Genomic DNA, 61,302 nt, shown 5'->3' with positions numbered 1-61,302 from the left:
GTAAATGTTCCTTTTTGCTCTGGGTCGAAATATTTAATTAATTATGGTGTATTTATGAATGTATTAAAATTATGTTAAGCAAGTGACCTATTTTTTGTCATTTATTGCACCTATGATGGCTTCTAGCCAAGTTTACAAGTGTTCTGAATGGGAAGAGTGGATTAAGCCATTACCAGGCACATTATATCCTTACAAGAACCTAAGGAATTACAAGATTTATCATTCTCGCTCTGACATCATCTATGAAGGCAGACTCAGACACATCCACATGATTTTACACATTAGATCGGGGGTACTCACTAATAACTGTTTCCACCCTATTTATTTGTATTGCAAATGATTTATCTACTGTCAGGCTCCTGGGGTAGTGAACTCCCTGGACCACCACAGATGATGACACTAGCCGACACCTGGGACCGGAATCTAAGTGGTACCCAATTTTCACCAGAGCCTGCCCCAAAGCGGGATGGTCTTGCTGTGGCGTGGTGCCACCAGGTCGTTCCACAGGCGTTACTTGTCCACGGTGGCAGCCAAAGTCGAGGTACAGAATCACCAATCAATCTTGTAGTCGGGGACAGGCAGATGGTCAAGGCAGGCGACATTGGTTCAAAGTCAGGGACGGAGCAGGTGATCAGGGCTGGCAAAGGAGGAGCAAGGTCAAGGTCAGGTCCGGGGTCACAACGGGAGGTCAGAATACTGGTAACATACAGGGGAAGCTTTTTCAATGGCATGAAGCTCAAAGATCCAGGAGCTAATGCTGGGACCAGCCGGTCTTTATAGAAACCCAGGAAGTGGCCAGCGCCAATCAGCGTCACGCTGGCTCTTGAAATTTGCCAGCGTGCAAATGTCCTAGGGAGCGAGGACTCAGTAATAACACGTACTATACAATACACTTAAAACAGGAATGTGTTTGCTCTGTAATGCTTCGGAGTAGACCTTCATTCTGAGAATATTACTCAATTAGAAATTCAGTCAAGGTTGGACATCTCTTGGAGACCAAGAAACTCCATGTTTATTTCATGATATTTAAAGTCTATACTAACTGTATAATTATGGTCACAATTAGAGATGAGCGAGTATACTCGTCCGAGCTTGATGCTCGTTCGAGTATTAAGGTACTCGAAACGGCTCGTTGCTCGGACGAGTATTTCCCCTGCTCGAGATCGAGCATTTAATTAAAAAAACACAGTGAAGAACAATGAAGAATAGAATAAAAACAGTGAACACAGTGAACACAGGATCATTTAAGTGAAAAACACAGTGAAGAACACAGTGAAGAATAGATTACAGATGTTCGGCACATCTGCTTACTTGTCGGAAGATACGCGCGGAACGGCAGCAGGGAGACATCAAGCAGCAGGGAGACATCAAGCAGCACGGGGAGACATCGGGCAGCGGGGAGACATCGGGCAGCACGGGGGAGACATCAAGCAGCAGGGAGACATCAAGCAGCACGGGGAGACATCGGGCAGCACGGGGGAGACATCAAGCAGCAGGGAGACATCAAGCAGCACGGGGGAGACATCGGGCAGCACGGGGGAGACATCGGGCAGCACGGGGGAGACATCGGGCAGCACGGGGGAGACATCGGGCAGCACGGGGGAGACTTCAGTGGAAGAAGAGGAGCGGATCCCGGGACAGCGTATCACCCCGACAAGTAAGCAGATGTGCAGAACATCTGTAATCTATTCTTCACTGTGTTTTTCACTGCGTTTTTCACTTAAATGATCCTGTGTTCACTGTGTTCACTGTTTTTATTCTATTCTTCACTGTTCTTTACATCTGCTAACTTGTCGGGAGATAATATACGCGCGGAACAGTGAAGAATAGATTGCAGATGTTTGCATACATCTGCTAACTTATCAGAAGACATTCTTTTTCAATTAAATAACACATTTTATTCCTGAACCATGGTCCCTTTGAAAAATGCTCGGGTCTCCCATTGACTTCAATGGGGCTCGTTATTCGAGACGAGCACTCGAGCATCTGGAAAAGTTTGTCTCGAATAACGAGCACCCGAGCATTTTAATGCTCGCTCATCTCTAGTCACAATTAAAGTTGTCATTGAGAGGTTAAAAAACCTCTGTTTTCTTTTTTTAACAGCTCGACTCCTGACCATGGGTAGTACGTAGTATTATAACTGAGTGCCATCTATCTCCATACATATGTGACAAACCATGCTCAGATGTGGCACTGTTTTTGGAAGAAAGCAGTCAAATTTTTCAACCTCTGGGCAACCCCTTAAATGCACTTTTTTCTATAGTAAGACATAGTGGATAAAACTTGTCTGCATTTCAAAAATAGCACAGCCATACAGAATGAGTTCAACAAATTGCGTAGATATAGTTTGTATGATGCTTCGGAAGAAAGAAAGTCACAGACACAAGGGGCTTTACAATGACAGTGCCTCCATTACTGGCCACTCAGATGTGATCTTATTGAAAGGGTTGGCCTTATTGATACTTGTAAGGCTGAATTCACACTATTATTCCTTCCCTCCACTAAAAAAGTGAAGAATGGCAGTTAAACGGAGGTTGAAAATATCAGTTAAAAATCCCATTGACATCAATGTAAATTTTATGCCATCCGTTATAATCAGTATGGCATTGATCCATTATCCATGTAGGTTTTTTCAAACAGAGGAAGAGTACTGCAGCCTCTGTCATTTTTTACGTCGAATAAAATGAATGGATAACAGATCCCTGCCTAAACGGAACATAACGGATGACATAAAATTTACATTGAGGTCAATGGGATTTTTAAGTGATACTTTAAAACTCTGTTAAACCTCCTTTAAACCTTCATTCTTTACTTTTTCGATGGAGGGAAGGAACAGAAGGAACGGTAGTGTGAAATGAGCCGAAGACTGATGTACATGCCATCTCTTGCATTTGTCTTTTATGGGCGACCATCTTTCTTGGAGCACTTGAATGAGTTTGTGATGTTGTAAGGATTCAGTTTTATAGATATCACAGACTTGGAATGCCCAACTCTTGCAATGGCTTATATAGAGTCACCCCTCGGCCTTCTTATGGACAACTTGCTTCTGGAGGGTTTCAGTAACTTTGGAACAGCTCACCGTATTTGTCAGTGAAAACTGGAAATTTAGGTGCAAGTTAAACAGAGTTTTTCAGATTATTAACCCCTTAAGGACGCAGTATTTTTTGTTCATGTTTCCCTCTCCACCTTCAAAAATCTGTAACGTTTTCATTTTTCTATGTACAGAGCTCCAGGGCTTATTTTCTGTGTAACAAATTTTCCTTCTCTGTGATGTTATTTATTATTCCATGCCGTGTACTGGGAGGCTGAAAAAAATTCCAAATGTGGTGAAGTTGGGAAAAAAATGCATTTGCATCACTTTCTTGTGGGCTCAGTTTTTACGATTTTCCCTGTGCGTTCCAACGATACTTTATTCTTTGGTTTGGTACGATCACAGTGATACCAAACTTATATGGGTGTTATTGTGTTTTAATAAAGTTTTAAAAATTAAACAAATGTGTACGAAATAAAAATAGTTTTGCCATTTTCTGAAACAATAACTTTTTCATACTGACTTTTTGCAAATGAGCTAACGTTTTCATCGCTATCATTTTGAGGACTGTGTGACCTTCTGATCACTTTTTATTACATTTTTTACATTACATGTAAAATGGTGTAAAGGTAGCATTTTGAACATTCGGGTGCTTTTTCCATTATGGTGTTCACCGCTGGAAATAACAGTGTCAGGGCTGGGTGTCTGTGGACTCTCTGGACCACCGTGGGAGATGGTACTAGCCGACCTGGGACCGGAGTCTAAGTAGCACCTGGTTTTCACCAGAGCCCGCTGCAAAGCTGGATGGTCTTACTGCGGAAGGATACCACCAGGTCGTTCCACAGGTGCGACTAGCCAGTGGTGGCTGCCAAGGCAGCAATACAGGAGGCAGTCTGTACCTGGGGTGACAGCAGGAGAATAGCACAGGAAGGCACACTAGGACTCACGTCAGGAATCACAGGAGCTGGCACACAGGAACGCAGGACAGGACTGAACTGGCACACAGGAACGCTGGACACAGGAACTGACTGGCACACAGGAACGCAGGAACACAGGAATGGACTGGCACACAGGAACGCTGGACACAGGAACGGACTGGCACACAGGAACGGACAGGCACACAGGAACGCAGGAACACAGGAACGGACTGGCACACAGGAATGCTGGACACAGGAACGGACTGGCACACAGTAATTTAAATCAGGCCAGCGCCAATTATTGGCGCACTGACCCTTTAAATCTTAGCAAGCCGGCGCGCGCGCCCTAGGAGACGGGGACGCGCGCCGAGCTGCAGGAGCAGCGTAGAGTGCCGCTGGAACCAGGGGAGGTAAGTGGTGTCGGGTTCTGGAGGTAGATGGAGAGACACGGGTGCGCCCACAATCCGAGACAGGGATCGCGGGAGCACCCCTGACAAACAGTTTTAATATTTTGATAGATCAGGCATTTTGAGACGCGGTGATATCTAACATGTTTGTGATTTTTACAGTTTATTACATTTTATACCAGTTCTAGTGAAAGGGGGATGATTTGAAATTTTTATTATTTTATTTTATGCCTACCATGGCATTTTTACACATTATTCATAGTAACGATTCTTTAGAAGCCATACAGCCTCAGGTCTGACCTGAAGTTTCATGGAAACTAAACGCCGCTTCTCGATAACTGGGAGAGATGATCAGCCCGTGCACCGCTGTCTTTTAAATGCTGCCAGCAGGGCATCGGAACAGTAAAGCTAGAACCAATCACGGTTATTAACGGTGGGTGTTTGCTGCAATATGCAGCAAACCCCACCCCCGTATGAAGAGGGCCCACGCCTTGAACCCTCTTCATACAGCCTCTGTACGGTGCAGAGCATGAAGAGGTTAGGGAATTAGCACCAGGTACAATTGTGATCAGTCTCTTTTACTATTATCTTATTTTCCATTTTTATTCTTTGCTTAAGAAGATATGGAATTTATGAAATAAGCTTAAAATTCTGCTATCTTACTCATGTTAGGATATACAGTGATAACATAAGACTACACAATGACCTTGACATTTAGGAAATTGTGTGTTGTTCTCTAATTTTGATCTGCGGGGACAGGCAGATGGTCAAGGCAGGCGACATTGGTTCAAAGTCAGGGACGGAGCAGGTGATCAGGGCTGGCAAAGGAGGAGCAAGGTCAAGGTCAGGTCCGGGGTCACAACGGGAGGTCAGAATACTGGTAACATACAGGGGAAGCTTTTTCAATGGCATGAAGCTCAAAGATCCAGGAGCTAATGCTGGGACCAGCCGGTCTTTATAGAAACCCAGGAAGTGGCCAGCGCCAATCAGCGTCACGCTGGCTCTTGAAATTTGCCAGCGTGCAAATGTCCTAGGGAGCGAGGACTCAGTAATAACACGTACTATACAATACACTTAAAACAGGAATGTGTTTGCTCTGTAATGCTTCGGAGTAGACCTTCATTCTGAGAATATTACTCAATTAGAAATTCAGTCAAGGTTGGACATCTCTTGGAGACCAAGAAACTCCATGTTTATTTCATGATATTTAAAGTCTATACTAACTGTATAATTATGGTCACAATTAGAGATGAGCGAGTATACTCGTCCGAGCTTGATGCTCGTTCGAGTATTAAGGTACTCGAAACGGCTCGTTGCTCGGACGAGTATTTCCCCTGCTCGAGATCGAGCATTTAATTAAAAAAACACAGTGAAGAACAATGAAGAATAGAATAAAAACAGTGAACACAGTGACCACAGGATCATTTAAGTGCAAAACACAGTGAAGAACACAGTGAAGAATAGATTACAGATGTTCGGCACATCTGCTTACTTGTCGTTATTGTGTTTTAATAAAGTTTTAAAAATTAAACAAATGTGTACGAAATAAAAATAGTTTTGCCATTTTCTGAAACAATAACTTTTTCATACTGACTTTTTGCAAATGAGCTAACGTTTTCATCGCTATCATTTTGAGGACTGTGTGACCTTCTGATCACTTTTTATTACATTTTTTACATTACATGTAAAATGGTGTAAAGGTAGCATTTTGAACATTCGGGTGCTTTTTCCATTATGGTGTTCACCGCTGGAAATAACAGTGTCAGGGCTGGGTGTCTGTGGACTCTCTGGACCACCGTGGGAGATGGTACTAGCCGACCTGGGACCGGAGTCTAAGTAGCACCTGGTTTTCACCAGAGCCCGCTGCAAAGCTGGATGGTCTTACTGCGGAAGGATACCACCAGGTCGTTCCACAGGTGCGACTAGCCAGTGGTGGCTGCCAAGGCTGCAATACAGGAGGCAGTCTGTACCTGGGGTGACAGCAGGAGAATAGCACAGGAAGGCACACTAGGACTCACGTCAGGAATCACAGGAGCTGGCACACAGGAACGCAGGACAGGACTGAACTGGCACACAGGAACGCTGGACACAGGAACTGACTGGCACACAGGAACGCAGGAACACAGGAATGGACTGGCACACAGGAACGCTGGACACAGGAACGGACTGGCACACAGGAACGGACAGGCACACAGGAACGCAGGAACACAGGAACGGACTGGCACACAGGAATGCTGGACACAGGAACGGACTGGCACACAGTAATTTAAATCAGGCCAGCGCCAATTATTGGCGCACTGACCCTTTAAATCTTAGCAAGCCGGCGCGCGCGCCCTAGGAGACGGGGACGCGCGCCGAGCTGCGGGAGCAGCGTAGAGTGCCGCTGGAACCAGGGGAGGTAAGTGGTGTCGGGTTCTGGAGGTAGATGGAGAGATACGGGTGCGCCCACAATCCGAGACAGGGATCGCGGGAGCACCCCTGACAAACAGTTTTAATATTTTGATAGATCAGGCATTTTGAGACGCGGTGATATCTAACATGTTTGTGATTTTTACAGTTTATTACATTTTATACCAGTTCTAGGGAAAGGGGGATGATTTGAAATTTTTATTATTTTATTTTATGCCTACCATGGCATTTTTACACATTATTCATAGTAACGATTCTTTAGAAGCCATACAGCCTCAGGTCTGACCTGAAGTTTCATGGAAACTAAACGCCGCTTCTCGATAACTGGGAGAGATGATCAGCCCGTGCACCGCTGTCTTTTAAATGCTGCCAGCAGGGCATCGGAACAGTAAAGCTAGAACCAATCACGGTTATTAACGGTGGGTGTTTGCTGCAATATGCAGCAAACCCCACCCCCGTATGAAGAGGGCCCACGCCTTGAACCCTCTTCATACAGCCTCTGTACGGTGCAGAGCATGAAGAGGTTAGGGAATTAGCACCAGGTACAATTGTGATCAGTCTCTTTTACTATTATCTTATTTTCCATTTTTATTCTTTGCTTAAGAAGATATGGAATTTATGAAATAAGCTTAAAATTCTGCTATCTTACTCATGTTAGGATATACAGTGATAACATAAGACTACACAATGACCTTGACATTTAGGAAATTGTGTGTTGTTCTCTAATTTTGATCTGCGGTGTAGCTTTGTAAATGAAAAAAATTTTAAAAGATACGGCTCGTGGAAGGAGCGGAGGAGGGACCTTGGTCTTGTGGGTGTTTCATGACATAATGGATGTATTCAGTGAACTAACATTGGTTCCCTGGCCTCTAGCAGTCTTACCACACTCGTCATAACTTAAGTCATCGCTATGACTGCTGTACGTGCCCATGCCTAATTGTAATACATGATAAGATTGTCAGTTGCCATATTTAATGCATTGTGGTCGTAAAAAGACTTGACTTGGTTGGGAATTGTGGGAGAGACTAAACCAGGTCTATTTCCCAGGTAAAGGAAAGCCTAGATTCAACATTTTGTGTGGTTAGGGTGGTCATTCTCAAGTTTGATATGTTACGCCCCAGTTGGACCACCCAGTAATCAAATATACATGACCTACTTACTGTCCTGGGAATGCATAGGAAAATAATGAAGGGTATGAACACTACAATGTGACAAGGAGGTAAAGAGAGTAAAAAAAAAAAGCATGAAAATGACGACCATGAAATAATCTCATTTTCCAAGGAGAGAATATGATGTTGCCTTGCAATGTTTGTAGGCTGCCACTAGGGGAAGCTAGTGGCACATATTTTATAGACTTCAGCAGGAGGCAGGGAGTTTCCTTGTGTTCATAGCCGTAAGATAATATTGTGCAATGATGACTGTGAGAAAGGAAGCTGAGGATTTATAGTTATGCAACAGAAAAACTCACCTGTTACCCATATAAAGGCAAATTCTCAAATTATATAGTTCTGGACCTATAAACAGCAATGAACCTGTTGCCCTAGCACTGCCATCTCTTAAAAAATTTACTGAAGTACATATGAGAATGTGACCTAAACAACATATGCTCTGAGGGCCTTGACATTTATAATGTGCTTTTGATTATACTTCAACCATAGGGTAAATGGGGCCTCTACAGCAGGATATTGTTGTCTATTTTTATTTTGCAGACCACTTCCTAATGTAAGTATATATATATAATTCAGATGTGAGACAACCTCACCTTGGGTCCATTGTTTGTGGCCTGTGAACAGGGGTGTATCTAGGAGAGGTTCCCTATAGGGTCCCTATGGCAGATTTCTGAATGGGGCCCACCTTCCCCTTAAAAAATATACATATTTGTTTATTCACACGTGAGTTACAATCGCTCAGTATATATAAATACTGTACATACAGAAAATACACACATGCATACATTACCATATACACCTGTGCATCATACACACAGAGCTACATACCTTCAAACTTTCTTTAGAGAGAAAGAGGGACAAAGGATGCTGCACTCTATGGGGCTCATTTACTAAGGAGTATCTGGCGATTTCTGATGTGTGCACGTGATCGGATTTTGGCGCATTAGCTTTCACGCGACACAAATCTAAGGGGGGGGGGGGCGATCCGATGGATTCAGACAGTTTGCAGGATTTAACATGCAAAATTGTGTCGCAAGCCATGCACACACATACACCGGGAAGAAGAAGGTGAACTCCAGCGGACCTCATCGGGGTAGCGCCACATGCAGGATACTACAGTATGGCAGTATATGGGGATTTTCATCCTCATACATTACAATGTGTAATTAGCACATAGTAATGAATGGGTTAAATCCAGACAGCCTCGGGTCTTCGGAAAACCCGGGGCTGTCATGGCAACCGATCTCCGATCCCCGACGACGTCACGGGGAGCGACAATCTCCAACAAGATGGCAGCACGTGTCTTTTTGACACCGACGGCAGCGTTGCCAGCTGTGATGTGCTGGTTACCACCCGCGAACAGTGCTGGCACCGCTGCGATATGCAGCGAAGACTTACCGGTTATGGAGAGGGCTCAGCCCGTGAGCCCTCTCCATGCACCCGCAGCCAACCCGAGATGTGCTATTACGTCACAAAGGGTTAAGGACAATATAGTCAATGTAGTTGCACACTGGAGTTACAGCGCTTCCCCTGTTAACTGGAGTGCAGGTAGCTGATAAAGACTGATAAAATGAGCAGCTTCAGGAGACATAGGAAAGAATCATTACAGAGCCTCTGAAGGCTGATATAACACTGGGTTGTGACTAAATCCCATGACTCAGAGGTACCCGTCCTCCCCAGTCATGGGATTTAGCTGGCTCTGTCGAGCTGTCTATTTCCAATGACTGGGAAGGACCTATTCGCCCCCTAGTGGTGAGGTGCTGGATAGTTATAGGATTTAGCCTTCTCACATGGAGGAGGCTATTTCCTATAACTCAGAGGGACCTGGTCCTCCCCAGTCATGGGAATTAGCCAACTCTGAAGCAACTGTCTATTTTCCATGACCTGGAGGGACTCTTTATTCTCTTATTGGTTTGGACTTGATCTATGAAAGCTTTTGGCTTTTTCACACTAAATACACACTTATTTTATATTTTGTATAATTTTTAACATTGACATTTTGTATAATTTTTAATATTAGCCGCCTCATATAAAAATGACTATTTCCCATGACCCAGAAGGACCTTTTCTGTCTACTATAGGAGGATATTGGGTTATGTAGGAGAAGGTCCTTCTGAGTAATGGGGTTTAGCCGCTTCATATAGAAATGACTATTTCCTATAACACAGAAGGACCTTTTCTATCTACTATAGGAGGAGATTGGGTTATGTAGGAGAAGGTCCTTCTGAGTAATGAGGTTTAGCCGTCTCATATAGAAATGACTATTTCCCATGACCCAGAAGGACCTTTTCTATCTACTATATGGGGAGATTGCGTTATGCAGGAGAAGGTCCTTCTGAGTAATGGGATATAGACGCCTCATATATAGTAATGGGGTTTAGCCACCTCATATAGAAATGACTATTTCCATGACCCAGAAGGACCTTTTCTGTCTACTATATGGGGAGATTGGGTTATCTAGGAGAAGGTCCTTCTGAGTAATGGGGTTTAGCCGCCTCATATAGAAATGACTATTTCCATGACCCAGAAGGACCTTTTCTATCTACTATATGGGGAGATTGGGTTATCTAGGAGAAGGTCCTTCTGAGTAATGGGGTTTAGCCGCCTCATATAGAAATGACTATTTCCCCTTGTCCAGAAGGACCTTTTCTATCTACTATATGGGGAGATTGGGTTATGTAGGAGAAGGTCCTTCTGAGTAATGGGGTTTAGCCGCCTCATATAGAAATGACTATTTCCCATGACCCAGAAGGACCTTTTCTATCTACTATATGAGGAGATTGGGTTATGTAGGAGAAGGTCCTTCTGAGTAATGGGGTTTAGCCGTCTCATATAGAAATGACTATTTCCTATAACCCAGAAGGACCTTTTCTATCTACTATATGGGGAGATTGGGTTATGTAGGAGAAGGTCCTTCTGAGTAATGGGGTTTAGCCGTCTCATATAGAAATGACTATTTCCCATGACCCAGAAGGACCTTTTCTGTCTACTATAGGAGGAGATTGCGTTATGCAGGAGAAGGTCCTTCTGAGTAATGGGATATAGACGCCTCATATAGAAATGACTATTTCCCATGACCCAGAAGGACCTTTTCTATCTACTATAGGAGGATATTGGGTTATGTAGGAGAAGGTCCTTCTGAGTAATGGGATATAGACGCCTCATATGGAAAAAGTCCACAGAAATAGAGAAAATAATTTCACTATGACCGGAGCTCCCAATATTATTCTTCTTATTCGTTATTCCATCTTAAACCACCGATGAACAGCACCAACCCTCAGTTTCTCCTGCTGAAAGTATGTCACCATTCAGACTAGCACCATCGCACTCTCATTATCCTTCTTTAATTATATTGTAGCTGGAAGAAAATATGCAGGCAGGTGGTGTGGTACGTTCCAACAAAGTTAAAAATTTTTTCAGCTCATCATACTCACAAGAGTCAATTAAAAATGTGCATATCACACGTTCAAATAACGGGACGCTAGCTTTCCTATCCGCCCGACCCAAGGTTTCGCCGTGAGTAGCTCCTTGAGGGGCAAACTGTGCACCACGAACAACTGTGTTTCTGTGCTCCTCATATAGAAAAGACTATTTCCTATTTTTGGATTAGATGTCATGCACTATGCTCCTTAGACTATGGGACTCCTGTGCCCCAGTCCTTATACTGAATGGATGGACCTCATGCCCCAGCCTGCACACATTTCTGTACACAAGGCCTTAGGCCCCATGCACACAAATGGCGCCCGGTCTTAATTTCGGTGAGCATACGTTGTCTCACGGCACAGTGAGCTGAAAAACAAAGGAAATGTCCTGTATTTTGCTCTGCTACAGCAACAGTCGCTCGCTTCTCCGGGTGAGCAGCGCTCACTCCTCCTCTCTCCTGTGCGCGGCTGTATGATCACCCAGGAGAACATACATTCATCTGCTTGAGGACTTACTCTGTTTTTGTAAGTTTAAGACTAAAATGGAGTTCTGAGAAGTAGATCCATAACCAAGTCTGTTCAGTTCAGAGCCGGCTACAACAGGAGAGCTCCCTAAAGTCACTATTATAGCCTGATGTATTCTGAAGAGAAACGAATCGGTATTGCAGTCTGTTCACTATAGAAAAGACTAGACCAGAGCTAAATGTACAGGACAGAGACAGACTGGAGCTGTCACTAATCTAGGCTGTACAGAGACGGATAGAGCAGAGCTGTCACTATTCTAGGCTGTACAGAGAGGGATAGAGCGGAGCTGTCACTATTCTAGGCTGTACAGAGATGGATAGAGCAGAGCTGTCACTATTCTAGGCTGTACATAGACGGATAGAGCGGAGCTGTCACTATTCTAGGCTATACATAGACGGATAGAGCGGAGCTGTCACTATTCTAGGCTGTACAGGACAGAGAGACGGATAGAGCTATTACTATTCTAGGCTGTACAGAGTCGGATAGAGCAGAGCTGTCACTATTCTAGGCTGTACATAGAGGGAGAGACCGGAGCCGTCACTATTCTAGGCTGTACAGAGACGGATAGTGCAGAGCTGTCACTATTCTAGGCTGTACATAGAGGGATAGAGCAGAGCTGTCACTATTCTAGGCTGTACAGAGATGGATAGAGCGGAGCTGTCCCTATTCTTGGCTGTACAGAGAGGGATAGAGCGGAGCTGTCACTATTCTTGGCTGTACATAGAGGGAGAGACCGGAGCTGTCACTATTCTAGGCTGTACAGAGACGGATAGTGCAGAGCTGTCACTATTCTAGGCTGTACATAGAGGGATAGAGCAGAGCTGTCACTATTCTAGGCTGTACAGAGAGGGATAGAGCGGAGCTGTGACTATTCTAGGCTGCACCGAGAGGGATAGACCGGAGCTGTCACTACTCTAGGCTGTACAGAGAGGGATAGAGCGGAGCTGTGACTATTCTAGGCTGCACAGAGAAGGATAGAGCGGAGCTGTCACTATTCTAGGCTGTACAGGACAGAGAGACGGATGGAGCTATGACTATTCTAGGCTGTACAGAGACGGATAGAGCAGAGTTGTCACTATCCTAGGCTGTACAGGACAGAGAGACAGATGGAGCTGTCTCTATTCTAGGCTGTACAGAGAGGAATAGAATGTTCAAAAACTGAAGTGAGAAAAAAATAAAAGGACATTTTTAATATAAATTTATTCAACTTTTTTTTTAATATGGCACAATAGAACATTCCCTCAAAAGCAGGACAATCTCCAGGCCTGCTGCAGTCTTCTACTGGCCTCAGAGGCCAAGGGCATAACGAAGCCCATTTTTAAAAGAGGGCTTATCACCATGTTAAATATGCTTTACTAAACTTCCAGTCATGTAGGAGGCAGTGTAGTCGTGTTGGCTGTAGCACAGCGAGATCACACTCTGCATACACCACAGTGTAAGAGAAAATTAGCATAAATGCATGACCACTCCCTTGCTGCAGGCAAAAGTGCCATGAAGCAAGCCTCCACATGGTGGGAAGTTCAATAAAACAAGTTTACCATGGTGATTGTCCTCTTTAAGGACTTTTTGTTCTGAAGTCCGTGTAGCTGTTATCTTCTTTTCTACTTTTTCTCCCTTTTTCGGTAACGTGCTGCCTCCAGGATCCCATACAGAATAGAATCTAAAAGGAGAGACAAAAACACACACAATATTAATTCTAGTAGAGGCCTCCCTTATAGGACATCTATCACCAGGATGAAGCATTATAAACCAAGCACACTAACATGATTGCATGTAGCCCCTTCTGGCAGGATCTGCTGTTCTTTAAGCTTGTTATGCTCTTAGGCTTTAAACATTATGCAGATGAGCCTCAGGGGCTCCAGTCTCCATTAGCACCTATGGAGCCAGGAGCCACTCAGGCTCATTTGAATAATTTTAAATGCCTTAAAAAAAAGACAAAAAAAAAAAAAAAAAAAACAGGGAGTAAGAAGCTAAGGAGCAAAATCTTCCTGAGCACACGTGGTGCTTTTGTCTGCGCTTGCAAACGCAGACAAAGTCGCGCCCACCGGGGCGGGCCTCGGCCCGATCGCATCGGCGTTTCCATGGAAACGCCTGCAATCGGGAACGAGCCGCCGGTGTTTCGTGTTAAATTAACGCAAAATACCAGCGGCTCGTTCCCGATCGCAGGCGTTTCCATAGAAACGCCGATGCGATCGGGCCGAGGCCCGCCCCGGTGGGCGCGACTTTGTCTGCGTTTGCAAGCGCAGACAAAAGCGCCACGTGTGGCGCCGGCCTGAGGGGGCACACACCAGTATGTCAGTGTGCTTGGTTTACAATCCATTATCCTGGTGTTATATGTCCTTTAAAGAAAACCTACCAGCATGGATCTATCAACTAAGGTCAGTTGGTGGCAGGTTCCCCAGTGTAGCCCCCAGTAACCATCTTCCCCCGCCCCCGACACACATGCCCCCAGCCGCCATCTTCCCCTGTAGTATATAGCCATCGTGCCCGCCCCCCTGTAGTATATAGCCATCGTGCCCGCCCCCCTGTAGTATATAGCCATCGTGCCCGCCCCACTGTAGTATATAGCCATCGTGCCCGCCCCCCTGTAGTATATAGCCATCGTGCCCGCCCCCCGTAGTATATAGCCATCGTGCCCACCCCCCATAGTATATAGCCATCGTGCACCCCCCCGTAGTATATAGCCATCGTGCCCGCCCCCCTGTAGTACATAGCCATCGTGCCCGCCCCCTGTAGTATATAGCCATCGTGCCCGCCCCCCGTAGTATATAGCCATCGTGCCCACCCCCGTAGTATATAGCCATCGTGCACCCCCCCGTAGTATATAGCCACCGTGCACCCCCCCACCGTAGTATATAGCCATCATGCCCCCCACCCTGGAGTATATAGCCATCGTGGCCCCCCCACCCTGGAGTATATAGCCTTCTAAAATAATACTCACCTAGCTGCGCTCCCTGGAACCGCATGGTCTGTTGCACAGCTTCCCCTCTCTATGATGATGCGTTTCAGATACATACATGTCTGATCGCTACTGAAGGACAGCGCCCCAAGATGGGTGGCAAAAGTAGTTCCCTAGGCGATCGCCAACCCTCCTCCCTGCCATGGCTCTTTCTGTTAAGTGAAAAACATTGTTGTGGGTTAGAATTTTAACAAGGAATAAATATTAGGCTTTATTTAGACTAATTAGATGCAATGCCCCCCCACCTAGCCCCCGCAGCCATCTTTGCCCCCCAACCACCACCTAGCCCCCGCAGCCATCTTCCCCCCCCCCACCACCTAGCCCCCGCAGCCATCTTTCCCCCCCACCACCACCACCTAGCCCCCGCAGCCATCTTTCCCCCCCCACCACCTAGCCCCCGCAGCCATCTTTCCCCCCCCCACCACCACCTAGCCCCCGCAGCCATCTTTGCCCCCCCCACCACCACCTAGCCCCCGCAGCCATCTTTGCCCCCCCACCACCTAGCCCCCGCAGTCATCTTTGCCCCCCCCCACCACCACCTAGCCCCCGCAGCCATCTTTGCTCCCCCCATCAGCCATCTTTGCCCCCCCATCAGCCCCTGCAGCCATCTTTGCCCCCCCATCAGCCCCTGCAGCCATCTTTGCCCCCCCATCAGCCATCTTTGCCCCCCCATCAGCCCCTGCAGCCATCTTTGCCCCCCCCCATCAGCCCCTGCAGCCATCTTTGCCCCCCCATCAGCCATCTTTGCCCCCCCCCATCAGCCCCTGCAGCCATCTATGCTTCCCCTGATGCAACACAAGTTGGGCTTCCTAGTTCCCTCTTGTAGCAGAGAGAATTCAGTAGCGCTGGTGGACAGTAATATGTAACAAGTGCCAGCAATCAGTGGTAGTGCAAAACAGTCCAATAGACTAACAATAACAAGTAAGATAATTGTTTAGGCACACAATGTTGATCCTGTTTGTGGTGCCCAGAAGGGACTTATTATGGTACAAGGGCTTGCTGGAGCTTATAGTACATTCGTCAATTGCTTTGTGATGTGCGAGGCCTCACAATGGGCCCTTCCAACCTCTTGAGATGATGCAACTCAGACACAGGTTATAACTGGAATTAACTGAAATATTTACTGTCAGATAAAAGACTATAATCCATTACACATTTCAGGGTCCAGAATTGCAAGAGAGGTATTAAGGCTAGTGACATTTTTGCTTGCGTTTTTAAAAACGCAATGCTTGATGTGCGTTAATTGCAGGGAAGCTGTGACTCTTGGAATATGTAAAATTACAGGCATCTTCTCCCTGCTGTTTGTGCATGTAATCACATTGTGATGATGTCATCGACACCGCCGCATCATAGTGTGTGCCCGCCGGCAGATCGCATGGACGCAACTCTGCCGGCTAGAGAAGAAATAGAGAAGAAAGAAGAGGAGCCACGCTGAGGATTCGGGCGCCAGAGGGTGAGTATTAAGTTGTTGTTTTTTTTTTATTGACTCATGTATAAGCTGAGGTGAAGTTTTTCACCACATTTTTTGTGGTGAAAAACTTGGCTTATACACTAGTATATACGGTATATACATTTCATTTTCATGAATTAGAATCTACTTCTATTAGCCCTACTTCAGAAAGGCTTTCATGATCCGCAGCCTGCTGCTCCCATCCATACGATGGATTCCTGTGACATGGCAGTGACAGGCTGTGTAACAGGGAAAGGAGATCAGTGCACAGATAACTCACAGGGCACCATACCTCCCTAATAACTTTTTTCATACTTTGGTGTATGGAGCTGGGGAGGGGTCATTTTTTGTGAAATGAGCCAACGTTTTCATTGCTACCATTTTGAGGTCTGTGCGACATTTTGATCACTTTTCATTACATTTTTTTATGTCATGTAAAAGTCGCATTTCGGACATTTGGGCCCATTTCCCTACCTAATGTGTTTGTGATTTTTTTCTGTTTATTTTATTTTATATCAGTTCTAGGGAAAGGGGGGTGATTAGAATTTTTAATATTTTATTAATTTTTTACATTTTTTACATTTTTTTTCTTTTTTTTCACAATTTTTTAGAACCTCTAGGGTACATTAATCCTAGATTGTTCCTACCATATACTGCAATACAACTGTATTGTAGTATATGGCGTTTTTGCATGTCATTCATTACCTTGAGCCACTGGCTCATTGTAACGAATCTGCATATACCATGCAGCCTCGGGTTTGACGAAGACCCAAGGCTGTCATGGCAACCAATCGCTGCCCCCAGTGACGTCCGGGGAGCGACGATCGGAGGTAACATGGCGGCGCCCATGCACCGACCACGGGAGTTAGTGATTGGTCTTCGCTGCAATATGCCCTTGAGCCCTCTTCATACACCCTTTATAGCTCTGCGGCGGATATATCCGTCGCAGAGCATAAAGGGGTTAATTGAATTAAATAGAGACCATGGGGAACATTTACTATGGTGTTTCCGACAGTTTTGTGGCGCTCTCACCGCATGTTCTGCTCTCCGACCTACTTATTAGCTGGCAGCGCCAGAAAAAAATTCCTTTTTCCGCCTGCTCCGACTCTTCTCCGAAAAGGGGCGTGGCTTTGGTGGAGTGGTAATTTTTGGAGTGGCATTTTTGGGTGCTGTAAACTGGCGGAAAGTAGACCAAAAGAAATTTGGTCCAGCAGTGCGGGACTTGGAGGGAATATCCAGGACAATCTCCCAGCTGCCTGTGATGGCGGGACAGCAGTAAAAAACCGCGACTGTCCCGGGACGGTTGGGAGCTATGCAGGACACTGTGGAGGAGTGAGAGCTCATTGGGAGTGTATGGTCAAATAACCCTCCATCTCCTGCCTTATTATGGATGGGAGCACCAGGCTGCAGCGCACGAAGGCATTTATGACGGAGGGCTGTGACTTCTGATTTCATGAGAATCTTCAGAACTTTATCTGAATATTTATTAAGTTGTTTATATGTTGCCGATATATCTAATAAAAATGAACATAAATCGGCTAACCCCTTTTAAAGATAGAGGTTTCTTACATGGTAGCTGCAAGCTCAATAGAAATCTTATCCAGAATGGGCCTTCTCACCCTCAGCCTTTGACCTTCTCTTCTGTGAGTACAGGAAAAGCTGACATAACCCATAGCCCATGTTCAGGTGTGGGTGCCCTAAAGCAATTAGTTAGGAATGTGGCAGCATATATCTGTGCCAGGTACGAGTAGAGAGAGTAGGAGAGTTAGCTAGATGTTTAATCTCTGTGCCCCTGGCAGCACAACACTGTGTGTATTACACCCTGCAGTGAACCTGGCTAGATTACTTTATATATTCAGTGTATAATGAAGAACTGACAAACTGGACTATATTCTCAAACGTGGCTGCAACCTCATCACAGATCTGGCAAACTGCTGGTTAATTCTAGTATACTTGATGGTATTGAATTATAATATAGGTATTTGGAAGGTAGTCTGGGCCCAATCTTCCTAGGAGGGCATGGGTTACCTAAACCACCAACAAAATGTTATGCTAAGACAGACTTTCAACCATGAACACATGTATAAAATAGCTATTTTAGGACCTTTGAAGGTCCTCCAAAAGGTCCTGAAACTGCAGAATGAGAGCAGGCAGAAGGGACACATCCTCCATTTCTCAAGAATTTTATTCTAGTACCATTTGTAGGAAGTGATTCCAGACTTGTAGAGGCTATAATATTCATACAGCCATATCTTTATCCACCCATGATACTTGAGGCCGCTGCATGTTCTCCTACACAATTCTTTGGGGGAGTAGGAGGATCATAACAGAGTAGTCAGTGGATTTTATTGAGATTGAATTTCCAGAAGGAAGTCTTCAAAGATATGCAAGTAGGAGAATCATAGAGGCTACTGGGACGTGGAGTAGCTGCACCATGTAGCCTCAGCTGCGGCTACTCCACACCCCAATAGCCTCTCAAGAAAATTAGCATATTAGGGCAATAAAAGTTAGAAAAAGATACAGGGGACGTGAGGATTAGCCCTTAAAGGGGCTGCTTGATGGAGGGGGCGGCATCTTGGAGCAGCGCTGCCCCCCCCCCCCTCTGTAAAATACTATCTGGCCGTGACCCAGGAACACCCGGTCCCGGGCCGCGGACAATTAATTTGTATGTTAAAAAAAACCCCAATATCCTCACCTTCGGCTACTTCTCCCCACGGCTCCGTCTTCTTTCCGGCCTCGGCGCACAAATCATGACCTCACGCTGTGTCTCGGCCAAGTGACATCATAGTTGTGCACTCGCGGCCGGGAAGAAGCCTAAGGTGAGGATAGACCTTACATTAAAAGGGGAGGGGGCACTGCAGGGGACTTTACATCAAAGGGTTGACTCTGCAGGGGACATTACATCAAAGGGGGGCTCTGCAGGGGACATTACAAAGGGGTGACTCTGCAGTGGGCATTTCATTAAAGGGGGACTTTGCTGTGTACATTACATTAAAGGGGGTCTCTGCTGTGTACATTACATTCAAGGGGCTCTTTTGTTGACATTTTAGTAATGAGTAGCGGCTGTATTTCCCTCACTAGGCTTATACTCCAGTCAATAAGTTTGCCCATTTTTCTTGTGGTAGAATTAGGGGCCTCAGCTTATACCTAGGTATATACAGTAGGTATAGTAGTATGTGTATATAGTAGTAGGTGTAGTAGTATGTGTATATAGTAGTAGGTGTAGTAGTATGTATATATAGTAGTAGGTGTAGTAGTATGTATATATAGTATGTATACAGTATGTATATTAATGTGTATATACAGTAGAAGGTATATAGAGTAGTAGGTGTATAAACAGTATGTATAGTAGGTGTATACCGCATGTGTAGTAGATAGTTTTTTCTTCCCCTCATAGTGAAAAGGCCAAAGACCAGAGGACATTATAGATGTGGGGCTATAGAAATAGGGGTATCATTGTGTTCTTTTCTGTAGACCCTTCTTTTTAGACAAACAACAGAAAAAAAAAGAGACTATCAGGAGGGGCTGCAGGAAAGGGTTTTTTTTTGGACTGAGTGACGGGACCGTATTTTCGGGGGCGGGTGGGGAATGTCGTGTTTCTATAATTCGCCTAAGGCAGCAGAGAGGCTGGGTAAAATTGTCCTCTGGGCAAAATTCCTAATGGCACCCCCAACCATTATTGCAACAAAAATTACTGAGCGACATTGTAGCAGCTCAGCACATAAAATACAACTAATTCCACTGACACCTTGGAGTCTCCCCTTCCCAGCCATATCTTCCATGCGGCTTCTTCCAGCCACGACTCTCTAGAGTGTGCAAAAACAGACATTTGGTATTATCACAGTTTATTAATTCAACCATTTATGTGCCTTTCAGAATAATTATACCATGTTATTTCACCGCTGCCTCTGCCCTCTTGTTAATTTATAACAGCACCCTGCTTTCCCTATTAGTTTGGTTTTGCCTCCCCTTAAGTGCCCTCTTTTAGGGTGCTGTCACACAGTGTGTTCTTGGGCAGTTCTTGAATTGTTTTTAAAAGCTATGAAAATGCATGCATTTTTTTGTACGTTAACCACGTAATACACAAAAGAAAAACAGATTCAAACCAGCCAAACGCATGGCTTGTGTTTTCAGTGCATATTAAAAAAAAAAAAAAAAAAAAAATGGTTCAAGAACTGTCCAAGAAGGCACCATGTGACAGTACTCTGAGATACTGTCCCCTTTCTTCTCACTTAGATATTACCCTGTTTAATGCTCCCAGTCTTAGAAAGCACACCTTTTTGCTCTTCTACAAAAAAAAAAAAAAAAAAAAAAAAAAAAAAAAAAAAAACACTTTATAACCTCTATTCTAACTGTGTAGGATGAAAAAAAACCCAAACACCTCTTCCGTGATCTTCTTTCCAGGCAGATGGCGGCCATCTACACTGCTCTTCCCATCCTGCAGTAAAGTATCGGCGATGCAATCGCCGGAAGCCTTAGATACCGCAAGATGCTGCGCATAAGCAGGGCACAGAGTATATTACTCCCTGTTCTGCCAACGTACAAGCACACAGGGACCTGGAGCTTCCTGTAAGCTGCAGCGCACAAAGAAGGAGCACAGTAGTGCTGTCCTCCTGCACTACATCAACAGCCTTTGGCAAATGTTGTAGGGGGTGCAGCTGCGAGCCTGCCTCTACTTACAACCCCAATAGTTAACCCCCTGGCCATGCATCAATCCAGCCACTTGGGTACGAGGGGAAGCCAACTGCCCCCGCACCAAAAGTTCAGGCCCCAGTGGGTTAGTGTTGTATTAGAGCATACAGATTTCTACATAATCCATTAAATGCAATACTTTAATGGACCGTAGCCCATGGCCATTATAATAACAAACCATTCAGGTGATCTGTAAAGTAGAAGAACATATCCTAGTCAGATCAGTTTAATAAAGACCTCTCATAACCTATAGCTTACGTGGATCCGAGGTCTGATAGGTAAATGAGACGTGAAAAATCATAGGAAATTGTGTAAAACCAATATTCACTATTCTGCCACCACTCCTTATTTACTTCAAAATATTAGTCAAAGGATTTTATAAACTACAAATTTTATTGATTTTTTTTTATTGTTACACACCAAGAAAGGCAGATAACCAAGGCAAATAATCAATATTTCAACAAGTCAGAAAAAGATATTACAAAGCAAAGTAGTAACAGCAATAACCAGTTTCATTAAATTGAACAGTGAGCCTAATACACACACATATACATTCCATCCATGCAAAGTGCCTGGATTTTATACAGTAATAAAGTAATGGTGTAAATGGGAATGTAAGAGGTTGTTGATTTTACTTTGCAGAGGATTTTTAACACTAGGGGATATGGATGAGCCCTAGTGGATGGCGCTAGACACGTGCTTGGCCATCTGATTTTAAGAAAACTAAACCGGAAAATGTTTAACAAGGAAACTATGGTAGAAAATTATTTCTTTTCACTCAAGTCAGGAACTATACAACATACTAAATACATTACTGAACATTCAAAAATGTAACCCCTAGGGCTAGCAGGCACTTGAAGTGTTAAAGACCTCATCTTTGGATTTAGATACAAATTAGAAAAAGAATGAGTGAAAGGCACCAGCGATTTTTTTGGAACATGTGGATTTAGTTCCCAAATCTATTCAAATTATTTTCTTCGGCGTAGTGTTCAAATTCTTTGATATTGTGGGCCAGCTGCACCATCTGTACAATGAAGATGATGATTAAGATAACGAGCGACAGAATAGAGAGTACAGTGGCGGCAATATTCAGCGAGCGAGCGGTGGAACCATAGCTGGTGGCAGCATGCCTGTCCCCGTGCAGCTTTCGGTCTCTGGACTGTGAAAAGAAAGTAAAGAATTTGAAAAAACCCAACATGCGAATGGATCAAATTGCAAGCTGGTCAATGCAAAATTTAACCCATCAGGGATTGGGCCCATTTTGATATTCATTTAAAGGAAACCTAACATTTCAAATGGTAGGTTTAAGCTGTAAACACCGAGCACCAGCTCAGGGTGAGCTGGTGCCGGTGCTTAGTTTCGTTAGTGTTATAAACCGCGGTATCACGGTTTTAACACTTTTTAAACTTTATAGCAGAAGCTGCTTCGGCGCTGCGCGCACAACGCCTGCGGCATTTCCTATGTAGGCGCGTGCACGATCGTGCGCACGCAGTGCCGAAGCAGTTTCTGCTATAAAGTTTAAAAAGTGTTAAAACCGTGATACCGTGGTTTTAACACTAATGAAACTAAGCACTGGCACCAGCTCACCCTGAGCTGGTGCTCGGTGTTTACAGCTTACACCGACCATTTGAAATGGTAGGTTTCCTTTAAGGAAACCCATCATCATGGACCTACCCATCAAAGTAGATCCGATGGCAGGTTCATCTTCTGTATAGTAGGATAGTCCTTTTTATGGCTAATCCTTAAGACCCCTCTATCTTTTATTACCCTAATATGTAAATTTCTGAAAAAGGCTACTGGGGCGTGGAGCAGCCGGAACTGAAACTACATGGTGCGATTCCCCTACCAAGACAACTTCAGCGCACAACTATTTGTCCGCGCTCTGCATAGACTATGCAAAGCAGGTGGCTGCGCAGTCTTGGCTCCAAAACCGGAGCTACTGCGCATGTGCAGAACTCCGGCTTAGCAGATGAGTGGGCGCAGCTACGGCACACTGCAAGATGAGGAGATCTGGGTAGGAGGATCGAAAAAGGCTACACAGGCGTGGAGTAGCCACTCCGTATTGCTTCAGCTCAAGCTACTCCACTCCCTAGTAGCCCTTTTCGAAAATTAGCATGTAAGGGTAATAAAAGACTAAAAAGAGTTGAGGGGGTCTAAATGATTGGCCATAAAAAGGACACACATATATATTATATACATATACACACATATGAACCTGCCCTAATAGGTATATCTAAGCTGGAGGCTTAGACTTGCGCCTAAAAAAGGTCACTAATTTGCACAACAGACGTTTATTTGAATTTCTCCTTTACACCCTGTTTTTGCACAAAGATACATTAGGAACACTGCAACAGATACACGTATAGGCGAACTTGACACCCAGGTGCAAGAACAAAATACATTTAAAAACCTCCCAAAAAGAAAAAAAAAAAAAAAGTTGCTTTTGGAAAATATGTTCATTATCACATGGAACTATGCAAATATGTTTTCCAAAGTGGGAAAACAAAAAAAAAAAAAAAAAAAAACCTGTGGGGGACATGTATCACTCCTATTGAATTTTTTGTGAGACTTTTTAGGCACAGAATCAAGCATTGTACCAAAGTTAGCTGCCTCAAGGATGTAATGCAATGTGCCCCATTTATCTTTGCAGCCCATATATTTGTTTAACTTGTGAGACTTTTGTGCTTCAAAATTTTCCCATTCTTGCACCTAATAAGTTGAAAAACAGAGCCCGATAGACCCAGACTTGGTTTCGCAACTACTATTTGGAACTAAAGTGTCACATACAAAAACAAAAAGTTGCAAAAGTGAGGCTAAACAGCCAACTCATCACATGTATCAAGGGGGAAACTTTCAATACATTGCAATGATTAAAGGAAATCTACCATTTGATTTGATGCATTATGAAGCAAACATACATTGAGAGTGCTGTAGCTAGTCTGATGCAGGATCATATCTTGGTTAATACCTGTGCTGAGTGGTTTTGCTGATAAAATAATTATAAAATGATAATTCTGTGGCCGCCTCCGCACTTCTCCTAGCACATTAGTTATTCACTGCTTCCCAGGATGATGTAATCCCTGGGTTGTGCTTGATGGCAGAATAATCAAATGCTGTGCCATCCCCCAGCTGCTGTGTATGAGTGATCCAGCTTAGGTTGATTAGTCATGTCTTGACTAAGCTCCATGTGTAATGACAAGCTTTGTGTGTAATGTGTTTATGTAGGCAGCCAGCCTCACCCAGCTTTCCCTACGGTCCTGAATGTTATAATTGATTTTTCAGCAAAACTGCTCAGCTCTGGGATTAACCAACATATGATCTTGCATCAGTGTAGCTACAGCATTCTTAATGCATTTTTGGTTCATAATGCATCAAATCAAATGGTAGGTTTTAGAGATGAGCGAGCACTAAAATTCTCGGGTGCTCATTATTCGGTACGAACTTTTCCCGATGCTCGAGTGCTCGTACCGAATAATGAGCCCCATTAAAGTCAATGGGAGACCCAAGCATTTTTTCACTGTACACGTTTCCAGATGTTTTACTTGCAAGAATACATGGAAAAAAACACTATTCTTCACTTTGCAGCTGTTAGCGCGTGTCTCCCACTAAGTTCGGAGATGTGCACGAACATCAGCAATGTGAAGAATAGTGTTTTTTCAATGTCTTCTGCACTTGAATATAAACAGTGAACACAGGACCATTTAAGTGCAGTAGACATTGAAAAAACACTATTCTTCACATTGCTGATGTTCGTGCACATCTCCGAACTTAGTGGGAGACACGCGCTAACACCTGCAAAGTGAAGAATAGTGTTTTTTTCAATGTCTTCTGCACTTAAATGGTCCTGTGTTCACAGTTTTTATTCTATTCTTCATGTTGCAGATGTGCGCGCGTCTTCTGATAAGTTTGGAGACACTCGCACATCTGCAAAGTGAAGAATAGAATAAAAACAGTGAACACAGGAGCATTCAAATGCAAAGCACATTGAAAGAACACTATTCTTCACATTCCAGATGTTCGTGCACATCTCCGAACTTAGTGGGAGACACGCGCAAACACCTGCAAAGTAAAGTTTTATTTTAATGTGTTCTTACAAGGAAAACATCTGTAAACATGTGTAATGTGTTGAAGAACAATGTAAACACTGTCTTTTATTAATTTAATGCTCGAAAGAGCCGGCGAGATACTTGTCCAAGTAACGAGCTGGTCCAAGTATGCTAATACTCGACCGAGCAGTATACTCGGACGAGTATACTCGCTCATCTCTAGTAGGTTTCCTTTAAGCAACAAGCATGACTTACAAGAAGCCTAATAACATAATGTGGGATTAAACCAAACCCAAAACTCTAATGAGAGCTCTTACTTCCTGACCCTAGTCAATAGGCTCTCTCTCAGCCAAACCAGTTCCCTACGCTGTACTAAAGAGACCCAACCAGCTCGAAACAAAAAAAGTAGCGAATCTCATCCTTCTGGAATAGATATACTGGTTTTGGCTTAACTTTGTGTTAAGGGGGTTGCCTTTCAAGGTAGCAAAGAAGCATCATTTTCCTTTTCCCACCATGGAAAACATTTCCCAGAATTCCCTAATGGAGCATCAATAGCTATAGGTCTCCACACACCTACAACGCAGCCTTAATTGGCAAACTCTCCATAAGGAGAACTCTTACTTCCTGACCTTATCACATTAATTTTATAATCCACAAGACTAATTACTGGATACACCGGGACAGACTAAAGTATTGTGTGTAGTGGATATTGTTTGTATAATGAAAAAAAAAAAGGGGTATAGGGGGGAAAAAAGGGGTTTCTAGGTCTCTGCCGACAGGAAGCTTGTTTACTTTTTTGTAAACACCTATACATTGTCATGTGATGTCACAGCTCTGACTACAGTCTATGACATCATATTACCAGGGATAGATTTCTTTAAACAATGAAGCTTCCTTCATAGAATGACAGCAAGCGGAGATTAGAGGAAAAAAAAAAAAAAAAAAAAAAAGTGATGAATTGATGCAGAAAGTTTATTGAAAAATTTTATATTTTTTAAATTACAAACAATATAAATTTTTTGCGCTCACAACAGGGGGGGGTGTAGCACAGCCAAATGGTAATAGAGCCAATGCACGATAAATTAGCCAAAACCTCAACAAGAAAAGAATGCATTCAAGGGCTCAAATCAGGTACAAAAATATAAATCAATATTTATTACACAAATATCTTAAACACAACAGACGATCAGAAAATACAAACATTTAAAAACAATTAAAAAATATGTACACAGAGAATCAAAACAGTCACCTCGTTAGGTGAACTGTACACCTCCTGACCGACACTGAGTAAGTGTTACAGGGCCTGCCTAACTGCTCAACAACAAGGTGGAAACTATGTAGCCCAATGCCCAAAGGACCACGGATAACTAATAAGTACCACGAAAATGCTACTAACCTCGAGACCCTAAAAGAGAATAAGATGGAGTGGAGTTGCTGCAAGGTAAGCGCATTGATAAAGGGGTATCAAGAGGAAGGAAAAGGATGGCACCAGGGCACGGTGTCAACAGTAAATCTGTGAGCAGTCAGGAGAGGCACAGGTGGACAGGGGTGACGGGCTCCCCACGCGTTTTGTCGTCTAAAAACGACTTCCTCAGGGGTCTGTAGCCCATAAATGAATAAGCTCACCTTATATGCAGTGTCTGCATCAAATGAAGCGCCAATTGTGGCGCGCTCCCACAGTGACGACGCCGGACCGGAAGTGGATGCGCGTCACCGGAAGTGACGTCTGTAGTGACAGCGCGAAACCGGAAGTGAGTATATTTCAACAGAAATGTACACGCATGCGCTGCCCCGGCCGGGGGTTTTTTGTTTTTCCTTTGACAGGTAACCAAGGAAACACCGTGACTCAAATAATTAGCATATTAGAAGCCACGAATCAAAAGTGTAGAACGCTCAAAAAAGAGCGAAAGAAAAAACAAAGCAGAGGGGGAAGGAAGGCAGAGACCTAACTTTGAGGCCAAACCCAGGTTTCTAAATGTTCTCATGTCTAAAAGTCTGGGGTAAAATGATACAAGTAAGGAATTGGTATCATGTATCTTATATCAGCTATGGAGTCCCCCTTTTAGCAGATAGTTGCTTTGGTGGCGAGCGAAAAAGATGCAGGAACTGCAAAAAAAAAAAAGAAAAGACCTACTATTCTATCTTACCCTCTAATCCAACCGAGGTATTCACCAAAAAACTACTAAATTTAATAGAGGCAGCATCAAACTATGGAATTATCACCAAGAAAGAACAGAGGTTCCTGTTGGTCTCAGAGCCTATAGTCCCCACATTTTACATGTTGCCCAAAGTTCATAAATCCCTGACCTGTCCACCGGGCAGACCCATTGTGTCAGGGATAGGCGGCCTCTGTGAAAAGCCCTGTATGTTTATAGACTTCTTTTTGCAACCACTGGTACTCTTACTCCCTTCGTACGTTAGAGACTCGACAGACCTAATGCTGAAAATGCAAAATATAAAACTACCAAATGAGGCTTGGTTAATTACACTAGATGTGGAGTCATTATACTCAAATATTGCACATACCGATGGTGTACGAGCAGTAGCCTACTTCTTGGACAAATTCTCTACGGGTGACCGAAGGTTCGATTCATTTTTACTGGACCTCCTTGACTTCATATTAAAACACAATTATTTTCTATTTGATTCAAGGTTCTACAGGCAGGTATCGGGAACAGCGATGGGTGCACGTTGTGCGCCCTCCTATGCCAACCTCTTTTTGGGTTGGTGGGAGGACGCACACGTGTACCCATCGCAACTATTTCAAGAACATGCTAGAGGGTGGTTTCGTTTCATAGACGATGTGATATTACTCTGGGAGGGCCCAGTCGATCTATGTTATCAATTTATTGCCAACTTAAATAATAATTCACTTAACATCCTCTTGACCTCCACCTTTTCACAGACAGCAGTGGACTTCTTGGACCTAAAAATTTCCATCGTGGATAACACCTTATGCACGAACCTCCATAGAAAAGATACAGCCACCAACAGTTTACTTCACTACCAAAGCTTTCACCCTCAGCATCTCAAAACTGGCATCCCGATTGGCCAATTTATCCGCCTGAGGCGAAATTGTACCTTGGAAAAAAATTTCAGGGAGAATGCCCTGGATCTAACCAACAGGTTCAAAGATAGAGAATACCCAAGGAAAGTTATCTCACATGCCTTCCAGAGAGCGCGCAATACTCCCAGAGCAGACCTTCTTACTCCAAAAACACGCAGATTAAATTCACAGCTGGGTATTTACACAAAATACAACAATCAGTGGACGGACATTTGGAGGATTCTAAATAAAAACTGGCATATCCTGAATTCGGAACCAAAACTCAGGCCATTTATTGATAACAAGCCCAAGTTGATAGCCAAAAGGGCCTGCAACTTAAAGGATCAACTAACAAGGAGCCATTTCTCTCGTCCAACAACATCTTTAGGAAGAGGCTTGAAATTAAAGGGATCCTTTCCTTGTGGTGACTGCTCGGTATGTAACCTGGTGTGTGTAATGAAAGAATTTATTAACCCTTTGAACCAAGAAAGGTTTTTTCTGTCAAATTATATCAATTGCAGATCGAGAAATGTTGTGTATGCTCTGATTTGCCCCTGTCAAAAGGTATATGTGGGACAAACATCACAGGAATTGAGAAAAAGAGAGTCCGGCAACATCTGTCGAGCATCAACAACGCCCATTCCCACTTTTCACAAGGGAAACTCCTCTCCTCAGTCGCTACCCATTTTCGGAATTTTCATAATGGTAAGACCAGGGGCTTGCGGGTGGTCGGTCTGGACAAAATCCGCCCCAATATCAGGGGTGGCAATATTTGTCTGGAGCTACTACGGCGTGAAGCCCAGTGGATTTTTAAACTTAAATGTCTCTCACCTCAGGGCCTTAACGAGGAACTTTTGTATACAGGTTTCTACAAGCAGAGATGAGGTAGTTTTTCCTTTCCCGTCGCCGGGATGACTTCTATACTCCCTACTTATTTTATGCAATCGGTAAGTTATTCCCACCCACTATTTATATTTATTTTATTTTTTGTTCCCTATACACATATATATGTCATCTTTCATTTTTTTTGGTGTCTCCAATACACCTGGGTCACATACACCTTTTTCCACACATTCACGGTTGGGGTTATTCCCCTTCCCCACCTTCTTGTTTTCACACAAACAAGGTCCCCCTTCTTCCCCCTTTTTTTCACGCATTGGGTGACTTCCCCCCCCCCCCCCTTTTTGTTCACCCCCATTAGCTTGGACCCTTCCGGTCCCCTATATTCACTCTCACCACATACAGTTTATTCAACTGTGCATTCTCTCACCCTCCTGCCTCATCACTCATCACCCCACTGCACAATTATGCACTCACAAGCTAACCAGCAATAGAAGACATACCTCACAGTTTTGTAAGTTCAATTCACACCATACTACACAGTCTTTATTCCTTTGGACACTTCTAATCCCGCTCGGACATCTTTTTTCTTTATAGATACATGTATATTATAGATGTTTATGTTTATAACTCTTTTTTCCTAATAACATCTAGGTCTTGCGATACACCCTCTTTGCTCACCCTGTATACCAACTCATGGGGACCAAATGCTCCTGATATGACGTGCCTCTCCAACAGATTGGCCCACAAACAGCTTCTTCCTCGTTGCGAGATCCCCTCATGATGTCATACTTCCCTTGTTCTTCCATTATGGTGTTATCATTCTGTGCTGAGCTTTATCTTTATATTGACCTCTATGCTTCTATCGACTATACACCATATATATAGTTTGTTTTTGATGAACCTCCCATGTGGCTTAATCCGTAATATAACATATACCAGTCTTCTAAGTAGACTTGCAGTATGTGACCCTCTCCTATCATGCCATGTTTGAAAAATTGTTTTCCAAAATGACCACCCTATAAGACATATGGACCTTACTCAATTTCTCCCGTGCTTTATCTCATACTGACCCACTGTTTGTACTTTGCATTAATCAGATATTGACAAAGTTGTATTTATGGTGTTTTTTCACCTATTGATGAAAATGTATTATATACGCCATACCTAAGCCCTGCATAGACAGACGTTCATTACATATGATTAGAACATAATACTTTATTGTATCTTTATCTTGCTCTCCATTCCCTTTTTTTTTTTCTTTTTTTTTTTTGCAGTTCCTGCATCTTTTTCGCTCGCCACCAAAGCAACTATCTGCTAAAAGGGGGACTCCATAGCTGATATAAGATACATGATACCAATTCCTTACTTGTATCATTTTACCCCAGACTTTTAGACATGAGAACATTTAGAAACCTGGGTTTGGCCTCAAAGTTAGGTCTCTGCCTTCCTTCCCCCTCTGCTTTGTTTTTTCTTTCGCTCTTTTTTGAGCGTTCTACACTTTTGATTCGTGGCTTCTAATATGCTAATTATTTGAGTCACGGTGTTTCCTTGGTTACCTGTCAAAGGAAAAACAAAAAACCCCCGGCCGGGGCAGCGCATGCGTGTACATTTCTGTTGAAATATACTCACTTCCGGTTTCGCGCTGTCACTACAGACGTCACTTCCGGTGACGCGCATCCACTTCCGGTCCGGCGTCGTCACTGTGGGAGCGCGCCACAATTGGCGCTTCATTTGATGCAGACACTGCATATAAGGTGAGCTTATTCATTTATGGGCTACAGACCCCTGAGGAAGTCGTTTTTAGACGACGAAACGCGTGGGGAGCCCGTCACCCCTGTCCACCTGTGCCTCTCCTGACTGCTCACAGATTTACTGTTGACACCGTGCCCTGGTGCCATCCTTTTCCTTCCTCTTGATACCCCTTTATCAATGCGCTTACCTTGCAGCAACTCCACTCCATCTTATTCTCTTTTAGGGTCTCGAGGGTAGTAGCATTTTCGTGGTACTTATTAGTTATCCGTGGTCCTTTGGGCATTGGGCTACATAGTTTCCACCTTGTTGAGCAGTTAGGCAGGCCCTGTAACACTTACTCAGTGTCGGTCAGGAGGTGTACAGTTCACCTAACGAGGTGACTGTTTTGATTCTCTGTGTACATATTTTTTAATTGTTTTTAAATGTTTGTATTTTCTGATCGTCTGTTGTGTTTAAGATATTTGTGTAATAAATATTGATTTATATTTTTGTACCTGATTTGAGCCCTTGAATGCATTCTTTTCTTGTTGAGGTTTTGGCCAATATAAATTTTTTGCTGAAAGTGGACAACCCCTTTATGTTTGCCACATGTCTAGGGAATTGTATCACAATTAACAGTAACACAATGTGTTTTTGCACCAGAAAACTAGCATTAAAACCAGAATAACTAAACCACCTCTAAATACAAGTCATGGCCTGCCTGCTGTCATAGCTTCAGATTAGATTACTGCCGATTTCCTGTTATAAACTTTATCAGTCTCTGAAGACCTTCTTCCCTTCCTCCACTGCCTTGTCCAGAAAATAATATCCTTGTTAGGACTACACTGGTTTCCAGACAACCAGAGAGAGAACAGCCTCACGGAGAGGAGAGCTCTGTGCTAAAAAACAAGAAGGCACCACCGACCATGCAAACCTCGTCTCCACAAGCTCAGGGTTTATCATTTATGGGTTAAAATAAGATTCAATGGTTCACAAATGTAAAGAGGTTATTGGTCGTTTAATGTGACAACGTAGATATCAAGTGAGTATTAAATCTCTCACAACCTGGCAGCCCACTCCAAGCTCAGTTTACGAAACCTACGCTTGAACTTGATGTCCCCCGCAGTTGGCCCCTTACTTCCAAAGCTTAACATCTGGAAATAATTAACACAACCGCATACACATAGATTGAATAGTTTAGCAGGATTTTCAGTGGGAAAATAAACTTCTTGCCCCTAACAATACAGTGAATAATCATTTACATAGAAACATATTGAGATGTGTGCTGTTGCTATTGTGACTGATACATAAAGGCTGGGAACGTACTGTAGATCCTCTCCACAGAAGATAAGCAAAGGGACAATGATGACTCATGTAGCCCTGAAAGAAGGTCACAGTCTTACCTTGACGGAGAATATAAAAGCAAAAAATCCCAGGCAACAGAAATTCATGAACAAGGTGTTGAAAAATGACCAGATAATGTGATCCCGGATAGGTGGACCCTCAGACAGGATTGTCACCACAGTGGACTGGCCTGAGCAATTCCGAAACTCCACTTCTTCCTTGAGGGATTCATATTGAGGGGGAGCGTTAAGTTCCCGTCCATAACTTATATTTTCCATGATTTTTGAGAATGTAGATGTAGGAGCTTTCCCGAAGAAAAGATCTGTAAGAGGGGGGAGAGAATAGTAGACTGTTATATGAGGAGGGGGGGGGGGGGGTTGGGAAGGAGGAGCCTTATGTACCAAATGATAGGCGCAGATTCAATTATTCTGAGCAAACTCGCCCAATCATTTGTTTTCTGATGGGGAATAGATTAGTTACAGGAAAAAAAAAAAAGTAACACACATATTGGAAGGTCGATTTCAAAATCACAATGAAAACGCAAGGACTCGTCGTGTGGTAATCACAGCAAACCTCGCTGTAGCAACCCAAACTCAGACAAATATTTACAGGAAATGAGCAACAAGAATTACCCAAATCATTATTCATTTTAAAGAAAACAAAAAAGGGAATAGGGGTGACTGTATAAAAATGGATAGTCAATCACATATCTAAAGATAGTACTACAGACATGAAACAAAAAGCAGATGTGTATAGATAAAATTTATTAGATCAATCAGATGTTAAAAAAAACTATTAAAAACCCCAAGTCAGGTATATATCCAAAGACTCCCCAAATACAGACTAAATACATGGCATAAGATGCCAAGAAGGGTAAATGTAATACAATGATGCAGATACCGGTAATTGCCTAAAATAAAGACATGAAGATTGGCATAGAATATCATACAATAATACTCCAATAAATACACAATACAAAAATGGAGTCCAGTATACAATGCACTAATACAATAATTAGCATGTAGTAACATTACCGTATATGTAGTGCTGTCTGGGGAGAGGAAATGCCCCACGTGTATCGCCCGACTTGCGGGCTTCGTCGTCCCCTTCATTCCAAAGGGTCTTTTATCAGAGAATTTAAGACCATCGAGAGATTCCACTTGGATAAATATGCAACAATAATAATTCCTTCCTTTCTGAGGGATGCTATTAATTCCACTATAGTTTTTCGGAAAATAGCATTGGAATTGAACTTCAAAGGGCAGCGTTGTAAATTGGAATTCTCAAATGCCACCCTTTGGACTCTCTGGTGAGAGGCCTACACGTTTTGTCGCAACTTCCTGTCCATAGAAAGGTCAAGGAGAAACCTTCAAGTCAACATGGGGGACATGATGGACTCAGAACTTAGGGGTTTTCCAAGTTATGTAATGGCAGTTGTCCATTATCTCTGCACACAACTCTTAATACTCTCACTGCTATGCTCAGTAACGACTTCTACCTGCATTGCTAGCCCAGTGTCAGGCAGGTCCTAACGCTAGTTGTGTTCCAAGGCAAGTGTGTACCCCATCTTTTTATGGAGCAGATACACAAACCGAGACACTATGAACCATTTTTATTGAAGGCACCTTCCCACAAGAGAAGAAAGGCTTGCGTATTAGAAACCGTATGTGTACCTAAAGGGCAGGTGAATCACAGACTGCTCGGGGTCCCGTTTCCAGTACCGACAACTCTGCTGATGTGAAGTAGTAGGAACTCCTTACAACAAAACAGCAGCACCAATACCAACAATAGCAGTATGAAACTGCCCTAACAGTACCTCTGCCTGTAGCAGTGCGCAGGTTAGGGGTGGCCCCAACAGAAACCGTCAGGGTCACCACGTGGTGCTGCTCTCAGGAAGGGATGGTAAGGCATGGTGAGCCCCAATGGAAGTCCAGATTGTCAGGTTCTCCAATGAATAGTTCCTTTCTTTACTGAAGAAATTCAGGTGCAAAGCAATACAAACAAATCACAGGGCCGATGTCTTCAATCTGTTCCCTGGCAGAAAAGGGTTCTATGCTAAGGAAAGGCCTGGGCTAGCTGTCTCAGAAGGCTGGTACCCTTATCATAGGAGTCTACCATGAATATATCCTAGCCCTATAACTCATGTGTCATTTTCCTAGCTTTCTAAAACACTTATATTTCTACATTTAGGACACTCCAGTCAGTAATAGTGTCATATTCTTTATGCTAATGAGCCAGAGGTGCTCAGGCTTACACCACCCAAGTGCCTCCCAGCTCCATGGGCTCATAATTTATTCACCCTCCTATTGTGCCAGGACCCACCCTAGTGTCTTTCAGACTAATGTTGATGTCACCTGGCAGTCTGCAAGTCCTGCGTGCACACAGCGAGACTATCATTGCACCGCCGGCTTGATAAAAGTGTGGCTGCACAAGGAAAAAAGTCTCTGCGTGTGCACGCAATACTTGCAGCTTTCCGGGTATCATCACTGTGAGTCTGAAGGACACTGGGGCGGGACCTGGCATGACCCGGTTGTGAATAAATTATGAGCCTATGGAGCCAGGAGGTGCTCAGGTGAGGTAAGAATTCTGCATACAGACAGGGCCGGATCATAGGGGGGGCGCACGGGACGCGAGCCCCGGGGCCCCCACCCCTTTGCTCTTAAAGGGGCCTCCACCAAATGTGGGCGTTTGGAACGGTCGCATGACCGCCCGATTCGCCCACTGTGTATTTTGGCCCGGGCTTACTACCGCACTACCGGGGCATACTAACGCTTAATGCTATGGCAGAGCCAGGGAACAATAAGTTCCCTGCTCTGCCATTTGACGATCCGTGTAAAACCAAGATGGCGGCGCCCTGTGTTCACGGCTGCTAGCAGGGCGCCGCCATCTTGGTACACCTTCGAAGATAACCGCGAGGGAAGACGACAAGGACTGCGCGCATCGGGGGAACGGAGGAAGGTGATGTACAATTTTATTTATAAAATAAACTGTATATAGTTATCATTGGTGGGGTATATAGTTATTATGGGGGAGCTGTATACAGTGGTTGCTGGGGGAGCTGTATACAGTGGTTGCTGGGGGAGCTGTATACAGCGGTTGCTGGGGGGGCTGTATATAGCGATTACTGGGGGGCTGTATATAGCGATTACAGGGGGGCTGTATATAGCGATTACAGGGGGGCTGTATATAGCGATTACTGGGGGGCTGTATATATAGTTATAGGGGGCTGTATATAGCGATTTCTGTTCCCTGTCTGGACTACATTTAATGGGGGGCCCCCCACCAGATTTTGCGCCCAGGGGCCCCCACCAACCTTAATCTGGCCCTGCATACAGAATATAACTTTATATATTTCTAAATAATAAAAAGCATTTTAGAAAGATAGGAAAACGCCAGACACTCGAGTTACAGGCGTCTACCATCAATATATGGTTGATGTCCTTTAATACTGGAGAGTCTACTTCAAAAATGGCTTCCATGAAATCCTTGAAAGTAAATTACATATCATTTATGCAGTCAGCTGATCACCAAAATAATTAGAGACAAAACTCTGGCCAGCTGCATATGATCCCATGGACTGAACACATCACACAATGGGAGACCTTGCATCATAGACGCATATGATACAAGCAGCGTACTGTGAGAACTGTTGGAGTTGGCGTTGCAGTCCAGCCAGGAGGTCAGGGTGTCCTTGCATCATTTGTGTATGATGCAAGGACCCACGTCCTGTGCAATGTGTGCAGTCCCCGGGATGGGATCGGACCAGATCCATTTCTCCGGGATGAACACATTGATGCTTAGCTGGCCTTACACTGTGAATACAGTAAAAGTGAACTGAACTAAGACAAACTGATAAATCTGACTATTTGTGACCCAGTTTTCCAGATGAAACTTTGCTGTGTGCAAACTGCCCCAAGTCTCTTTCCAGTTTTATTATGAAAGTTCAGATAGAAGGTAAATAACTGAATAGAATGCACTAATTCCTTTCTGAGCCTTAATCTGACATTTCAGAAATGTTAAGACTGCTGATGGGAGGGTTGGACCAGGAATATCAAACATTTCTCGAGACCTTGATTTGCAGGAATGGATAAAATTCCTTTTTGTTTTGAAGAGACAGAGAACATGCAAAGTTCCTTGATCTGGTATAGGTCTTAATTGCAAATCATAGCCGCTTGAGGACAAAACAAAAAAAAAAAAAAAATCGAATATAATTCTAGAACAACAAGTGTGATGAACCCTCGAGTGCAGTAGGAAGCCTCCAAATCAAGCCTTTAAAGGGGTTTCCCCACAAATTAAAATTCTCAGATCTCAATCCCCTATGACGTTAACACAATAAAGATAATTTAAATGCCCTAATTTATTTACAATTGCAAAATCCCCCACCGGGGCCTAGCCTTCTCGGTGCCTGAAGGCAGTCAGGGCCCAGAATACCGGAGTTGCTGGCGGTTGCGGCCTAGGCACACTGATGTCATAGTGTTTGGTAAAGGGCCCGGAGGGCTGTCCTACAGCCTGGCAGGTCTCCAGCAGGTAGTGTGTGCAAGAAATATGGAGGGAGAGGCTGATGTACTGGTTCTCCCTGGGGAAACCCCTTAGTGTCTGTAAGATATGTCCCTGGATAATGGATGGGGAGCCGGTGATAGTGAGAAACAGCCATATCCAGGGATCAGAATGAGGCAACGTTTTGCAAAATAATGCACGGTTCTTTATTGGAACAACTGCAGGTAACGGGCCAAACGGTCTTGTTAAAGATGCCGGAATACAGGATGATTCCGGATTACTGGAGTGGTCATGGAGAGATCCTCAGGAGTTGGTTCACCAGCCTGGTAGTAGATGCAGGCTGGGATGTAGCTGTGTTCAATATTGGAAGCTGCAGCATTGTCCTGGGTGTTAGTTCTATGTGTAGCACTGAATGTGTACTACCTTAAGAAGATATGGCCAGCACATACTAAAAATTCCAACAATACCAATATCATTATAAAATGTTGGCCCAAGTGTCTTAATTTTCTTGGCTCCACAACTCCAAAATCCTTGGTGCTCAACACCCCAGGAATATCAGAGGATGCGGATCACAGATTCATTGACCAGAAATAGAGATATTTGATTTATAACCAGGTTTTCTTTGAAACATCATTTTGCCACATTCTTAAGCAGCCATTTTAACACTCAATGGGCACATTTCGTAAGAACAAGGCAAACTGCATTTAGTGCAGTTTGCCTGTGTATAATGCAGGGTTATGATCGCATGCGATTGGCAACGGGCACCTGGTGCTCAGCATGGTAACTCCAGATAATTTCACAGCGTGCAACATGCTCCCTGAAGTTATGCGTGGGCAATGGGTGCATGTTTAAAAAAAAAAAAAAAAAAAAAAAAAAAAAAAAAAAAAAAAAGTCGGACGACACAAGGGCTACAAAACAATGATAGTCTGCTAGAACTAAAATCAAAAGCTGACGACTTCCAGTGACCAAAACAGTTTCCCTTTACACCACTTTGTGGTCAACTGGCCTATGAGTATTTGCTTTAATTTTGTCAAGGCTGAGGGATATGAACTGATAACTATCACATTTTCCAATAGACAAGTAGAACTCAAGATGAACTTTACTAGTCCAACCAGTCTTGTGCTCACGGAAGTGCTACATTACATGTGCTAAGCCTGGTGCACCCGCTTCCAGTAAACATTCAAATATTTTCTGAAAGGGCCACACCTGTGGGTTTTTTTCCCCCAGCACCACAAAATCCCAGCTTAGACACCCTTTTGTGCCCAGCACCATATAGAACTGTACATAACATGCTGTGGATGCAGTAACATGGTTCCTCATGGCAAAAAGGAATCTGTTATGCAAAAAGCTTTAAATTCCTCATTAAAGGACATCTACCATCAGGATGAAGGAATGTAAACCTAGCACACTGACGTACTGGTGTGTGCCCCCCCCCCCTGGCAGGATCTGCTCTTCTTTTAGCTTCTGGTTTTCACAAAAAAAAAAAAAAAAGCTTTTAAAATTATGCAAATTAGCCCAGTGGCTCCAGGCTTCATAATTGCATAATTTTAAAAACTTTTTTTTTTCCCCCTTAAAAACAAGTGCATAGGAAGCTTAAAGATGTAAGACAATGGGGGACATTTACTTAAAGTGTCGGTGTCTGCATTGGCTTTGTTACCGACCTGCTCTCGGTAAGAAGACACACATTTAATATTGTGTAGCTGTGCAGATACATTTCTGGCGCCGAGACTATTTTCTGTCCCTGGGACCAAACTCTGTCCCGAGCACCAGAAATGTGTCCAACAGTCCCTGCTAGACCAGTTTTCTTTTGGTCTACTTTCCGCCAGTTTACAGCGCCCAAAAAGGGCTGCGACACATAGTAATTGTGTCTGAGTTTCCACTCCGCCAAAGCCACGCCCCTTTTCGGAGAAGAGTCGGAGCAGACGGAAAAAGTCATTTTTTCTGGCGCCGCCAGCTAATAAATAGGTAGGAGAGCAGAAGATGTGGTGGGAGCGCCACAAAACTGGCGGAAACGCCATAGTAAATGTCCCCCACTGTGTGCTCACAGCACCCTGGCCAGGCGCCATAGGCATCAATGGAGACCGATATCCGGCCTCAACTGCTGACAAAGAGTGAAAACTGGTTCTGATTAGGAAAGGCATCGGCTGCACAGACAGGTAAAATAACTGCCATGAGCACTGGTCAATTTAGGCCAGCGGCACACGTGGCTTTTTGAAGCCATTTTTGGGCCCTTTTTAAGCAGTCCGTTAAAAAACTCATGCAGGTTTTTTGAAAACGCATCAATTTTTTCAGTTTTTTGTCCATTTTTCCCCAATTACCATAATTATCACAATTGGGGAAAAACTGACAAAAACGGAAAAAACTGATTCGTTTAAAAAAAACTGCATGAGTTTTTTGACGGACTGCTTAAAAACAGCCCAAAAGAGGATTCAAAACGCCACGTGTGCTGCCGCCCTTGAGGGCGCGTTCACACGTTGCATTTTGACCTGCGTTTTCATTGCGTTTGAAACGCATATACAACAGCTGAGGAGAGGTGAGTTGCCTAATGACATCACTGTTAACGTTTCCGTTTACAAAACGCATCGTAAACGTGATGTTAACACATGCGTTAACAAAGCGTTAATGCATGCGTTTTGTTAACACATGTGTTAACATTGTGTTTACAAATGTAAACGGTAATGTAATTAGGCAAATTACCTCACATCAGCTGTTGTATATGCGTTTCAAACGCAATGAAAACGCGACCAAAACGCAACGTGTGAACGCGACCTAAAAGTAAAGCATTTAGTGCAGTTGTGTTAAAGAAAAATGCACAGATTTTTACTGTTGTGTGCATCTGCTGTTAGGGTGCTGGCACACGTGGCGTTTTGAACGTGTTTTGGCCCGTTTTTAAGCAATCAGCCAAAAAACGCATGAATTAAAGTGCATGCCTATTTGACCAGTTTGATTTGAGATAATTGTTCAATCCTGTCAAAAACGGATGCGTTTTTTAAAAAAAAAAAATGCATATTTTTAACAGACTGCTTAAAAACGTGCCAAAAATGCGTTCAAAACGCTGCATGTGCCATCACCCTTAGAGGAGTATTTTCACCCTGGCTTTAATGGCTATTTTGATAGGATGTGCCCCAAACTCTGAATAGTTGAAGCTCCAACATATATCTGTCATATGCGAATAAAGTAGCCCTGGCCATTTTTTGGGAACTCAAAGTTTTAAAAAAACAGAAGCTCACACACTCCGTATAGTGCATCCAATATAGAGAAATCCCTCACTTGCTCACTGTGCTGTATGGGATTCCAGCAAACTAAACCATAGATAAAAGGCATTTGTTTTGGGCCAGTTGCACAATAAAACAAAATAGCTTACGAAAATACAGAAATCCAGCATATTTTTCTGGTGTGAACTACGCCAACAGTCTTGTAGAATACCACATCACCAGGCATAAGATAAATCTGGAGCATAAGATTGTCTAGTTAGACAAACCTGTTACAAGTGATCCAGCATCCAGTTTGTTACGGCTTCCTACTGTTGCATTGGGTAAAATTAGAGCAAACTATTTCTTCATATCCTTTGTGCTGCAAAGATCTCACAGTTTTGGAAGCAAATGGCCTCACCCTTCTTTAAGGATTATGAGGTCTTTGTATTGCATGACAGCGTCGTCTTAAAAGTATGGTCCCCGTTAGGAGATAGACCACCACGTTCGTCTTGACTGATTCTACCCCTTTCCCTTTACCCAAGAGATCCTCTCTCTTCCCCTCCCCTGTCATTTTATGGTCAGTTGCATGAAATATTAAGATTCCCAATTTCCCACTTTTTAGCCAGCACCCGAAATAGAACATGTCCTAGTCAGAACCATTAGAATCCATAAAAATCAGACTGAAGCAAGTCGGCTGGGAAAAGGGATTTTGGCCACATGTAGGTAGTTTACGTATAAGAAAATCTTGCACTATTTATCAAGGTTGTTTCTAGCACTTTAAATGTTTATTTAGCTTTACGAATCAAAAAAAATCTAAATTCAAAGAAACAGAACAAATCCCTATATCCTTATAACACACATGTATACATCAGTAACAACACAACAGAGAACAATGCCTTTACCTTGTTACCTCCTGCCTGCTGAAGAGTGAATAACCCAGGCTCAGTACATGACTTTACTTGGCTGTGGGGGTGGGAAGGATTAACACTTTAGTGAGATTTAAAGGGGCAGCTACACTATAAAGATAACAATTCCTAGATCACTGCTATACATGATTTACATAGCTTTTGTTGTATCAAATCCCGATATATTGGTTATTGACTAACAAATCTAATAGAATTAAAATTGTTAAAATATATGACAGATGCACCAATAATACTGCATAGTGATATAGAGATCACATGCGGTCACTCACAACACATCAGAGGTCCGATCACATCTTCTGAGGCTGGTGCCACACGTAGCGCTTTGTCTGCGCTTGCAAACGCAGACAAAGTCGCGCCCACCGGGGCGGGCCTCGGCCCGATTGCATTGGCATTTCTATGGAAACGCCTGCGATCGAGAAAGACAGCGGCGGCTCATTCCCGGCGGCAAATGCAAACGCAGACAAAGCGCTACGTGTGTCATCACCCTGAGGGCGCGTTCACACGTTGCGTTTTGACCTGCGTTTTCATTGCGTTTGAAACGCATATACAACAGCTGAGGAGAGGTGATTTGCCTAATTACATCACTGTAAACGTTTCCGTTTACAAAACGCATCGTAAACGCAATTACCTCACATCAGCTATTGTATATGCGTTTTAAACGCAATGAAAACGCAACCAAAACGCAACGTGTGAACGCGCCCTGAGGGCGCGTTCACACGTTGCGTTTTTTTTCGCGTTTTCATTGCGTTTGAAACGCATATACAACAGCTGATGAGAGGTGATTTGCCTAATTACATTACCGTTTACGTTTGTAAACGCAATGTTAACGCATGTGTTAACAAAACGCATGTGTTAACGCCTTGTTAACATCGCGTTAACATCGCGTTTACAATGCGTTTTGTAAACGGAAATGTTAACAGTGATGTAATTAGGCAAATCGCCCCTCCTCAGCTGTTGTATATGCGTTTCAAACGCAATGAAAACGCAGGTCAAAATGCAACGTGTGAACGCGCCCTCAAAGGCTTCAGGGCGCGTTCACACGTTGCGTTTTGACCTGCGTTTTCATTGTGTTTGAAACGCATATACAACAGCTGAGGAGGGGTGATTTGCCTAATTACATCACTGTTAACATTTCCATTTACAAAACGCATCGTAAACGTGATGTTAACGCATGCGTTAACAACGTGTTAACGCATGCGTTTTGTTAACACATGTGTTAACATTGCATTTACAAACGTAAACGGTAATGTAATTAGGCAAATCACCTCTCATCAGCTGTTGTATATGCGTTTCAAACGCAATGAAAACGCGACCAAAACGCAACGTGTGAACGCGCCCTGAGTCTTGATCACATGCTCAGGTTGCATTGTGTTACATTGCAGTTGTTAAATGCAATATAACCTCAGAATGTGACCACCGTTCAAGCCTTTGGCCGCGGTCACACGTTCCGCTAGGCGTCCGTTTATAAGGCGACGCTAGCGCACAGGGGGCGGTCCACGGTCCGAACGTACATGAGTTTCCAGGGAAACACATGCGATCGGCTTATCGGACACCTAGCGGAACATGTGGCCTTTGGAATGCGTCAAAAAACTTAGAAAAAAACTTGACCCATGCAGGGTGTGAACGTGGCCTGAGGGCGCGTTCACACGTTGCGTTTTGACCTGCAATTTCATTGCGTTTGAAACGCATATACAACAGCTGAGGAGAGGTGATTTGCCTAATTTCATCACTGTTAACGCATGCGTTAACAAAACGCATCGTAATCGCGATGTTAACACATGTGTTAACAAAGTGTTAACGCATGCGTTTTGTTAACGCATGCATTAACATTGCGTTTACAAACGTAAACGGTAATGTAATTAGGCAAATTACCTCACATCAGCTGTTGTATATGCGTTCCAAACGCAATGAAAACGCAACCAAAACGCAACGTGTGAACGCGCCCTGAGGGCGCTGTCCCACGTTGCGTTCGCAAACGCAGACGCAGACCAAACCGCGCCCACTGGGGCGGTCCGCGGTCCGATCGCATCGGTGTTTTTCTATGGAAACGCCAGCGCGGCTTGTTCCCGATCGCAGGCGTTTCCATAGAAAAACACCGATGCGATCGGACCGCGGACCGCCCCAGTGGGCGCGGTTTGGTCTGCGTCTGCGTTTGCGAACGCAACGTGGGACAGCGCCCTCAGGGTGCGTTCACATGTTGCGTTTTGGTCGCGTTTTCATTTAGTTTGAAACGCATTACAACAGCTGATGAGAGGTGATTTGCCTAATTACATTACCGTTTACGTTTGCTAACACAATGTTAGCGCATGCGTTAACGTGTTGTTAACTTATGTATTAACATTGTGTGTACGATGCGTTTTGTAAACGGAAATGTTAAAAGTAATGTAATTCGGCAAATCACCTCTGCTTAGTTGTTGTAATGCGTTTCAAAAGAAAATAAAACACAGGGCAAAACGCAACGTGTGAACGTGCCCTGACATATCAGATATAGGGACATTGCATTTCCACTGCATCTGCTAAAACGCAATGTAACCTTAACATGTAATCAAGGCTGAAGCCAGTGGAATGTGTCAAAAACGCAACGCACATAGCAACGCATCGTGTGAATGCGCCCATAGGGGAGAGGCTTTCATCATATGTCAGAACACGAGAACCAGCATAGGATAAATGGAGTCCAAGGCTAAGGGTGAAGACACACATGGCGTTTTTGGGCCGTTTTTGGGCCGTTTTTACTAAGGGCGTTTTCAGATCGTTAAAAACGCATGCGTTAAAAAACGCATCCGTTTTTTAAAAACGCATGCGTTTTTTGAAAACGCATGCGGTTTTGTCCGTTTTTCCGAAATTGCGCAATGAAAAACGGACCAAAACGCATGCGTTTTCAAAAAACGCATGCGTTTTTAAAAAACGGATGCGTTTTTTAACGCATGCGTTTTTAACGATCTGAAAACGCACTTAGTAAAAACGGCCCAAAAACGGCCCAAAAACGCCATGTGTGTCTTCACCCTAAGGCCGCGGTCACGCGTACCGCTAGACGTCCGTTCATAACGCTACGCTAGCGCACAGGGGGAGGTCCTCGGCCCGAACGCACATGCGTTTCCAGAGAAACGCATGCGATCGGCTTAACAATCGCATGCGTTTCCCTGGAAACGCATGTGCGTTCAGGCCAAGGACCTCTACCTGTGCGCTAGCGTCGCGTTATGACGGACGCCTAGCGGTACGTGTGACCGCGGCCTAAAACGAGAGAACACACTACACATGTACTTGGGGCCTTGTGGACTAGTGTTGCATTATGATCGCAACACTAGAAGAATGTGTGACTTTGAGTTCCCAAAAAATGGCCAGGGCTACTTTATTCACGTATGAGAGATGTTGGATCTTCAACTATTCAGAGTTTGGGGCACATCCTATCAAAATAGCCACTAAAGCCAGGGTGAAAAAAACCCTTAGGGCGCGTTCACACGTTCCGCTATCGGCGCGTTCATAACGCGACGCTAGCGCACAGTGGGCGGGCTTGGGCCGATCGCATATACGTTTCTCGGGAAACGCATGCGATTGATAACCCGATCACATGCGTTTCTCTGGAAACGCATATGCGATCGCCCCAAACTCCGCCCCCTGTGCGATAGCGTCGCGTTATGAACGCGGCGCTAGCGGAACGTGTGAACGCGCCCTTAGGGCGCGTTCACACATTGCGCTTTGGTTGCGTTTTCTTTGCATTTTAAAACACATGCGTTAATGTATTGTTAACGCATGTGTTAATACATGCGTTTTGTAAACACAAACGTTAACAGTAATGTAATTAGGCAAATCACCTCATTTCCGCTGTTGTTATGCGTTTTAAAACGCAATGAAAACACAACCAAAGCGCACCTCAGGGCGCTGTCCCACGTTGCGTTTGCAAGCGCAGACGCATTCAAAACCGCGCCCACCGGGGCGGTCCGCGGTCCGATCGCATCGGCGTTTCTATGGAAACGCCTGCGATCGGGAACGCAAGACACCGGCGGCTCGTACCCGATCGCAGGCGTTTCCATAGAAACGCCAATGCGATCGGACCGCGGACCGCCCCGGTGGGCGCGGTTTTGAATGCGTCTGCGCTTGCAAACGCAACGTGGGACAGCGCCCTCAGGGTGATGGCACACGCCACGTTTGAACGCATTTTTGGCCCATTTTTAAGCAGTCCGTTAAAAAAAGGCATGTGTTTTTTGAAAATGCATCTGTTTTTGACAGGTTTGACCAATTATCTTAATTAAAAGTGGTCAAAAACGGCTGAGTTTTCAAGAAACGCATGCGTTTTTTAACGGACTGCTTAAAAACGGGACAAAAACGGGTTCAAAACCCCACCATACAATAGCTGAGGAGAGGAGATTTTCCTGATGACATTACAAAATGCAATGTAAACATTATGTTAACTGATGTGTCATCGCATGAACTTTGTTAACATATGCATTAATACACATTAACATCATGTTAGCGATTACATTTTGTAAACACACATGTTAACATTAATGTTATTAGGAAATGTGTTTGTTTGTGTTTGTAATGTGTTTCAAACAAAAAAGGAAACACAACCAAAACACAACATGTCAAGGAAATATTATTCTTGAATGTGTAAGATTTGTTGAACTATTGGGCAATTACAAACTTTGTTGAAATACATGGCATCCATTGAAGCCTCCAGGCAGCTTTTACAACATCCTGGAGATCCTTACAACCTGATAAACTCTGACCTGCAGAATGTTCTCTGGTGACCTCAAAAGCCATTTGGTCACCTCTCCTCTGCACCCACCCCCACCCCCTGCATCTAGGAATTTGGAAACAAAGAACTGTTTAACCTCTTAAGGACGCAGGGTTTTTCCAGTCATTTCTCGCTCTCCAACTTCAAAAATCCATAACTTTTTCATTTTTACGTGTACAGACCTGTGTGAGGGCTTATTTTGTGCGTAACAAATTTTACTTTCCCGTAATGTTATTTATTTTAACATGCCGTGTACTGCGAAGCTGAAAAAAAATTCCAAATGTGGAAAAATAGAAAAAAAAAACGTCACGTTCTTGTGGGCTCAGTTTTTTCGACTTTGACTGTCCACTCAAAAAATTAAACGAATGTGTACAAAAAAAGAAAAAAACATTTTTGCCATCTTCTGACGCTAATAACTTTTTCATACTTTGGTACACGGAGATGTGTGAGGTGTCATTTTTTGCGAAATGAGGCGACATTTTCATTGCTACCATTTTGAGGTCTGTGCAACATTTTGATCATTTTTTATTTCATTTTTTATGTGATGTAAAAAGGTGTAAAAGTCGCATTTCGGACATTTGGGCGCCATTTCCCACCTCGGAGGTCACCGCCGGCCATAACCGTTTTATATATTATTTTTTAAACTTTTTTTTTTTTTTTCCCACTATTTCTTAGACCATCTAGGGTACATTAACCCTAGATGGTCAGATCGCTCCTACCATATACTGCAATACTACTGTATTGCAATATATGGCATTTTTGCAGGTCATTCATTACAATGAGCCACTGGCTCATTGTAACGAATCTCCAGAAGCCATGTAGCCTCGTGTCAAAAGAAGACCCTCGGCTACCATGGCAACCGATCGTAAAAAAGATGGCGGCGCCCGCCGGCAGCAATGACAGGGTTAATAGCCGCGATCGGTGCAAGCACCGACCACGGTTATTAGCGGTGGGGGTTTTCTGCAAAATGCAAAAACCCCCACCTTTGTATGCAGAGGACTCAGCCCGTGAGCCCTCTTCATACACTCCTTATACCTCTGCGCCGTAGAGCTACGGCGCAGAGCGTTAAGTGGTTAAATATTCCTGGACTCTCCCCCCTCATTAAAACTTTGCCCAATCCTGAATGACCCTCTGGACTAATTAATGAATGGGAGGTTCTGAAATCTGAACCAAACTGAAATGATATAAAACAATATGAAATCCAGGAATTGGTGTTCACATTTTGGGGGCTGCTTGACAAGCTGAGTGTGTTCCTTATTTCTCCCACCTCCAGGGATCAGGATTTACTTTAAGTTGTAAGTTTCTGTTATTTTTCTCCCTTTTTATTTTATAACTGGTTTGCCGTGTTGTGTGTCCTTTTATTTTGTAATTCTTTTGTTTTTAATATCTTTTTATGCACTGATCAACTTTTTGTAATTAAAGCTTTTCACTTTCATTTTGGTCCCTGTGTGCTCTGCGAACTCATAGCCTTGTGAAGTGTGGTTAGCTGTGTGACTGCTAGAGTGCTGAGTGTGCATGTCTAGTGGTGTGACAAGGTGACTGCCTGAGAAGCAAGAGTTGTTGTAGAGTGGGATACTTATTGGTCCCAGTATAAATGCAATAAGTGGTGGCAGCGGTTCTGGTGCTGGAGCTGTATGAGGTGTGATTTAGGCTCAATTTGTGTCCTGAGTGAAAGGTGAGCGCAAGTTTGAGTAGGCTAAATTAACCCGTACAGTTGCACCCCATGTCACGTGACAAGGCGGCGGCTTCCTCGCCGTGACACAACATGTGAACGCGGCCTATGGAATGGACAGATTTCTCAGTGCAGAGGACGGGACTCTGTCCACAGTGATATGGCTTAGGCTTAGTTGACGTCACGTTTTGTGCCAAGCATTGTAAGGACACGTGAGGAGGATGTTGCTGTCAACAGATTATTAAAAATTGTCATAAGGTTAGACAGTGCAGAGTTAGACTGGACTGTCTTATTCTGCACCAGATTCATATCTAGTGCTGGGTGATAAATCTGGTGCAGTATAAGACGGTCTAGTCGTACTCTGCACCTCCTATTAGTTGGCTTACTTTACACCAGAGAATTAGAACAAAATTCTGTCGGGTCAGGAGTATTTTTGGAGCACAGACCTTTTTGGCCTGAGGTCATGCCTCCTTTTCACATACCACGCCCTATTTTTCGAGCTAGTCGTAGGAGAGCCAGAAAACTGTCTAAAATCCTTCATAACAGTTTTTTTTATTGGAAACCATGACAGAATTCTATCGTAGACAGATTATGAATCTCCCCTACTGTGTTTACAAAACATGATTTTGTTAACACTATGTTAACACATGCATTTTGTAAACGCAATGCTGACAATCTCCTCTTCTCAGCTGTTATATTGCGTTTCAAAATGCATCCATCTGCAATCGCAGATATACATAGTTCCCAAAAATTCCAGAATATGGAGTATCCTCGGAGCGATGTCCAGGGCTTGGAGTGTAATCGTGATGCAGATTCTCGGTCATTGGACCAGAGATTAATTCTGATATTGGATTAACAGTGAAGAACACTCTGGTTAACGGACTTTATTATCTTTATTCAGCCTTATAAACTTTTATTAAAAGCCCAATATGACAGATTTTATAGATAGAGGCTTTGGTGACAACTGATATAAACTCACCATACAGTCATGGCCAAAAGTTTTGAGAATGACACAAATATTATATTTTCACATGATCTGTTGCCCTCTGGTTTGTCAGGTGTTTTTATCACATACAGGAATACAAGTGCAATCATATTATGAGTAACAAAAGCTTTTATTGACAGTAAGAATGAGTTAATGCAGCAAGTCAATATTTGCAGTGTTGTCCCTTCTTCTTCAGGACCTCTGCAATTCTCCCTGGCAGCTCTCAATCAACTTCTGGACCAAATCCTGACTGATAGCCGTCCATTCTTGCACAATCAATGCTTGCATTTTGTCACAATTTGTTGGTTTTTGTTTATCCACCCGTCTCTTGATGACTGACCACAAGTACTCAATGGGATTAAGATCTGGGGAGTTTCCAGGCCATGGACCCAAAATCTCTATGTTTTGTTCCATGAGCCATTTAGTTATCACCTTTGCTTTATGGCAAGGTGCTCCGTCATGCTGGAAAAGGCATTGTTGATCGCCAAACTGCATGTGTTTCTTTAGAGATAACCATGGTTAACAGAAGATAAACAATGATGCCAAGCACCAGCCTCCAGGGGTGTGATTCTTGCATAATCATGACAGATTGATCTCCGGCCCTGTCCTCATCAACACCCACACCTGTGTTACTAGAGCAATCACTGAAACGATGGTAGCTGCTCCTTTTAAGGCAGGCTGCAATGAAGTTGAAATGTTTGGGGGGAAAAAGTTCATTTTCTAGGCAAATATTGACTTTGCAATTAATTGCTGTTAAGCTGATCACTCTTTATAACATTCTGGAGTTTATGCAAATTGCCATTATAAAACCTGATGCAGTAGACTTTGTAAAAATTAACATTTGTATCATTCTCAAAACTTTTGGCCATAACTGTAGTCTGTTATGATAGTTGAGAATAGGTTTTTACAGAATCACAAGTCACAAAAGCATGGTGAGGATTTCACATCATGTTCTGCTCTCCTCTGGATTTATTCCCAATGTTTAGTTGGAATTTAGCCATGACCCTGCAGAAGATGAAATCCGAGGCCAAATTCATGATAATGTGTCATGCACAAATTATTGCTGTTATAGTTAGGAATGTTAACTAATTTACAGAAGGTAAGGAAATTATTCAGGCCCTTTAAATTTTTGTTTCATTGCAGCCAATTGGTAAGATCAATTGGCTCATTTGCTCATTAATGTACATTCTGCACTCCATCCTGACAGAAAAAAACAGAAATGTAGATATTTTTGCCAATTTATTAACCCCTTCCCACACCCTAATGTGACTCTACGTCATAGGATGCCGGTATACAGGATCCGCCTGTTTAACCCTATAGACGCTGCAGTCATAGTGACCGTGGCGCCTATAGTGCGACGATCAGGATCCTCCGTGCCTGTGCCATTTATTGCCATGGCAACCCTGAGGCAGACCCCAATGCTGGCTTCAGTAGCAGCCTGTTAGGATCATGCACCTGTCAGCCTATGCAGAATGCCTAGGCTCACTATGTAATATACTGCAATACATTAGTATTGGAGTATATTACAATGAACAAGTCATCAAATCATCACTTGTTCATGTCCCACCCTGGGACAAAATACAACAGTGCAATTAAAATTAAAAAATTATTAAAAAAGAATAAAAGTCCCCTGAAGTCCCATCCCATGCAATAATCAAATGAAACACATAAAAGTGAAAATCACCCAAAAAACACAACATACTGGGTATCACCACGTCCTTAACAACCCAGGTCACAGAATCCATGCGGTGAAAGCCGTAAAAAAACGCAAACAAATCTCACAAAAATTATGAAATTTTCACATCTGACCTCATAAAAAGCACATAAAAACTGAACATAAAGTAAGATTTACCCTGACATGGTGCCAAGAAAAAGTCCCGCAAAAAATAAGGTCTAAAACAGCTCTGTAAACAAAAAAAAATCTAAATGTTACGCCCATTGTTACGTGGCGATGCACAACAAAAAAATTTCTCCCAAAATGAGTTCTATATTCTGCAAAACAAGTGAACAAATCGTGATGACCCATAAAATACACATAAAAATATTATTTTTATATAAAAAAAAAAACAAATGTAGTTCAGTTCCCCAAACTCTTAAATGTTCATAGTCCCATGATGGTATTGCGTACCTGGACACACCGCAGCCAACGGGTAGGAATGCCAAAACTTCAAAAATTTGTCCAGCGCAATCCAATAATCACTCGGGATTGGAGATAAAATTATTTCTTCTTTATTAGATCACAAGTTCTCCCATAAAAACAGCAACTAGTCACATGCAGTAAGCAGCACCAGTCCGATCTACGCATTTCGGCGCAGTGCGTCTTAATCATGACCTTATTTTTATGGTACAGTGAATGTCCGGGGAAAAAAATGCTTAAAACCATAAACAAGAATTACCGTAATGATTTTTTTAACCACCACCAAAAGAGAGTTAATAAAATCTGTTTATTAGCTTTTGAACCTCCCAGAAATGATGTATCTGAAAGGTGGATTTCATCCACAAAATAATCCCCCATATGTCCAAATTACAAAAAAAATAAAAATGTTATAGCCTGTAAAATGTGACATTGCAGATCTCCTCTGGATGGCGCCTCTTTCCCTTCTATGTCCGGCCGTGTGCCCATACAGCAGTCACCACCACATATGGGGCATCCTCATACTCAGGAGAAATTGGGTATCAAACTTTTTGGAGTTTTTCATCATTTAATACTTTGTGACGGTTTAATTTTTGACCAAATTAATATATTGTCTAAAAAAAAGAAGGGTCACCGTCCAACAAGACAATGACTCTAAGCACACAGCTAAAATAACAAAGAATTGGCTTCAGAACATCTCTGTGACCATTCCTGACTGGTCCAGCCAGAGCCCGGACCTAAACCCAATTGAGCATCTCTGTAAAGACTTGAAAATGTCTTCCACCAACGTTCACCATCCAATCTGAGGGAACTGGAGAGGATCTGCAAGGAAGAGGCAGAGGATCTCCAAATCCAAGTGTGAAAAACTTGCATTATTCCCAAGAAAACTCCTGGCTGTACTAGCTCTAAAGCTGCTTCTACTCAATACTGAGATAAGGGACTGAGATAAGGGGCTGAATACTTATGACCATGTGATATTCCAATTTTTCTTGTTTAATGAATTAGCAAAAATATATAAATTTCAGTTTTTTTCTGTAAAGATGTGATGCATTAATGTGTACATTAATGAGCAAAAATTGATTACCGTATATACTCGACTATAAGCCGACCCGAGTATAAGCCGAGACCCCTAATTTTGCCACCAAAAACTGGGAAAACCTATTGACTCGAGTATAAGCCGAGGGTGGGAAATGCATTGATCACAGACCCCCCCCCCACAAGTATATAGCCAGCCAGCCCCCTATAGTATACAGCCAGCAAGTCCCCAGTAGTATATAGCCAGCCTGCCCCCAGTAGTGTACAGCCAGCCTGCCCCCACTAGTATACAGCCAGCCCAGCCTGCCCCCACTAGTATACAGCCATCCCAGCCTGCCCCCAGTAGTATACAGCCATCCCAGCCTGCCCCCAGTAGTATACAGCCATCCCAGCCTGCCCCCAGTAGTATACAGCCATCCCAGCCTGCCCCCAGTAGTATACAGCCATCCCAGCCTGCCCCCAGTAGTATGCAGCCATCCCAGCCTGCCCGCAGTAGTATGCAGCCATCCCAGCCTGCCCCCAGTAGTATACAGCCAGCCAAGCCTTCCCCCAGTTGGATACAGCCACCCCAGCCTGCCCCTTGTAGTATACAGCCAACCCAGCCTACCCCCTGTAGTATACAGCCAGCCCAGCCTGCCCCCAGTAGTATACAGCCAGCCCAGCCTGCCCCCAGTAGTATACAGCCAGCCCAGCCTACCCCTTGTAGTATACAGCCAGCCCAGCCTGCCCCATGTAGTATAAAGCCAGCCTAGTCTGCGCCGTGTAGTATACAGCCAGCCCAGCCTGCCCCATGTAGTATAAAGCCAGCCTAGTCTGTGCCGTGTAGTATACAGCCAGCCCAGCCTGCCCCGTGTAGCATGCAGTCAGCCCAGCCTGCCCTGTGTAGTATACAGCGAGCCCAGCCTGCTCTGTGTAGCGTACAGCGAGCCCAGGCTGCCCTGTGTAGTATACAGCGAGCACAGCCTACTCTGTGTAGTATACAGCCAGCCCAGCACTAAATAAAATAAATAAACTTATATACTCACCCTCCGGTGGCCCCGATGCGCAGTGCGGCTCCCCCGATGTCCGCGCGGCTCCTCTTCTGGCTTCCGCGCCCGTCTTCTGTCTGAGTCTCCGTCTTCTGGGTAACATCCTGCCATGTTCTTTCCGGCCGGTAGGTGCATAGCATGACCCGGCCGCTGCTGACGTCATACTATGCGCCCGCCGAGAGAAAAACATGGAAGCGCCCAGCAGGATGTTAAGACAGAAGACCGAAGACCGATATTGACTCGTGTATAAGCCGAGTTGAGGATTTTCGCACATTACAAATCGCACATTGTAATAGATAGCCTAAAACATGATAGCCTTGGATCTTTGTGTGACCCGAGGCTGTAATAGCAACGGATTGCCGTTTCCTGATGACGTTACGGGGAACGACGATCCGAGCCAAGATAGCAGCGCCCATGCACAGCTGGCTCGTTAATGCCGTCGTCAGCTTTGGCCGCGGCGATCAAAGGGTTAACCCGCTCTGCACTCTGTCGGGGCAGTGCAGAGGGTGCCTGATTCATGAATCTGTCACCCTTTGCACCCTACACAGGCACATAGTGCAGTTTGCACTGTTTTTAGTCAATGTGCCCCTATAAGCTTGGCTTGTCACTCTAGCTGCCACCACACCTGGCATCTAGGAAATATTCCCCTATACACACCCCAGTATTTCTCTTGGCTTAGCGAGTAGTAACCTTCTGACGAAGCCAAAGACTGACATGTGCCCGTTCTTCTATGTGCCCGTTCCAGGAACACTGAGATGTCTAGGGCTCTGTGTACTCATCAGTGTTGACATAGTCTGTAGGTAGCAGGATATGTTGCTACGATGATATCTGTATGCGATCACTACGCATCATATCCTGGAGTTCACCCTGGACTTATTCTAACATCTACTTCAGCACTAGGTCATTGTTATATAGTTACATGAACACTTCTTTATCTGAATACATCCCAATGTTATAGAGATCCGGAGAAGTCTTTCCATGCAGTCTGGACAGACAGCAGGCAGTTTCTCAGAAGTATCGCAAAGCCGCCACGTAACCTGTCATGGGTGTACACAACAAGCCAGCTTTTCCTGTCTGATGTTCTTCTCTCTCGGGTTTACAGAACGAAGATCCTGGAGCAAAACTGGTACAATTCAATTAGCAGTATTGTGTTCTTTACTGTAGTCACCCATGCAAAAGCAAACATATGGCATACAGTATATGCAAACTATGTGCAAACGTTCAGTATTTCAGAGAGGGAGATCATGTTATCCACTTACACACAAAGAATAGATACCACACACTTAGGCAAAAGTGTATTAACAAAAACCATAACAGCAATAAAAGACAGGATCACTACACCCCCTAAAACATATATATTTCTGGGTTACTCTTTTACCCTTACCCCCTTGTGCCAGTCTAACCTTGGAGCGGCCGTCACGGCTGGCAATTTTAAGATTATGAAGTATACAGTCCCCCTCCAATGAATGATGTAATATTTCTAATCTTCCCTCCTTTTAAGAAATAATCAAATCTTTTAAGTTATACATACAAAGGGGCACATTTACTAAGAACAGTGCAAACTGCACCATATACAGTTTGCTTGTGTAGTGTACATGGGGCGCCAGATTCATGATTTGTGTTTCATGTTCTTCATGAATCTGGTGCCTCCTGCACAGCTCCGACAGAGTGCACCAACTTTTTTTTTGGTGCACCTTTAACATGGGGCTTGCAACACACTTCTGTTGGACTTTGCATGTTAAATTCGGCGCACGGTCAGATTGAGCACCGAAATGTCCCCTAATTTGTCGTGCCGTTTCCGCTCAGGTCCGCCGGAGTTCACCTTCTTCTTCTAGAATGCCAGACTTCAATTTATTAATAAAATAAAAGGAGTGACCACAATATGAGGAATATGGAGAAAGGCAGTGGGTTCTAGAATCTTAGAAATAGAAGACAAAAAAAATAAAAGTAAAATTTGTGATTTGTCTCTACCCCCTTTTACGTCACATGATGTAGCACCACACCCACCTTGGGGTACTACCTGCATATATGGCATTTGACTTCTTGTGTTTTTAGGTATGAAAAAGGACGCTGATACATAGCCCGAAACGCTTCACCAGCCTTTCCTTATGTGTTTTTTTGCCTTTTTAATGTGAGCACTCCATTTGGAGTGCAGGAGCACCTGTTTTATTTTTGAGTATAAATATTATGTTATAAGGCGAACAAGTGAGTATTCCACTTTAATGGAAAATTCCATGTTGATAGATATTTCTAGCAGAGTTACTTATGAAAGATTGGCATCAATATTCTTCTGATGTCATTGATGCTGGTTCTATTATGTCTACTGAAAGTTCTGATTATGTTTGTAGTATGTTGTAGTATTTTCTTACGCTTCAGCCCGATATTGATGTTTTCATGATTTTCTATGTTAATAGTGGGATCTGGTCAGTCATGGAGTTTCCAGTCTCCATTTGGTCTAAAAGCCAGCACATGTGTACTTCGTGTCCAGAGACTGCTGGAAACTATAGTCGAGAGCCGAAGTTAAGATCTGCACTTTTGGATTTTTGGATTTTGGGCTTAAGGGTAAGTATTAGATAGTCTTTCTACCACAAGATAATTAATGTCTCCTCTTTAACGTTTATATTACAAACTCCCCAGGGTTTGGATGTGAATAATTTTCAAACATGTTTCGGGAAACTTGCATGATTCCTTCCTCGGTGGCTAGGGACAATAATAAATGACCAGATATACAGTATAATGGTAAGTTAATTAGTAAAACCTTGATTTCAACATTAAAATGGACTTGATTTTCCACCTGTCCATAAGGTCTAGTAAATCTGGACATATTCACATGATATTTGTGTTTCTTTGGAATGGAATGCGTTTTTATTGTAAATGAACATGCGTGACCATGAACTAAAGCTGTATTTGTTAGAACTCACAAATTGTACTGATGGGATCAGGTTTCAGGCTTCTTGCCGGAAAACCTCACCCAGTGCTGCCTGTGATTGACAGCTCAATTTCTGATCCTGGAAAAGCTGGGTGAGTCCTTCAAGTTGTTTTGCCTGCAGTTGCGGTTTGAGTGATGGACGGCTGAGCCAGTCAGTGCTGGTGGTAGTGTCCATTACTGCCTTATCGTCTGCTCAGCCCTTCATTGGCTGCTGGTTATTCAGTCTCCTGTGTTCTCTAGTGCTTTTGCGGTTCTTGCTATTCTATGTATTGACTTCCCCTTTGCCTACTGACCATATTGGTTTTGACCCGGTTTGTTTGACTCCGCTTGTCTGTCTGTATCTGTTGTTGTCCCTCAGTATCATTTATCTCCTAGTGCAGTGATGGTGAACCTTTTGGGGACAGAGTGCCCAAGCTACAACCAAAACCCATTTGTATGTCGTAAAGTGCCAACATGACAATTTAACAAGTACCTTATTGATCACTGCTGTATCACAAGTTTCAATCGTATTGGCATCCTGAGTTCACCAATACAATAGAAAGATGATGGAGAAATTTGGATTGTTGCTTCCCTCCAGGGTCCCCTTAAGAATCAGGCTAATCCATCTCTATCAACACCTTTTCGCTCCTCCTATAGTTCTGGCAGTCAAGCTGAGCATGGCACATCTATCCTGAAAGAAGCCTGAAGTCCTGTCAGGCAAATTCTGCTTGGGTGAAGGCATGTGTGCCCACAGAAATGGCTCTGAGTGCCACCTCAGGCACCTGTGCCATAGGTTCATCACCACTGTCCTAGTGTGACCCCACTTTCCTGTCTCAGTCTTATGTCGGTTTCTGTTACCAGTGTGAACACTGGTCTATCTCTGTTTTCCTGTTAACTGTCCCCTCCAACATCCAGCAGCTGCCAGACAAAGTAGGTTTCCCTGTCATCTTGTAGGGTCACTCAGGGACCGTCAGCTAGGTTCCAGATAGTGGGTTCGCCCTTGTCAGGGCGGTTTATCTACTGTAAGCAGGGCCTTAGCCCATAGGGACATCGCAGGGTGAGTTCGCCACCACTTACCTAGTCTGACAGCTAGCGCCAAGCCTGGTTGTGGTTGCGCGCTTGCTAGACAGGTGCTGACAGTATGGTAAAATTAAAAGCACAAATAAGGTAATAAAACTATAAATGCATATAGGTCAATATCCACGTAAGGTTCTCTGTAACATACTATAAGACATTACAGTCTTAAAATTAATAATCTTTAACCTTGTGCTTCCGGGATATCAGAAAGGAAGTAATATTATCTGTGTTGCCATAGTTTTTTGTAATCCTTAGGATAAAATGAGTCTAATTTGGCTTGTAGAATCTACACATGTAGCATTTTCAGAATAAGTCATACTAAAAGTTCATTGAGTTTGTCCTATCCATTACTTTTTGGCTATAGGGTGGACCTTCACTCCACCCTAAAATAACCACAATTAGAGCGAACACTATCTACAATAAAATGCAATAAAAAACCCCACTTTATTTCATGGATTGAAATGGCCAAAGCCTTATTTAAATCACAAGACTAAATAGGAGAAGTCACATGGCCTGCTGGGAGTGGGATTCACAAATGCAATGAGATCTTCAACTGTCTCAAACAGTACCTGCAATAAAAGGGCATCACACTCTGGCTTGCCATTCTGGCTGAGCCAGGTCACCAATGACCTTACAGAAAATCCTTACTCCTGTGCTTCACCATCATGCACTTCCATCCGGCTTTGCCACTAAGTCATCCTTTAGGCTTACCACTTCCAAAGCTCAGTCTACTCATCAACTTGAGGTTTAACAAACTCTTTCATCCCTCCCCCAGGCCTTATTTATCACAGTGCCCATATGTTAACATGTTCCATAACATTGCATGAACGGATCTGTTTTGCAAATGCAAATGTTAACATCAACTTAATGAGGCAAATCTCTCTTCAGCTGTTGCAGTGCGCTTTGAAACGCATGCGTTAAACGCCGCGTGTGACTATACTCTTTGGGTCAATTCAAACCTAATTAATCTTATAAGTTATTGTGAGCTAAAACTAGGTGTGGATAAGAAACACTGGGCTCACAATAACTACATAAACACAAAAAACTGGAGTAACTGAGCTGTGAACTGAGCCTTAGTTTCTGACCAGCCTTACATTTACTGTCATTAGGATGTCAGTAAATCGTTAACTGGATAAATCAATAATGTTTTATTACTGGAAAATCCCTTTAATTGCTGATAAACATGTACTTAGTGAAATGATAGACCAAAGTTTCGTATTTTCTATTTGTACTTTTTTTTTTTTTTTAGGGGGCATTCACATGGCCGTTCAGGGGCTTGTGATCTCGTCACATAATTTGCAGAACAATCAAGGCCCCCATAGACTTCTATGACTCCTTGTCATAAAATGTTGAACATATGGTGAAGATCACTCACCCCTCCTCCAACTCCTGGCCCAGTGCTCACCTGGGTTCCGGTCCGGGAGAGCACACAGATGTGTGTTTTTGTGTTTGCTTTTAGTTCAAAGTTTGTAGATTTTGGATAACTACTCTCAAAATCCTTGATAGTTTATCAAGGATATCAAGTCAAATTACTTAATAGTTTGTGCACAAATTCCTCTGCTTTTCTCCAGGATGACAATTTTTTTGTTCACTATTTCACCATTTATTACGGTTCTTTCATTTGTTGAAATGTAAGACCTGTTCTTCGAAGCATTTAAACTGTTTGCAGCTCTGTACCTAGGGACAACACAATTTTACCTGATTTATTTTTTTCTTACATTTTTGTAGTTCTTGTTTTACTATAATTTTGCCGTAAATATAAAGCATGCAAATGATAATACCTTAAAGGGGTTGTCCATGTAAAGAAAATATTTTATATATGGCTGGGGACGCTATATAATTAAAATTAATATCTGCCTGGATTTGGGGTGATACTCAAAATCAAAGTGGAAAATTTCAAGTCGATCCAATCTCAGTGGAAATGCCACAAAACAAGGAAATGAGGTTCAGTAGTGTGTGTGGCCTCCACATGCTTGTATGACCGTCCTAGAATGCCTGGGCATGCTCCCGATAAGGTGTCTGATGTTCTCCACAGGGATCTCCTCCCAGACCTGGATTAACCATCAGTCAACTCCTGAACAGTGTGTATCTGACATGACGTCCCAGATGTGCTCGATTGAATTCAGGCCTAGGGAAAAGGCAGGCCAGCCCATAGCTTCAATGCCTTCATCATGCCGAAACTGCTGAAACACAGAAAAACAGCTACATGAAGTCTAGCGTTATCATGCATCAAAAGGAACCCACAGCCGACTCCACCTTCATATGGTAACAAAATGGGTCTGAGGTTCTTATCCTGGTACTTATTGGCAGTCAGCGTACCTCTGGCTAGCATATGAAGGACTGTGTGGCCCTTCAAAGAAATGCCTTCCCACACCATTACTCATCCAATGTCGGAATATGTACATTTTTTTATGCGGCTACTGGGGAGTAGCCGGACATGAGGCTACTAGTCGCGGCTGCTCCACGCCCCAGTAGCCTTGTTCCTCCGCCTACCATTTAATCTTCGGCGCGCAGCTACGAGGAGCTCGAGTTCCCCGGCATCTGCGGCCTTCTGCGCATGCGCAGTAGCCGCGCAGCCGAAGGCCGGGGACTAGGACGAAGATTAAATGGTAGGCGGAGGAACAAGGCTACTGGGGCGTGGAGCAGCCGTGAATAGTAGCCTCATGTCCGGCTACTCCACGCCCCAGTAGCCGCATAAAAAAATTTACATATTCTGACATTAAAGTTTTCTAAAAGACACCCGGGACGTGAGGATTAGCCCAAAAAAGGGCTATCCTCAAGTCCCATTCATCCACCTACCACCCCTTCTACCTTTATAGGTAGAATCGGGGTGGTAGGTGCCCTTTAAGTTGAATTAGTATGTAAGTTGTGACTTTTAGGTAAACAATCACATAGTTACTAGGGCTCTATAGGAACCTGCCACTAGCTGTATTTCTGAAAAATGTGACAGGTTCCCTTTAAGTGTATCCTTTTTTGAGCAATGTATTTAGAGTGTATAAGAAATGTAAGGCTTCAATTTGATGTGACCTTAACATGGTATGTGTAACTGAAACTAGGTCAACCACAATATAAGCAACACACAAATATTTTTAATTTCCGGCCTCTGCCAGCCATTAGACTGTTTCCTTCCAGCATTAGCTGTGATGCAGAACACCTACAATGTTCATATTAGGTATTTTTGCCTTGTATTGTAGCTTTTGAGGTTTTGAGTACAGGTTCCAGTCTATGTGGGACAGTGAAGATGTCAGCTCATTCCTCAGAAAATGAAACGTTATACATCTCTATACATTGAATTCTGAAAAAGTTATTGGTGTCATAATACAGTAAACAGTAAGCTTGCAATTTAGGAATACAGACTTTTTTGTCCCATTTTTTTCCCATGCAGCAAACAATGGGGCAGATTTATCAAGCTGTCTGAAAGTCAGAATATTTCTAGTTTCACTCGATAATTTAACCATCACTTCTACCGTTTGGTTGAAACCTTGTGGTTTACTGAAAGAAAGATAGGAAGGGGCACTGTCTAGGACACTTTACGACAATAAGTGAATATAATGATGCATTTGGCTTGAGATGACGTCTGTAGTGATAGAAGTAAAATGGTGGTGCTCAAACGTATGGCAGAAAACAGTCCATTAAATCGCATTTGAAAGAGAAAAGAAGAAAAAAATCGCGGCCACTCACCATAAAAACTTCTTCTTTATTATGTCTTCATATAAATAATACGGTGGCACAGGCAAGACAGGGTAGAGGTGGGAGCAGGGGGTAACACAAGGCAACAGCCGTTTCGCGCCGTCCGGCGCTTTCTCTAGCCTCCATGAAGTGGCGTCCACACCTGATATTTAAACTAACAGGTAGGGCGTCACTTCCTTGCAGCCTAGCAACCAAAGACGCTCTTAATCAAGAGCGTAAAAACACTGTGTTTGTAAAGAACATTATACAAAACGAGCTAAAAACAATTGCATTAGCGGAGAAATCGAATTTACCTATATAGCGAATATAGGGAAGCATTAAATAGACCTTGTTTGTATTGAACTAGGCAATATGTAGTGTGTCGACATATCGGCGAGGTATGCAAATTTCTTTTACGTTTTTTTCTCTCTAGCAACTAACATAGACCAGGGCACTGGATAGCATGAACACACAAAACATTTGTTCAATTACAGAAAGACTCCCATGTCGTTTTTATCATTGAGACGTAGGGGGCCCATTGCATTAGTTTTCATGATCCACCGTGCCTCCCTTCTCAGGAGGTCCCTATGGCGATCCCCACCATTCGGTGGTACTGGTACGTATTCTATACAGCCGAAACGAAGTGTTTGTGTGCTACCTCCATGTACTCTGTTCATGTGCTCAATGAGTCTTGGAGCGCCCTTACCGCTTTTTATTGAGTAACAATGTTCGCTAAATCTGATGTGCAGTGGGCGTATTGTTTTTCCTATGTAGAAAAGTCCACATGGGCATATGATCACGTAGACCACAAATTTTGACTTGCAAGAGAAAAACTGACGTAATGGTATGTCAATGCCGCCCAAACGAAGGTATTTGGTTCTTATGTTTTGATCGCAGTATCTGCATTGGCCACATTTGAAGTTGCCAGAAGGGGTCATTTTACTTAACCAATTGTCCCTAGGGGGTGGTAAGCGGCTACGTACCAGTATATCTTTTATGCTTTTACTCCGTCTGAAGGAGATGAGGGGAGGTGCTGCAGTGAGTTCCCTCAGTAAGGGATCTTCGGCCAACATGTACCAGTTTTTGTATAGAGTGTTTTTAATTTTTTGGGCTATGGGACTGTAATTGAACGTAAACGTGAAGCGTCTTGAATTATGCTGCTTTCTCCTAATGTGCTTGGGGTGCAGCAGGTTCTCACGTTTAAGGGTTACTGCTTTTTTAAAAGCCTCTTCGATGGTCTCATGGGGGTACCCCCTTCTTAAGAGTCTCCCCCTGAGATCATCCGCTTGTGCCCGAAAGGATTCTTCACTACTGTTTATCCGCCTTAGGCGGACGAACTGACTATATGGGACAGAGGTTTTGACATGTTGTGGATGATAGCTCTCGTGGTGAAGGAGGCTATTTGTGGCCGTGTCTTTTCTAAAAACAGTGGTAGATAGAGAGGAGTCTTT

General features: G+C 43.5%; 1 protein-coding gene and 1 long non-coding RNA gene across 2 annotated transcripts; both read right to left on the bottom strand.

Moving 5' to 3' along the window:
• Nucleotides 1-13,061: 13,061 nt before the first annotated feature.
• LOC140068980 (uncharacterized) lies at nucleotides 13,062-15,037 on the bottom strand. Its single transcript, XR_011848664.1, has 2 exons — nucleotides 14,822-15,037; nucleotides 13,062-13,540 (listed from the first exon to the last, which is right to left on the bottom strand). It is a non-coding gene; the product is annotated as an uncharacterized lncRNA (long non-coding RNA).
• A 6,318-nt stretch (nucleotides 15,038-21,355) lies between these two features.
• Nucleotides 21,356-40,662, bottom strand: LOC140070973 (interferon-induced transmembrane protein 1-like). Its single transcript, XM_072118127.1, has 3 exons — nucleotides 40,585-40,662; nucleotides 32,051-32,313; nucleotides 21,356-22,140 (listed from the first exon to the last, which is right to left on the bottom strand). Exons 2-3 carry the CDS (start codon nucleotides 32,267-32,269, stop codon nucleotides 21,928-21,930), a joined length of 432 nt encoding a protein of 143 aa, XP_071974228.1. The 5' UTR covers nucleotides 32,270-32,313; nucleotides 40,585-40,662; the 3' UTR covers nucleotides 21,356-21,927.
• Nucleotides 40,663-61,302: the final 20,640 nt, after the last annotated feature.

Source organism: Engystomops pustulosus, chromosome 7 (genome assembly GCF_040894005.1).
Source record: "Engystomops pustulosus chromosome 7, aEngPut4.maternal, whole genome shotgun sequence".
In the NCBI taxonomy this organism is placed as follows: Eukaryota; Metazoa; Chordata; class Amphibia; order Anura; family Leptodactylidae; genus Engystomops; species Engystomops pustulosus.
Note: the sequence above shows the minus strand (reverse complement) of the source record. Positions and strands in the feature narration are given on the sequence as shown.

Bases quoted from the DNA above. Each gene is read 5' to 3' on its own strand.
- LOC140070973 (XM_072118127.1), bottom strand. From the start codon at position 32,269: ATGGAAAATATAAGTTATGGACGGGAACTTAACGCTCCCCCTCAATAT. The intron at 22,141-32,050 runs GTAAGACTGTGA...TTCTTTTCACAG, and splicing joins CTTTTATATTCTCCGTCAAG to TCCAGAGACCGAAAGCTGCA.